Genomic DNA, 72089 nt, shown 5'->3' on the forward strand with positions numbered 1-72089 from the left:
AATAGTCGAGCTAAAAATGAAACAAAATATTTGGATCCATGGTTCCTTCTAAATTAAAAAAAAATAAATTTATTACTCAAACAGTTCTGGACAATCAAAACTAAAAACAGTTTTTTGTAAAACACAAATGCTCCCAATTATGACCTGCCACAGGTAACTGGTGTGTTACTTTCAGTTTCAATCAAACCATACATAATCATGCTACTGTGCCCTATTAAAGATCAGAGAACCACTTTATAGTTGTGAGGTCACTGTGACCTTTTCTCCAGAACCCTAAAATAATAAGGAGTCATCTACTGACCACAGGTAATAATACTATAAAGTATGATGGCTGTAACATTGTATGTCCAAACATTCTCCATCTAGCGGTTATGAACAGCTTTTAGTCTCAAGGTTACTGTTTACCTTGACCTTTCGGCCTATGAACCCCAGTCATCTAATGACCAAAGGCAACCATCAGAAGAAGTTTGACATTTGACCTAAAGTAGTAAAAGGGCTAAATATTAACTTCAGGCAATCATCTTAAGACAGTGTTAGGTCAAAGAATTTTCTAGTTATTGACAGAAACTGCTTTCAGTCTCATGAACACTGTGTTCTTGGCCATTTGCTCTCTAAACAAAAGGGGTCATCTTTAAAATATAATCACAGGCAACAGCATCATATGAAGTTTGATATTTTGATGCCAAAACATTTTAAGGATGCTGACCAGAAACAAAACTGTCTACAAAGAGATGGATGACAAAATGGAGAAAAACAATATTACCCCTATCTTTGAAGGGAGCTAAACACCTAACCATTAAATGACTTATTTTTATCTTAATACTTATGCTAATAAATTTCAAATAAACCTTTCACACAACTTTTAACATTACTGAAAAAAGTTTAGCACACAGAATCATGTATTAATAAATGTAAATATATACAATACTGATATACATGTACTAACAAAAATCTATTATGTAATATAAATTTATATTTGGTCTTTTTTTCGAATTATGCTATTTAAAGAATTTATCTTAAGACAAAAAATAAATAAATAAATGCTTCACAATTCTAAAACGGTAAAATAACTAAAAGAATACTTTTTATTTCATTACATGAAAAACAGTCTTATAAGAATTTAAATCATAAGACATCATGAAATTCCAGTTCAACTGAATAAAAGATAAGAGCAAATACTACTTTTTTAATTAAGACAAGCACACATAATTCCTTTCCTTAATTAAGTAAGTAAGACCACATTTATCACATTCTCCATATATTGTAAGTTAAAGAGCACCAAAAAATCAAGGATTAATATTTACACACACTTTTTTTCCCTTCTTTACTTTGTATTAATTTTCTGTATGCCACTGCATGCTCTTTGCCGCTATGACATAATTCACCATGAATTACAAATTGTGATTTTGTTGTAGGATAGTTTCATCCTTCTTTGTTTAATAGGAAAATACACTGGATCATGTTAGAATTAAATTTAATGTGTACTATAAAAACACATTTGCTTTCTAAAAAATTTCATTTTGAAGTAGAAAAGGGAATTTCATATTGTTATTAGTTTTAAGAGCAAATTTCAAAGTATACAAAATAGTAACATAATTTAATATTTTGAAGAACAATTCATAGTGAGATTTTAAGAATGCCTTTGAAGAAAAGATGCTTCTACGGCAAATTATAAAGCAAAGTAATCTTTCAATATGACAGTATATCGTTTCTTTAAAACTATAAATAGCAAATAAAATGGAAGTGTTTTACATTTGAGCCGTGCCATGGGAAAACCAACATAGTGGGTTTGCGACCAGCATTGATCCAGACCAGCCTGCGCATCCGCGCAGTCTGGTCAGGATCCATGCTGTTCGCTAACAGTTTCTCCAATTTCAATAGGCTTCAAAAGCGAACAGCATGGATCCTGACCAGACTGCGCGGATGCGCAGGCTGGTCTGGATCCATGCTGGTCGCAAACCCACTATGTTGGTTTTCCCATGGCACGGCTCATTTATTACATCATTTAGTAAATATATTATGTATTTATTCTTTTGCATAGATAGTACAATAACTATATACAGGCTGACTACAACAATGACTAAATACAGATTACATATTTTCCTCATCCAAGATATATAAAGTCTAAATTATAGTTCTATATAAAGTTAACACAAAAAGTGTGTAATGTAAAAACAAAAGGGAAACAGTAATATCAGAAAACAAACATTTTTTTTATAAAAAAATAGAATTCTTTTATTAAAAAGGAACAACAACAAGAAAACTTCAGAGATTACTGACTGATCTAAGTAAAATCTTAAACATTAAACATATCTATGTTTATTTTTAAAACATTTTTCAACAAACTGTGTTTGATTTTGTTTCAATGTATTTATGTACGATGTTCTGTGCCTTTGCCCTATTCATCATTAATTGTGATAAATGCTGAATTGCCAAATAAAAAAAATGAAATAAAATAGAATTGGTACAAGTGATACAGTACTCTTTCTCAGTTGATAAATATTCTATTGTATAGCGCTTCTGGTTTCAGCATTGAACAGAGCAGAACTTCATTTTATGAACTCAAATAACAATACAACATATACAGCTTACTGTGAAATATCTGAGATATTTTTGCTAATATTTCCAACCAATGCAATCACAAATTCAAGCTTTAAGCAACATTTGATGACATTTTTCATGTATAGTATATTCTGAGTATATACTTTGACAGACTTATTTAATGAACAAAATACTAATTACATGGAGTAAGATCCCTATAAATATTTATATTCATATATTCAATTAACTTGATTTACTTTTGTAATTATCCCCTTTTGATGTTAAAGTCTTCAAAAAGTGGACTATTTGATTCTAATGTAATTTCTAGTTTTATATTTACATCTGATAGATACTGGAATATTTCAACAATTTATGCCAAAAGACAAGTTTTTAAACAGTGTATAGTATTAAATGACTATCCAGGTTGCGCAAGATAGGTAAAGGGAGGTGACTAAAATTTTGCAAACTCGCCTTTATGATGCATTTCAGGTAAATACGTATTTTTCAATGTAACTCTTTGACAAATACAATTGTTTTTTATTAGGGATGGGAACGAATATTCGGATATTCGAATATTCGAAAATCGGCCGAATATTCGAATATGAAAATCAAATTCGAATATTTGTAAATAAGTGTATATTAAGTGTAGTTTATTTAGGGCAATATAAGCATGCTATTTTTTCAGAATAAAACCGTTTGTTCTGTCAAGTTTGTTTATCAAATTAATAAAGATGTCCAATTAACAAGAAAAATGCAATGCATAACTGGCAGGGGCTACCGTTACGGATTAGCTGTGTTTGCAACAGGTGTAAATGTGATGCATGTCAAAAATTGTCCAATTAACAAGAAAATTGCAATGCATAATTGACAGGGGTCATCGCTACGGATTAACAGTTTGCACCAGGCGTACATGTGATATCTTTTTGTCTTTTGTTCATTTTTATTGGCGCCTGTTATATGTCACAAGATGTGGCCGTAAGAAGGGACGTTTACCACCTCAGCTTTACTATTGTCATTTTCATCGAACGCAGAATTTGGTACTCCACTTTGACTACGACTGTGGCATGACAAGACGCCCGTCTCGGCTCAACAATCAGAGATGAAGGCTCATATGGGTAACCGGCAGCGAGTATGAATAAACTCACATACTTCTACTACGTAACAAGTTTTAGAATATTTTTTTTCGAAATCAATACCAAACTTGTAGATACTGGCGATCTTTTTGCAAAATTTTGTAAGAGATTTCATACCGTCCACAGAATCGGTTTTCATCCACAGCGCACGGGCAATCGGCCGTATTTGAAATAAATTTTGAAGTAGTTTATAATAAAGTCAAGAAATAATATATATGATCATGTTGAAGAAGGCTTAAGTCTGCCTTCGTTTAGTTTGTCGGCTTTTACACGCCGATTGAAAATTTTCAAAATGGCGGCGGTAATACAACACCGCGACACATGCTTAAATTGGACGACCTGCTATTTTTAGATAAAGTTGCGACGGTCTAAATTATATTCGATTTGAATGTTTCTTCTAAAAATCTGAATTAGTTAAATATGTTTATGATTATACTGACAGAATCGTGAAATAAAACGGCGGATCTAACTAGGTAGGGTCAGGTTACCCGAAACATTTTTAGGCCTTATAACGAATATATTCGAATATGGCAAACCGAATATTCGAATATTGATTTCAGTATTCGTTCCCATCCCTATTTTTTATGTATAGTATTCATTAGGCAAATTTTGTTTATCAAATTTATACATATTCTAGAATAATGCTATCTTGGTTTGGCAACCAGGATAGAAAATCAGATTTTAAAAATATCTAAAGTAAAAATCTAACATGCTTTTAGCACTCAGTGAACACAAATAAGGGAAAATGATCATTTGTTAAACTTTAGACCAAATTCGTTACTTAATCTAAATATGATTATTCACCTTTCAGATTAAAATTTTCTATGGATACTAGAGTTCCGCTTAGGCTGAATCAATCAAACTGAGTCTGCTATTACTCTGGCCTGTTATGATAAAAGTGCAGGAGAATAGTTTGAAAGCTTGAATATACCTGTGTAACTGAGTATCAACTATTAACTTCTATGTAAATATATGAAACTGTTTCAGTGTTTTTATCTTTGGATGATATTTTTAAAAAATTTCACAAACCACAATGTGTAGGTTAGTCGCTTTAAGGCACATATCAATTTCATTTTCTAAGTTTAAAAAAATGCAATGACCTACTAGCTATCTATCTCAAAACCCTGTTATAAATCATGGCAACTGACTTAGCTTACGCACATAAAAAACTATAAAAGTATAAAAATATCATGCAAAGAGGAGATTTCATAAATGTAAGTCTATGTATACTGCCTGGCACTTCGATTTAAAGAAAGCTATTTTCATTTGACAAAAGCATTTACACAATGCTTATCTCCCCTTTGCATTTACAGCACACATTTAATGTGAGATTATCATAGTTGGTACAAGGATGAAACCTATCCACAGACACTGACCCTGGTGCAGCCATTATAGATTTGGCAGGAATCATACATCGGAAATCTTCTGGTCGCATCTCTCGTGTCAGCAGCTGAAAAATTAAGCACGAAAATTTTAACATACATATAATAATTCAAACATAATTTGCTATTCATTCTAGGTATACCAATTACCATATACAGACATAAACTTCGTAATGAGCAGTAAATTTTCTTGTACTTATTACATACATGTGGTAAGTTCAGAATCCCAAAACTGGAGGTTTGCCATTTTTCAGCTGGAGTTGGGGTCACAAAACTGGAGGTTTTTTATCGACATAAATTAAGCGCGCGGACACAAAACTTAGAGACAAAGTCCAACATTTTAGGCCACACAATAACGCATAAGTCTACACCAGAAGAAAAATCCTCATAACTCTTGATCTGAATTTTGACAGAGTTATGCCACTTTTTAACTAACATTTTTTGGTTAAAGTTTTATATAATGTCCAGTAGTATCTCTGTTACATTCAAAGCTATTGACTATTATGCCCCTTTCACTGGCAAAGCTTTAATTCAGAGTCAATCACTGAGAAAAGTCGAGCATGCTGTCTTACAGAAGCTTAGTCGAACTAATCCGACGTATACAGTTTGATTTATATTGTGACGGTCAAACTGTAATGCAGAAGTCAGAAATTAAAAAGCAGCCGCTAAGCGACAGTAAGCTTGTCTAACGGAAGCTCACTCTTGTTCTAACTTTAAACTTTCTTAACAGATTAAATTTGTAAAAACAAAGTCTCAATTTAGGTCTGAAATGGTGGTGAACATTCATTAACATTATTCTACTCGAGGACTTTAAATTGGTCTGAACACAACTCATAATTATGTAAATACCTTACCCCACCCACTTTCGTATAAAAATACTGATCACTAATGATTTTGACATGAAAAACAGAAAACAGAAATGCATCAACATGTATTTACCCGTATCAAAATAATGTAGATTGATGTTATCAAATAAATGAGTGTGTGTTTTCATCCAATTTTCAATGAAATAAGTCCGATTTTAGTAGCAAATTAATATGGTAAACACTGGACGAAAATGGTGTAATTGCATAAGGGAAAATAACATTCATGTTCTAAAAATGGTTGGTTTTTCCAACAATTATTTATGTGATTTTATTACCGAACAAAACTTTTCTTTGAATAATCAATAATTCATTTCAGCTGGGAATTATTTCTTATGATTTGGAGTTTTTGCTTCAGATTGGTAAAAAATGGAGCCTAATTGGCATTTAGAATGGGCCGACATTCGGCCCCGTAAGACAGGTGGAAAAGGCCCTGCTTGTCTAATCCCTTATCAAAACAAACAATTAATCATGTTATAAAAATTCACCTGTGAAAAACAACTCTTTCCTCCAGCTACATGGGTGTCAAACATGTATAATACACAACAGTCGGTGACACTTTGATTTACTGTGTAAACATGTTCAAAAAAAAAATTGACACTCCACGGTAATTATCAACCCAGTCATAATACTGATTTTTAATTTTGAAAAGCGGGAGAATTATGGTTTTGGTCGGGAGACGGGAGGCAAGGTGATAAAATCGGGATTTTGACCCTCCCGCGCGGGAGATCACATGTATGCTTATTTTAATTTTGATTATCAGTACCAAAAACAGTTTCCATATAAAGATGAACAAAATATGTAAAAAAACTGCGAGTTAAGGGACAATATCAATAATTTCAGCTGCAGCCTGAAATAGAAGATACACTGACAAAGTGGAAGTGTCCAACTAATATTTCAACTGTTTTATCATTTTATCCCGACAAGAAGTTGTTTTACATTGATGGCATATATATTTTCAGAATACTGACTATAAGCATAGGAAACCTTCTTTCTGCCCTTATAAAACAAGAGGACCATGATGGTCCTGAATCGCTCACCTGTTCCAACATGACCCAGTTTTGAGTATGACATCCTTTTTTCTATTATTTGACATAGTGACCAAGTAGTTTTTCAGCTTATGTGATCCAGTTTTGAACTTGACCTACATATCATCAAGATGAACATTCAGACCAACTTTCATACAGATCTAATGAAAAATATGACCTCTAGAGACGTCACAAGGTTTTTCTATTATTTGACCTACTGACCGAATTTTTGATGGCATGTGACCCAGTTTAGAACTTGATTTAGATATCATCAAGGTCAACATTCTGACCAATTTTCATGAAGATCTTGTGTAAAATATGGCCTTTAGAGAGGTCACAAGGTTTTTCTATTTTTATACCTACTGGCCTAGTTTTTGATCGAACGTGACCCAGTTTGGAACCTGACCTAGATGTCATCAAGGTGAACATTCAGACCAATTTTCATGAAGATCCACTGAAAAATATGGCCTCTAGAGAGGTCAAAAGATTTTTCTAATTTTAGATCTACTGACCTAGTTTTTGACCGCAGTTGACCCAGTTTCAAACTCGACCTAGATATCATCAAGATGAACTTTCAGACCAAGTTTCATACAGATCCAATGAAAAATATGGCCTCTAGAGAGGTCACAAGGTTTTTTTTATTATTTGACCTACTGACCTAGTTTTTGAAGGCACGTGACCCAGTTTCAAACTTGATCTAGATATCATCAAGGTGAACATTCAGAATAATTTTCATGAAGATCCATTCAAAAGTATGACCTCTAGAGAGGTCACCAGGTTTTTCTATTTTTTGATCTACTGACCTAGTTTTTGAACGCACATGACCCAGTTTCAAACTTGACCTATATATCATCAAGACCAACTTTCATACAGATCCCATGAAAAATATGGCCTCTAGAGATGTCACAAAGTTTTTTCATTATTTGTCCTACTGACCTACTTTTTGATGGCAAATAACCCCGTTTCGAACTTGACCTTGATTATAGATATCATCAAGGTGAACATTCTGACCAATTTTCATGAAGATCCATTGAAACATATGGCCTCTAGGGAGGTCACAAGCTTTTCTATTTTTAGACCTACTAACCTAGTTTTGGACCGCATGTGACCCAGTTTCAAACTTGACCTAGATATCATCAAGATAAACATTCTTACGAACTTTCAAAAAGATCCCATGAAAAATGTGACCTCTAGAGTGGTCACAAGCAAAAGTTTACGCATGCACGCACGGACGCTGCACGATCACAAAAGCTCACCTTGTCACTTTGTGACAGGTGAGCTAAAAATAACAGTAGTAAATATACAATTTCTTCTGAAAATCATACAGACATTGTGACAGTGACACATGAATCTACAATTACTACAACACATCAGATCTTATCAACCTAGTAATACTGCCACAGTTCCAGTTCAAACGGCTACATTTATGTTCATAAAGCAATTATGTTCTACACTAGCCTTCACAGAATGATTATTCTTGCATACAAGACTGAGATTTCTGGTGTTGTGCTCTAAATGAAGTAAAATGATCTACATCTTTGCTGCAGATTAGTACCATAATTACAATGATTTTATGTAAAACCGGATAAAAATCAAATACCTTGATAGTTCCTCTTTGTTCCTTACAGTGTATTTTCCAATTTAAAAAACATTATTTTATGGGGAAAAAACATATTTCACTGCAGATGATAAAACAAACATGACATATTACGCTGTGTTTGTCTTTGTAACATCATGACCCACTTCCTGTTTACGGACATAAAGTTCTGTTTTGTTAATATGCTAGTGTAAGAAAAAGTGCTGTAGGAAAGTCATTCGAGTTCATTTAACTATTATTTTATGAATATGGCATGCAAGGAAAAGGTACCAGTAAGCTGAGATAGAAATATCCGGATCTCAGGTAACTATTTATGTGATAACTGCAGAGCTTCGTTACCACCAAAACAGTTAACCTCGAGCTGGATATTTCCCATCTGCAACTACCACCAGTGAAAGAATCTTATATCTTTTACTCACCTCTTGTGCATGCGCTTCGGCCTGGGTCAGATAATCATGCCAGTCTATCTCCAGCTTATTATTCATGGCACTGGTCACATGACTTGGAAGGAGGCGGTATTTAATGGTCTCTACTAGATGCTGATTGGTCCTTACAAGGTCAATTGTATTTTTAGATGTCAGCAGCTTGGAACCTGTTGTCAAGCTACCCAGGGGGTCAAATGCCTCTTGTATCTGTGTAAGGCCCCTTAAAAAGAGGGATGTTACTTATATAGCATAAATTTATTACTCAAGAACTTCATTCAGAATCTTTGATTAAATCAAGATAATTTGTATAAATATTTAAAATACTATGACAAGAGCCAGTTTGGACATGGCAAACCCACCCCCTATCCCAACAAATACAAATATTTCTTGTAATGGTGACCTAGAAGAAACATTTCGAAATAATGATTATATGAATATCATTTAGAGAGGAAACTGTTATCAAGAACTATTGTTTCAAACATGTATGCTTTTGTAATAGTCTGTACATGATGTAATTCATTACGTGCTCTTCACCACACATGATATTTAAATTAGTTCTCAGTAAATTTACAAAATGTTAGTGGTTGAAAAAGTAAACAAGAGCAATGCATTTGGGTGCCATCCTTCGTCTGCAGGTGCTAGACAATTAAATTTTCTAAGTACAAAAAGGGCCAGAATTCTAACAAAATGCAAATCTGAGTTATGGTTATCAATGATGATAAAGTTTGCAAAGTTTCAAAGCTGTAGCTATTATAATTTTTGAGAAAAGGCGGAACTAATAAAGAATTTAACAAACGCCAACACCAACGATCAAGTGACGAAAATACCTTGCAATTTATTTTCAAAAATCAGACAAGCTAAAGAAACAGAGTTATGGTCCATGTGACTGCTCTTCCTTTCAATGGTCACTGCCATTATGTAAAAAAACCCATAAAATCCCTTTGCTTCAAACAAAAGTGTTTACAGGAAATCACAGAAAGATAATTAAGAAAGTTGGTAAAGAAGAGTAACGCTTCTTGTACCCCTCATTAGCCTGCTTCGTTGTGAGAAGTTTAAACAAACTCTTTACAATCATTACAATGGTCTTGGGAGTTACGCTCCAGACAACACTTTTATAAGTAAATTAAAGGGAGATAATTAAAAAAATAAGCAAGATAGAGTTATGTTTCTTGTACACTGCTCTTCCTCTTTATAGACTCTGTGTTTGAGAGAAGTGTTAACAAATTCCCGCAAATGGTTTTAGATTAATGTTCTGGTCAAAGAGTTACTTTTAAATCACTGGAAAGGAGACAATTCAGAGAGCTAGTAAAGCGGAGTTATCATTCTTGTACACTTGTACGAAGTTATGGTCCAGGTGTTACTGGCACATATATAGATAAACTGACAGAAAGTGACCTCTGCCAACTTCTAGTGCTTATTATAGATATATTAATAATATCTGTACATTTGTTTAATACGACTTTAGCACCATCTTTTAACAATATTTGAGTTATGCCACAAAGGTCTTTTAACCTAATAAAAGTTCCTGGTTTGGGTATCAGCTGTAAGTTATTGCAACTATGAAACATTTTGAACACTTAAATCAGAGATGAAATATAAACAACTTCATGCATAGAAATGTCATGTTTTTGTGTGATGGTTCCCAATGTGTAATGATGCATGTAAAACTGGTATAATTTAGTGAAACTGAGGTATAGGTGTGAAATAAAAAAAAAGTTTGTTTTTCTTGTAAGATCAAAATATCTTTCACTCATGAACCATTTTATTTTTGCCATTCATGAAGATATTTTTCATTTGGTGTTCATAGGTGAAAGACAATTAAATCCTTTTACACTGAAACAAACAAATATCCTCTATATCTTACCTGTAGGTATCGTAGAGATTGGCCCGAAGTTGATGTCGCTCATTGAGAAGTTTTTGTATTGCCATCTGACATTCCTGGAACTGCGTTGAGTAAAATGCTTTTGATGAGGCCAGCTCATCTGCCATTACCCTGCAAATAATCGAACTGTCTGATTGTTAAGTATAACCTGTGACTGAGGTTTAACCGTCAGAATCTTCGACAGAAATCATAATAAATTTTGTAACTGTACTGTCTCATTTTAAGTTGAGCAAAGCATTGTTATCTATAAAGTACATTTGTATATGTATCTCAATTATCAGTAAGAAATATACCATAGATTGAATACTGCCAGATAAAAGGTGACAAACATCAGAACTGATGAAAGTTTACCTGCAAGCTAGGTATTTACTTCTCCACATGTCCGCTTGTATGGAGATTTTGTCGAGATGTTCATAGTCATCTGACATCTTCTTAAAGTAATCCCCTATCTCCATTGACAACTGGGCTTTGTCTCTGAAATAGGTACTTTATAACTATTCCTCTACTTTCATTGAAAATCAAATATGTATGATTATTAATGTGTTTTATGTTAATTTTTCTTTCGTTTTTTAGCAGTGGTTTTAAAGTATTGCTACAATCAGCTGCAATGACATATCTTGTATGTGAAAAAAAACAGTAGTCTTTTTTCGTCATCATTCAATATCTGGACGTTAACTGGGGCCAGCATTGGGTTTTAAGATACCTTTAAAACATTCCTGAATACTACACTGGCAAATAATTATAATGCTTTGATAGTAAATAGATACTGAAATGTATGTACTCAACAAAAAAGATTCTCCTAACCTAAATTAATGAAATTTACATATGCAGGATGTTACTCATTTACTGCACGGTTAAACTTGCAGGACCTTAGACATGAAGATTGCTTACCTTGTCAATCTTTCTACTCTGTGCTGAAGATCATCACCTACTGAAGCTACCAGCAACTTCTTCAGCTCTTGATTCACCTGGAAATTATTTGTTTTATGAATAGTAACTTTAACAACTTGGAGAGTACATAACTTATCATTTACAGGGCACTTTTATGCTACTGCTGGTTTGCATATCAAGTTGGTGGTGGTGACGCTGATATCACCAACATCCGTCATTGTGATTATCATTATCATCATCATCACCAGTCTTTACTGAAGATTTTGTGCACTTTATTGTCATTATCATTATCATCATCAACATTATCATCATCATCATCATCATCAACAACAATACCATCATTATCAACATCAACATCATCATCACAATCACCACCACATTACGTACCATATGGTATTCTATACACTTCCAAAAGTTTTTTTCTGATGGCTTCCTCACATGAAAGAACTTATTAAAAACATAAAGTTACGCTTAAACTTCACTATGGTTTGTGCCATGGCAAGTGATATAAAATCAGCAGCAACATTCAACAAGAGGGCCAAAATGGCCCTAGGTCGCTCACCTGAGAAACACACCTTAACATAAAATAACAGTGTAAACATGTTTGACCTAGTGATTTCATGGAAATAAATATTCTGACCAATTATCATTAAAATTGGAGCTAAAATCTTGAGTATAAGTGAGTATTTTCTGTGATTTGTCCTAGTAAACTAGTATTTGACCCCAGATGACCCATATTTGAACCAAACGGACCAAATTTCATGAAGATCAATTGAAAAATACAGCCTCTATCGCATACACCAGTGTACGAAATTCAGATTTGAATCCACTAGGCTACCAGATAGGAAATTTTCCAAGCCTGACACCAATTTCACTAGCCCGAACTTTAACACCTTAAAATACTTAATTTTTGCATCTCATGTTTGAAGATATAAAAAAGACATACAGTACATGTTTTCGAAAAAATTTAACTCTAAATACTCCAGTCCAGATCAGCATTGTCAAGAGTCCGAAAGCATCGGACATGACAGTCCTAGCCAAACGAAATCTAAACTGTAACACCCGATTTTTTAGGATCCACACTCGCCAATTACTGCTACTTGGACTATTGACAATTTGCAAGATGTAATAACAAGTGCTGAATACACATTTACACACACGCTGAAAGCATAAATTAAGCTCCGTGTACTGCAGGTACTTGTGAGATTTTCGCGAGAAGTGTGAAAGCTAATCAAATTATCTGTTACACTAGAGGTGATTGTATTCAGCCAATTAGCACTGTGGTTACGTCTTTGACACTTTGAGTTTGATTGTCAACAAATGAGAGTGCAAAAAAACCAACAATAATTCAATAAGCGTTCCCAAGTCTGGACGATGCGTGATGCCTTCTTAGTGTAGTGTTTATTAATGGAGATCATATGAAATCACGATGCTATACTCGTTTAATTAGCATGATTTTTAAAAAAAAATTGGAAAATTCGGTAGCCTGGTCGGGCTTGTACCTGCGGAAAATCGGTAGCCTGAGCTGAAATTTGGTAGCCACAGGCTGTTGGACTACCGCGAATTTCGAACACTGATACACAAGGTTTTTGTTCGGTTTGACCTTGTGACCTACTTTTTGACCCAAGATGACCCATATTCAAATCTGACTAAGATTTCATCAATGTGATCATTCTGACTTAATTTCAGAAAGATCAATTGAAAAATATAGCCTCTATGGCATACACAAAGTTTTTCTTTGATTTGACCTAGTGACCTAATTTTTGATCCCAGATAACCTATATCTGAACTTGACCTATATCTCATCAATGCAATTATTCTGACCTAATTTCATGAAGATCAAATGAAAAATACAGCCTCTATCGCATGCACAAGGTTTTTCTTTGATTTGACCTAGTGACCAAATTTTTGACCCTAGATGACCCTTTTTCCAATTCGGCCTAGATTTCATCAAGGATATCATTCTGACCAAAATTCATGAAGATTAGATGAAATCACATATACAAGCTTTTTCTATGATCTGACCTAGGACCTACTTTTTGACCCTAAATGACCCATATTCAAACTCGACCTAGATTTCATCAAGGCAATCACTCTGAGTCTGACCAAATTTCATGAAGATTAATTGAAAAATACAGCCTTTATGGCATACACAAGGTTTTCCTTTGATCTGACCTAGTGACCTACTTTTTGATTCCAGATGACCCATATTCGAACTTGACCTAGATTTCATCAAGGCAATCATCCTGACCAAAATTCATGAAGATTAATTGAAAAATACAGCCTCTATCGCATACACAAGGTTTTTCTTTGATTTGACCTAGTGACCTAGTTTTTGACCCCTGATAACCCTTTTTCGAACTCAGCCTAGATTTTATCAAGGTAATCATTCTGACCAAAATTTATGAAGATTAATTGGAAAATACAGCCTCTATCGCATACACAAAGTTTTTCTTTGATTTGACCTAGTGACCTAGTTTTTGACCCCAGATGACCCCTTTTCGAACTCAGTCTAGATTTCATCAAGGTAATTATTCTGACCAAGTTTCATGAAGATCAGTTGAAAAATACAGCCTCTATCGCATACACAAGCTAAATGTTGACAGACAGACGACAGACGCCGGACATCAAGCGATCAGAAAAACTCACCTGAGCATTGCTCAGGTGAGCTAAAAATCTGTAAATAAGGCACTTTACAATTAAGAGATATTTTTCATTTTACATACCTGAAGCTGTACTTCTAACTGATTCTTTAGCAGCTGTTTCTCTTCTTCAAGCTGTTTCACTTTTTCAGAACATGTGCAGCTTTCATGACGCTGGGTATCAGTCGATGTCTGCTGCTTCCCACCTGAGTTACAGTCAATAAAATTTGCCCCCTGAGTTTGGCAACCAGTCTGTGAGGGACCTATAGTCTGTTCCAATATAGTCTGTTGTGGAGATAGAGCACCATTTTCTGAATTGTTCTGAACACTAATAAATGAATCACTGACTGAATGAGTCAATGTTTTTCCAGTAAGTTTATCAATTGGTCCAACTTTATTTACTGGTTTATCTTTCAAACCAGTTTCAGTATTTTCAGGTTTAGATACAGCTGGTGTTTCAGTCCTATCCAAAGATAAAATCTCTGGCCCTGGTAAGTTTTGTGGGAAAGATGCCACAAGTTTGCAGACTGGTTCTGTTAAATTAGTTTGTGAGGCAGAAACATCTGTGATAAGCTGCTTGAGTTTCTCATTATCTTTTTTGTTATCATCTGAAATTTCTGCAATATTTTCAGTGTTTTCTTTACTGTTTTCTGATTGAATAGCTGTTTTCTTTGTTTTTTCCTTATCTGACTTCTGGTTAAAGCTATATTTGGGAAGTGGGTTGCGCAATAGAACAGTTCCTTTGTTTTGATTGGCTGACAGCGCTGTTGGAGGAGGAGACTGGGCCGTCCTACGGCGAGGTTTGACAGTTATTGTACTTGAAGACATTGTTCCTTAAGTTGATGCTGTTCTATGTGTAGAAGTACTGACCTAAAATTGAGAAAAAGAATTCTCATAAGGATATATCTTTCATTACTTACTACCATCATACTGTACATTCAGTACTGTGAAATCGTTTAATATCATTGGCATAAAAAGACTTTGTTGGCATACTATTTAGTTGTTTACGCAAAAATGTTAATTTCATTGGATGCTTAAATTTCTAGATTTAAGAGAAAAAAGCTAATTAGAGATTTCATAGTTTGTAAAACACACCGCTGCAGTGACCGATGATACCGAAAAGCAAACAATAATATTTTAATTTGTGAACAAAAACTTATCCAATTCAAAATTTGCAAAACCTGCAGAATCAAAATGAAAGCAATCTACAATCACTTCTATAAAATTATATCTAAAATGACGTATTTTTATCTTCAATTGGAATCCAACAGTGAAATGCAGGCCCTAGCTGTCTGACTATAGCTTTTGTTATGACAATAATATAATAAAACACTTATTGAACAGCTTGCCAGTCAATAGTTAAAACAATTAACCTTCTGTCCTTTGGACCTCAAGCAAATAGTTTTGACTACATTCTGTAAGTCTAAACTACTTAACTGTCATATAAAAACCAATAGTAAGATAGGGTCTGTATTACTCTGTAATTAATCATACATCACCAAATCAAATATATACTATTTGTAAGTACTCAGTAGTAACAAAATTATACTTTCGTTGACGAAATTCAACATCATAGCAATGCCCTGAGATCAGCTCAATCTAGTACAACCTTTGGGTTGTGGCAGAAGTCCTGTTCATGTAATGTTCACTTTATGTAATAAATGTTCATGTTAAAAACAATCTTCCATTGGATTGTATTTTGCAAATTGACCAGTAACAAGTGTTATTTCAATACAAGTACATGTACTAAAGGAAATCTAATGTCAGTTTCAAATCTGGTCTCCAGTTTCATAAGTATACTGTTAATAAAACATAAGACAATGAATTTTTGAACACACCTTATACACTCCATTCAGCTATTTCCATAATAAATATTCTAACAAATACTCTATAAAAATGTTTTGAAAATAGACTGCACAGTGCTACAATAATATGATTAACTCTCTTGCAACTAAATGTACACAAAAAGTTTTGTAAGACAAGATAAATTATGTAACATCCCTAACTTGTGCATGTTACGATAATATATATGTTCAATATGCCCTGAAGGGATAATAAACTTGCAAAACATATGTATCTCAGTGATAATTAACCGCTGTCAGTATTGCTATTTGCTTTATGAATAAATTCATGTACTCTTAACATGCTTAACCCTACAAAAAACCAAAGTAATCCTACACTTTACTAGTAATATCTAGTAACTTATATTTTGAATTACTAGTTACTGTGAAACAAACCTTTATGTCTGCTAACTGTCTAAAAACACAGACACGTGGGGTTCAGACCTCCACACACCCCATTCTCCTCCGCCCCTGGTTAGGTTTAGCCAATATATTTTAGCATTTTGCCATGTATTGAGCATAGGTAAAACACATTTTGTAACATTTCAGCGGGTTTTTAAAAAATGTATTTTTACCATCAATGCTCTCAATATTACAAGATATGAAACATCGCACGAACAACGGGAACACTTGCTTGCGCTGGACCCTCGCTTTGTGTAGCGCATGTCATAAACCGGGTACCAAAATTGATACCCTTACGGCTATTTTAACCAGATCATCACTTTTTTATGTAAACAAACCTCGTGTAACACGTGCTGAAGCGATAATCCGGTATAATGTAGTCAAAACGGTATCAATTTTGGTACCCGGCAACGATATGCGCAGTTCAAAGCAGGGATCAATTCGCAAGGAAGTGTTCCATAGAATTTAGATTGATTGTTTTATATTATTTATTGATTTCTCGTCGGAATACAAATGACAGCTGTCGGGACCGGTGTCATTTGACAGAATGGTAACAGATCTGACGATTGATAACAGTGAATCATTGGTAGGAGTTCATTTAAAAGTTTAACTGGCTATTGTTTCCCTAGTGTTCCTGTGATGTTTCATATCTTGTAATATTGAGAGCATTGATGGTAAAATACTTTTCTTTAAAAAGCACGCTGAAATGTTACAAGTGCGTCTTATGATCGTCACCTATGCTCAATACATGGTAAAATGCTAAAAAATATTGGTTAAACTTAACCAGGGGCGGAGGAGAATGGTGTGTGTGGGGGTCCGAACCCCAAGTGTCTGTGTCTAAAAATGCTAAAGGTAATTCTTACTCCACCCTAAATATTTTTTGAAAGATGTTTCATACATTTTTCTATATTAATACCAAACACATATGATAAAACTGATGCAATCTATTTGAAAGGATCTTATTTATAACTAGTACATTTATAGCTAGTACTTGTACTTGTAAAATATTTAATTTACTTGTAAACTATCACAAAAGCAAGTACTGGGTGGCAACTGTACAAAACATCAGTGCAACAAAATTCCATGGTTTTCCTTAATCATTTTCTAAGAAACTATGTGATAAAAATGAAACTTCATCTCTTACTGTATGTATCAGAAAATGTAATCACATGGTAACATAAAACATGGGTTCCTATGGGCTCACAATCATGGGGAGTAGTAAACCAGTGGCAGGACAAAAATTTTGACAATTAATTGCTATATAAAATTTGATATCAAATTGGGAAACCAAACTACTTTCATACCTCTTTTTTATTGTTAATCTTTCAAAAAAAGCATATTAACGACAGCCTGTCAAAAGCAGCTAAAAAAGCAACAAAAGCCAACTCACCATAACTTAAATTTCTTCTTACATAAATACATGATAATTCAAATACATATTATAAAATAAACATTAGGGCTGTGTACTCAATGGGAAATATTGATACAATATCATTATATGTATAGTGAAATAGAAAACTAGTTCTAACTCTTAGCCTGCTGGTGACAATTATCCTGCCTTTGCAACAATTCAGTCAGTATCTTTTCAATAAGAACCTCTTTTTAACAGTTAATGGTACTCTCCAAACTGAAAGATGGACAAGTTCATTATAAAAATTTAGCCTAAGGGTTTAACTTAACTAAACACACATTATTGTTTGTGATACAATACAGCAGCTTGCAGGACGCTACACCATAACCGGGCCAAAAAATTGTTATTAATGAATTAATGTGAAAAATATTTACATCCTTGTAAAAGAAAAACAAATGTATCAAACCCTTTAATGAATTATATTTGATGTTCAGCTGAAATAAATAAACCAATTGAAGAAAACAAACTTTACAATATGAAAAGGCACATGCACCCATTTATGTTGTTCTTTTACTGGGACAGAACACTTCTTTTTATAATCAACTTAACCAACATGTCACTCAGTGTAAAGAATTGGTTTGTGAATCTCTTAATGGTCAAGGAACTTGTGTAAAACATAAATATCCTGATATTTCAGTCTAAAAAAGATGTCCTATAATATTATATTCATTTTTTTTTTTTTTGAAAAAAAAAAGGTTTGTCACAACATAAACATTTTGCGCCAGTTGATTCCACATGATGTATTTTGTGTTCCTCGGATATTTATGTTTTGAAAGAAAATGTAAACAATCTTGAAAGTGAATATTGGTACCTTTTAGATTAAAGTTTTCAAGTTTTATTGCTGAAACCTAAATATGTCTCTCAAATGTAGTCAACAAATGGAAGTAGTCAATTTACATCTTGGTTTTTTATCAACAGTTTATTTAATAATAAATTAATCAAAAAAGAAAAATGTAAACAATCTAGTGAACATTGGTATCTATCTAGTGAACATTGGTATCTATATGTTTGAACGATTTAGATCAAAACTATAGGTTTGGGGTTTGGAAATTTTGATATCTAGGGTCATCACGACAATTGGGGGGTCATTTTTTATTTTAGGGGGTTTACTTATAAAGTAAATTTGTTTTTAATTATTATAATCAACTAATTAGAATGGAGGAAAGAAAAATTTAAATGAAAATAAACGGGCCCCGAATGACCGGAGACTTTATATGCTAATGGTTAATGTTTTCAATACAATGTCATCCATATTTGTTCAAGCACAGCTTCAAACATGTTCAACAGTCAGGGATGTTAAGTGTTTCAAGTTATCGCAGTTTATAGCCCATTCGAGTTATTGCTTATACTTTCATAACTTGTTTCAGTTATCATAAAATATTACAAAGCCCTCCTGTGCCAATTCCTCATTTTGAATGAGACTAATGCAATTATTTCCTGAATCCTTGACCTTTTATCTTTCCAGCTATGCAGTAAAAATTTTTATGCAAGGCTGATAAAGTTTTACGCAAGGGTTTTAAAGCTATAAAACTCTTTACATCCCATTATGCTTATCAGGTCATGATCAGGCTAAAAGAGAATTTGATTAACCACAGTTTGCTATTAATTTCACTTTAAAGGTCACTTTGTGAAAACGCCAAAAAGACTTTTTTTTAATAACTTACCTGAGTTAACTATATTTTATAACTAATACAGGTTATAAAATGCTTGAAAAAGTAACTGAAATAGGTTATATAACTTAAAACAGTTACACCCCTGACTGTTCAACCTTGTGGTTACAAAAGACTACACAGTTCTTTCTTTGTGCACACAGCAGAAAACAGTATAACTTAGCCCATTTTGTTGAATGATTTACTTTATCAAGTCATCTTGAGGTGTATCAGATTCATAAAACTTTCCATGCAGTTTAGTAAGTGTATAATCTTAAGTACAGATCAGTTTAAAATGTATACAAACTGTGCAGTGTACCCGACAATTAAACTTTGGTCACAGTCCATGTTACTGATTCCTCTGTATAAACTATAAATTAATGCACAAACAAGTGCTTACCGGTACTTTATAACTAAATTGGGTACGAAAATCTGCATCACTAGAGTTCATTTGTGTCATCAATGACGCATCCAGAATTATTTTGGGCATCACTTGGGAATATGGTGTACTAAAACGCACAAAAATGTGCATCAAGCAACTTGACAGCGAAAGTAGAAAGTGGCTATTCTTAAGGCCCCATAGGAATAGCCTCGCAGGCTATTCTTACGGCTCTCCTGTAAGAATAGTGAAAAGTCCGAAGGTGTCTAGTCCTACAGCTCTCCCGTATGATTACTGAAAAGCCCGCAGGTGGTTATTCCTACGGCAGTTTTGTGTTTTCGTATTAAAATAACTTTTTTAAAATGAATAACCGTTTTAAATGACATATAATTTTAATAGCGGCAAAGTGATGTTCAAATCATTTTAGAAAAACAGTGTAAGTTAAGCCTTCATAATTAATCGGTCTTATTTCGAAATAATAATTAAAAACAATTAATAAATTGCTTGTTTTATAACATTTCCATTGACAGGGCCCTCGTTTGCCGATTTTTGGGGCCGAAATTCGGCCCCATTCCCCCCTCGAAATAGTATGTTTCTTTCCCCCCAAGTATAGAAAAATTCCCCCTCGAAAGAAAAAAAAATCAAGAAAAAAATCGATACCCGATAGTCTTAGGAGCCCGGGTCCGGGACATTTTCAAAAGACGCTCAAAGGACCATGATAATTGCCTGTGCGTCACTCGGGACCCGGAGACATTTTCCTTTGATAATCCTTCCTCTTATCAGTCATTTCCCAAAGTAAAACTATGTCCACGATAAACACGTGTATTCAAAGTAAACACTCGCGGTCATGCCCTCCTTCCTGCCTTTGATCTTCTGCTAAATTCCGCCCTTTATCCTGTGGACATGCCACGCTGATTTTTCTTATCTAGTCAAGTTACGTCACGGCGCATTTCACATTAGGTAATAAATAAATTGGTTTTAATTATTATATCAACTACCATTAGAACGGGATGGAAAAACCAATTTTTAAATAATAATAAGCCCGAGACCAGCTGATACGGCATGTGTAATGTCTGTCAAAATTTCCTATTGTCAGCAACTTAAATTAATCAGGTGTTAATGTTGTACCATTAACCCATCGAGTAAAATTGCTTATACTTTAAATGATTTGAGTTACAAAATATACAAATGCCTCCATTCACGATTCTCATTTGAACTGAGACATATGCAATTTTTCCAATCCTTAACTTGACTTTCAATGCAAAATTTTTATGAAGTAGCATCATATTGAGGAACTATCTTGGTTTACCTAGGACAAGTTAAACTCAAAAACTCATTTCATCACATTCCAGCAGTGTATCCAGTTCCGGATCAGTAAAGAATTTGATTGATACAGTTTTATAAGTTTTTAAGCACTTTTGTGAAAACCAAAAACTTTGATAATAAAACTTACCTGAGTTAACAATATTTTATAAACTATACATTTAAATATTGAGAAATACAAAAACTGAAATAGGTTATTAACTTAAACACATGATTTCACTTGTTGTTACATAAGCTACAGTTCTTTCTTGTACAAGAAAACAGTAGTAATTTGTACGATTTGTTGAGGGATTTACTTTATAATTTTGAGGGTATTCAATTCTAAAACGTTCGCTCTTTGGTTTAGTCAGTGTAAACCCCTTGTTACAGATCAGTTAAATGTATCAAATTGTTCAGTGTCCCGTACTTGTAAGTCCAGTTACTTCCCTTTATAAAAAAATTTGCAAATGTAGCAGTCTTATACTAAAGTAAAAATCGCATCACAGAGTTCATCTGGGTCATCAATGCGCAAAAATGATTTGCTCTTTGAAGATGCATGCTCTCAAAACACAAAAACTGTGTCACACGACACAAGTAAAAGGCTGTTCATAGGCCATGAATGCCATCCAGGCTATCTTACGGGAGCTCTCTCTGGAGCTGCTGAAACAAGGTGTTGAGCTACAGCTATCTCCCGTTAAATGACCCGCAGTGTATACCTCGATTGATGTCACTAATTGTTTAGTAATAAAATAACTTTTTTTCAAATAGATAACGTTTTAAATACTCATATTTAATCAAAGTGAGTTCAAATCTTTAATACTTAAGTTGACCTTAATTAATCGGTTTATGTTCAATAATATTAGAATGAACACCTCCTTGAAAACACAATTCTTGTTATAAAATTAGAAGCCTGATTGATCAAAAAATAATTATATATTGATATAATTTGTTTTTTAAGAAAGTTAAGGACATTAGAAAAACATCACTGTTTACTAAAGACATGTACGTTAAATGGCTTCTGCCCATCCGATCAGTGGACTTTTCACTGTTCTTATGGGAGAGCCATAAGAATAGCCTCCGAGGCTATTCCTACGGGACCGTAAGAATAGCCACTTCCGCGAATTTACCCAACATGTCTTTTGCAGTTACAAGTCAAACAATTCACAAAACTTCTATTTTAGTGTTTCCAGAAAACTTTTAATTACCAAAATCAACCCATCTACACTGATAAAGCGCTACTACAGTGTATAGGTCACAGAAATGTAACCTAGAATAACAAACGTGCGAGGTCTAGCTGTAAATTTGTCCGAACACTAGTCAACTTCTAAACAATTCAATACATGAATTCAGAGTGAAAAGATCAAATTAATCATGAATTAATCAATCTTCAAATAATAATTAACGATATGCTTATGAGAAAACGTAAATATTTTGAGAAATTATCGCCAAAATTACCATTTGATTAGCGAAAGTTTCCGGGGTGATCTCACTACACAAACGCTTGAAAAGGACACATCAAACGTTTGAGATACAAGGGGGGTAACTCCAACAAGTCAGTGGAAAAACTTAAGTTTAATGGTTAAACACGAATACTTTATGCCCCAGTTTAAATATCAAGTGTATTTTATGTAAGTTTGAATTGTTTTTATGCTGTGTCATTATTTATTTGACCAGTATGATCTTTAAATATTCTGATTCAACAGACCTGTGCTAAACAACACAGGCTCAGGAGTCTGAAATAATTTGGATCAATGGGCCAGTTTGTTTCACTTTTGCGGCATACGCTGTTTCGCGGCGTACGCTGTTTCGCCGCATGCAACCGGCTAGGAGTTCGTTTGGCTGCCCGGCACTGCCCGGGTCTATCCGGCGTACGCCGATGTGCGCTGGTCTTGCAAGATAGGCAAAGCGGCAAATCATATATTTTCGCGATATAAAATCGGGTAAACATTTGTAAATTTGAGTTAGTACCAGTAGATGTAGAAACATACTGCAAGAACTATTTGCTAACTTATTTGGAACATGCCACAAGAGAAAATCATAATAAATTTCCAATTTATTTTTTTTGTATTTGCAACTCACGTGGCCGTGGTGTACGCCGAAACGTTCGTTTATCAATAAATCGGCGAGATTTTATTTCTTGCGGCCCACGTGACCGGCGTGCCCCAGGTTGAGTGAAACCAATTGGCCCAATATCACTGCAGAAGTCTTCATTTTTTTAAGAAAATACCCCCTGTAATAAGCTGTATATGAAATAAAAAAAGAAGTATTTTCTTAAGATAGACTTCTGGAGTCTATCATGTCTATAGTCCAAATAATAGGACGTTTTGGGACAGCGTGATAAATTGATAATTAACTTGACTGCCGCTGACAACTATAAAATATCAGATCATAAAATAAGTCATCTCGATAAGCCAAATGAGTAAGGCTATATATATCTGAAGTCTTACTGATAGAATGTCAAGATTCATTTGTAGAGACATAATCTGATGATCATTTTACAATAGCATAAAACTGACCAATGTTCTTGTCACTTTTCGGGGGGTTTTAATACAATAGTAATTAAATATGACTTTGAGTTAAAAGAGAGATTTTCTCGCTCATGAGCTATGTAAACCCCTTTTTATATTTGCATGTTCTGTAGCAAAGCATAATGTAATTACAACACAAAAACTAATTTATTGCAAAGGAAATTAGGTGCATCAGTTTAAGTCACAGGCCCCATGTGGTTCTGGGACTATCTGTGTATGAAAAGAATTGGAACCACTGCCTTACCCTTGCATGAGCATAAGAGGCGACTAATAGCTAGAGTCTTAACTCCTGGTTTTGCTGTAACTCTGTGATTCCAGCAGGTATGCAAATTTTGATTCCATACCTCATGTTTTTATTTCGATGTAAATGAGATATGAAACCAAAATTTGTAGTCCTGCTTGGCGCCATAAAACCTATACTGTGTTGGTGCGCCGTAAAACCCAAATAAATAAATAAATTAATTAAGTCACAGATCATAAACAACACAGACATTCCTGCGCATAATCATGGAAATTGAATGACGTTGAGGGAAAAAAAGTCATTTACTAATTTTTTATAAATAGGTTTTATTCTAGAATAACATTTATAAGTCTGTTTATTTCATGTTATAACATCTGCAGAATCCCTCAGCATATTAGTCCTAAATATAAGACCTGACATAACTCATATCACTTTATAAGTTCATTTATTATAATAAATTGATATTTTACATTTTTTTATTTTCCATGTTATGTCGAAAATGGCTTTGATAGTAAATATGTAAAATATCAGAATATTAAATGTTGAACATGTTGAAAGTAAAATGACAACATTTCCATGTCTAATTATTTGGACTATCAGCATATATGTTCTGTTGGTTGCCCAAGCCAGGATTCTGCAGATGTTGTAACATGAAAAAATGTGTGCTATCCCTAGGCTAAATTTTACTTAGTAAGCATGGTAAGTCTGTAAATTATAAGATATAATAGACATATGGCACTGACTACACAGAATCTTCAAAGCTATGGGGGAGTGCTACTAACTAAAGAAGAGACACGTTTTACTTACAGTGTACTAACTTAACTAAGCCTGTATAAATATAAATAGATTTGTAATAGATAATATAATACTCATTCGATTGACTGGGATCACAGGTATAATATTATGTTGTTTGGTAATTAATGATGCTGTAGGGCATAAACACCTGAAATAGCTGGTCTTCATTATTCTGTATAAAATTGAGAAACTTTCAATGGCTACAGCACACATCAGTACTAGTTTAAATGTCTGTAACTTGGTAACATTTTCTCGAATGAGCCTTCTTATGTTCACCTTGATGTCATAAGTCTGTGAATGGGGAATGGTAACAGATTCCCGGGATAGTTTTTTCTTGTGGAACAGTCTGAAGTTGAGCCGTTAAATGTGGTGGCACATGAAGTGACCACAGCTGAATGTGAGCATTTGGGTGCTAACCACCAACCATGATTAGATAAAAACTGCTGTAGCTTCCATCTCTCAGACTCATATTTCAAACTAGATGAAGAGAATCTTGTCCCAGTTAATCTTGGACTTTAGCTGAGCCGTGCCATGAGAAAACCAACATAGTGGCTTTGGGACCAGCATGGATCCAGACCAGTCTGCGCATCCGCGCAGTCTGGTCAGGATCCATGCTGTTCGCTAACAGTTTCTCTAATTGCTATAGGCTTTGAAAGCGAACAGCATGGATCCTGACCAGACTGCGCGGATGCGCAGGCTGGTCTGGATCCAAGCTGGTCGTAAAGCCACTATGTTGGTTTTCTCATCGCGCGGCTCAGATGTGCTAGTGATGAGAACAATAAGACCTCCTTTTAAGGAGCTGCATGAACTTCCAAAAAACATTCTTTCACAATTTATTGTCGCTCACCTAATTATAAACAGTTAACATGACAAATTCTTAGAAATATATGAAATTCTGTCTGACAAGTAATTGTATATGTTCTTTTTTTCAGAGACTAAAATTGTACAGTTGATTTGTTGCTCCTTGATACAATGGCGTGAGCACAGAGGCAGGAACACTGAGAGAGGAGTTATTGTATGTTTCTTTTAAATAAAAGTTTGCATCTTGTGATATGTAAATAGAATTAAGAATATTTTCAACTAAATGTGGAAAGTGTTAGAAAATAAACAAATTAATGATAAAGGCACATGCAGTGCCATTAAAATTATTTACATATGTATCACTTAATAAATGTGTTAAAGGGAATGGACTCCAGAATTTTGCTAAAACTGATCTTTGTTTAAATTGTAAGTGTGGTCATATTATGAACATTAGAACATGAGTTTCTGTTTCTAAACTTGAAAAAATGCAAAATCAAGAAGAAAAACATGTCCAAGCCAGGAATCGAACCTGGGCTGCCTCAGCAATAAAAACTTCCCTTCATTCTTGACTAATACACCACAGAGGAATTCATACTTATCTCCAGAACCCCATTACAAAAGCTTTACAATTTTGATTGGAAAAATTATGATTACAACTAATTATTATGTGTTTCTATATCAGTAACTAAGCATCAAAGCCCCCTTAAAAATATTCCAGTATAAATGATTTTGTTACTAGTATGTTATACTTTAAATTAAATGTAAAGAGTTGAATAGGCTGAAAATAATTTTAAAAAACTGCAAACTCCATTTCAAAGTTTTAAAGTACCATTTGATCCCCCCAAAAAATCTTTGTAAAATACACACTGGAAACAAAAAGGGAATATTTTAAACCTTGTCAGTGTGAAACATGTTCCTTTACAGAAACACTAGTATCTGCATAAAAAATATGTTCCTAAAAATCACTCTGTTCTTAAAATTTCCATCTGTCGAGATTAACAAAATGTAGCTGGTATTTAATTTTGCCCACATTCTATAAATCAGTTGAATATAGACAGTAGTGTGTTGGTAAATTGGACTTGTTGTGACACATGTTCCCCATCCACTCCTTTAGGCTGCATTAGGACTATTTTTATATCTGATAACCGTTACTGTTTAATTAATCGTTAATACTAACCTTTTAAGTAGTTCATGTGCATGTATCGTATACATTCTGTATTATTTTTGTTTCAGGAAAGAAGAATAAATAAGTGCATTGCCATGCAGAGATATTCAATTCTTGCAAACTGCTGTGTAAGATTTCAGTTCAGAGTTTAGGCTTGCCTCTCCAAGCTATGTAAGTACAAAAATTGAATCAGTGCAAATTATGTATGACACTGTCTTCAAATGTGTGACACTACCTGTGAAGGGTGACTTTGCCTGTTTTTACAGTGGAAAGATACCCCTTTTTCGAAGGTTTAATTATGTAAAAAGTTAAATTTTTTAGCTATTCTAAGCATAGAATATTGTTTGTGAAATATCAAGAAAATTAATTAAGTACTAATTTTTTTCTAATAATGTAGGATAGTCTGGTGAAATTTATGTTAACCTTTACCCTGTTAAATTTCTGAAATGAACTGGTCCGTCATTCAATTTGGGCAGTACCACTTATTATTCAAAGGGGTGTTCACTGAAAATATACAGGCTGAATAGCGAACAGTGCAAACCATGATCAGACTGCACAGATCGCAAAGGCAGAATCATTTGCCGACAGCAGGCTAAAGGTTAATTCTTGATGCCTAAATTCATGCACATGTAGCATTGTATACTATTTAAATTAGACTTCATACAAACTTTTTAGGTTGGTGCTGCAAACTAAACCTTTGATATGGAGACATAACCACATTCCTGATTAAACTAACTCAACATCCCCAGAAAAAAGGTACATTGCAAGTTAGAATGTTTTTCAAATATACACAAAAATGAAGATGTAATTAAAAGATAATGGTGCAAAACTTGCATTTCTTTTTATGCTTTCATTTCAAAAACAGATTTTTCAAAACAATTGCATGAAAACCTTATCTTTAGTGTATAGTCATGGGAGATAGTATATAGTCATGGGAGAAAAAATTTCATGGATTTCATGATTGTGTCAGTAAAATTCCTATTAATTTTACGTTCAAAAGATGAAATCCAAGAACTCAAATCACCATGAACATTTTGACCAAAACGATGAAATATGCTCACAAAGTCAAATGACTTAACAGTACTATTAAATGCCTTACTGACTTTCATTGAGAAGAAACTTCGTTTTTGCTTAAACTACATTGTGAAGAAACATACAGCAAAAATTAGTCACAAACATGACAAAGTGAGGCAAAATTAAGAAATATCTGGTATATTGTTGATACCAGATAACTCCGCTACAGAATACATACCTGATTTTTGGAGTGAATCTTCAAAATTATATGTTTCAAGTTACCGGTATTTGAAAATTACATTTAATAGGCTTTAAGCATATGGAAAATTTAGTAGTGGGTCAAGGCCATTTAATATTGATTGGATGATCTACTGTCATAGCTATGTAATACTGCCAGTGTTTATACAAGTGCACCATAAATGTGAAAGTGCATTTTGCATGAACCTGACTCGTTTGTTGTGATTTTTTGCAGAAGACTACTGTTCTGGTTTCTTCCCGGAGAGAAGCCTACAGCAGCACAGGGAAGCCTACAGTTCCTGTTGCCCCTAGCAGAGAGGATGGCCAGATTGTCATTTTTAACTCCAAGTCTTGTGTTCGCAGCTGTTACCATGGCAATAGATCCTGACATAAAGACAACTGATAACAATGGCGTCTCAGCAGAATCTCCAAAAGATGGAGATTCTATTTGTAATCTTTATACTGTGGAGAAAAAAGTAATTCTTAATTGTTCAGGAGTGACTGTTCAGGAGGAACCACTTGAAAATCTTGACCAGAATGTTAATGTTTTGGATATTAGCTACATAGGATTAACAAGATTATCCGTATTTTCTAAAGAACATAAATTAAAAAATTTGTTGGTTTTGAATGCAAGTCATAACAGTATAAACCATTTTGAAGAAGACTCGTTTAGAATGTTTCCAAATTTAGAGAAATTAGATTTGTCCTTTAACAGTATCGAAAAATTACCAAATGATGTTTTTATGTCAATGTCAGATCTTAGATTTCTTGATCTCTCAAATAACAAGCTTATATCATTGCCAAATAAATTGCCAATGACGGAATGGTTTGATGTTTCAAACAACCGGATTTCAAGCATTCCTGAAACATATTCTTCCGTGTTGTATCCTCAAACTGTATTCTTGTTGGGAAAAAATCCATTCAGATGTACATGTGATCTGTTATGGCTGAAAGATTTACTGAGTACCAGAAAGTACCTGCTTAATTTTGTGATTAATTTAGATCCCAAGAAGTTTATTCCAGTTTGTACTTCACCAGAACATCTTGCTGGTAAGCCATGGGATACGGTGGAAGATTCAGAATTTAAATGCATTGGATTGGATGAGAATTCTTTCGATTCAGCCAATGAAAAAGCATCTAACAAAATACAGGAGGAAGTGAAAGTTACAGTCTCAGAGATTGGTCCAAACTGGGTAATCTTGAAATGGAATGGAAATTCAGATGACATTGGAAAAGTGATAGAAATTAAATACCATAAATTTGGAGAAAACAATGACAAAAAACAAGTGATCTTGCCACTATCAGCATCAGGCTATAGACTTAGGAATTTAGAAGTTGATGCACCATATGTTATATGTTCAACTGTAATGCTTGGAGCAGATTCGTATTCACCTGGATGTGAAGAAATAGTTACTGCCAAGGGTCCAGATAAAAATTTATTTTCTTACATGTATGAATTTGTGATAAGACTGTTTATTGACTATTCAAATCACCTAATTGTTTTATTAATTTTATTTATTACAACACTGTATATTATTCAAAGAAAAGAAGTGAATAAAAAAGATAAAATGTGAGGTACACTTGGTTGAAAATATCATGTATTATTATTAAGGCTTTACTTGCACTAAGGACTCATTGCTGGTGATGTAGATGATTGATATGCAGGTGGCTAATTAACTAAGGATCACTAAGTGATCATGTATTCCATTTTGATTTTGAAGTCTTTGGATAAAGCCTCTCAAGATACTGATCAGAAAAGAGTTTAACCAGGACCTTTAAATGTACAGTCTCCATAATTACAGCTGCTTAAGTTTATGACTGCACGATGCATATAGCTTCTAGATCACAATAATCTTTATGTTCACATACTGTTGGGGGAATATTCGCGATGATTTTGATTTCACAATATTTGTTATTTATTGCAGCCCACACAATCTTCGTTCAACTGATGAAAAATTTAAGCAATTTAGAAATATACTGCGATAAAAAGGAAACTGACATTCAAAAATATCCTGGTACCTATACTGGTTGAGTGGCCAGATTGGTGTTTGAAACTCAATAAAAATACATGCAGGCTAGATCTCTTTCATAGTATATTAATTAAAAGTTAAAATGGCACAACATCAAATGTTGTTGAAATATTATTATAATGAATGATCAACAACTCAGAATGCAAAATCTCATATTTTAATTCATTTGAAATTCTGCTGTTGCCATGGCAACTGATTGATTTTCTTTATGGAAACACGGAAATCTCTTATAACAATTACATCAGAACATATAATAAACATTCACATATGCTAAGATATAACCCTAGGCAACGCCTATAATTTGAGGCAAAAACAAATATGGTTGCCATGGAAACGGAGATAAAAATGAGAATATTTGCTATGTCTGTTTTTTATGGAATAAAACCAAGTTAGGTCTTTTTTTTAGGAAATAACATATGTTATTTGTTTGTGAAGATCATTATTCATAAGTAATACAATATATTTCTGTTGCTATGGTTACAATGGAGTTACAGTTACGCTTCAATGAGACAACAATGACGTTTTTGCTAAGTTATTGTAGAACACTTTCAGCATTTACCATTACATGTAAAAATAAAAAAAAATGCATCACTGAAAAGTGTTCTTCAAACAATGTTTTTTTTTCAAGACATAATATAGAACAACAGAAAAATGTTTTCATGGTTACACAGTTAATTCCGTAAACATAATACTACATAATCTCATTTAACACACAGTAATAGTTCAAGAAAACTGCCTTATTAAATGTCTTGATCATATTAAAAGAGTTAGATGATACTAACGGCAATAATATATATTTAGGCATACAAAAACTAAATTGTTTCCACAATAATTCAATATAATAATGTTTTACAAATTATACATATATTGTGATTTCAGACATGTTAAATTAATTGTTCATGAAAAGGAAAAATGAACATGATACTGCTGACAGAAATGATTACATGCAGTTTGAATACAGCAGAAAATATTCTTAGATCTATATAATCCAACTGTCATAATGAAAAAAATGTACATTACTACCATTATATGTAACAATTATTGTTGAAAAATCTTCCAGTGTTTTAGAGGAATTTCACATTTATACTGTGTTCAGCCTTACATGTATATAGTGTGTCAACATTTAACAAATGCATAGTACTGTTGACACCATAAAGTTGTTAATTCAATGTTTACGTAAACTATATGTAACATTTGTTCTTTTTCAAATATGTGACAGAGCATGAGATTTTGGGTCCAAATGCAAGTTTGGTCAAAAATGGGGTTTTGGGCTTATCTGACAGACTGACCCGTTCTGAGTAAAAATATTCAATTTGACAACAAAAATCAGTTGTTGTCATGGAGATATTACCACTTTTCGGACACCATGTTTTTGTCTAACTGTATCAAAATTGAGGCAGTATATCTTAATAATGACACCATATTTAAATAATATCAAGATAAAATACATGATAAAATAACAAAAGCAACATGCAATTAATGGAATGTGTTTCTTTTTGTCTCTTTCTTTCATGTAGTATAAAAATATTTATGTTCTAAAAATCGTTTCTATAGCAACACTGTTGTTTAACCTCTTTTTTAACAGTCTCTTGATGAATCTAGCAATAAATTACATAGAATGTGAAATAAATACACAATTTACTTTTTCTAGTGTGCTAACAGTTTACAGACAACTGTTTTATGACATTCTTTTGAACAAGATACAGAATTTATTTGATATCAAATTAGACAACATCCCAAAAACTAGGACATTAATCTTATTATTATAGACACCTTATTTATTAAACAGTAAGAAAGAAAATCCGGCAAGAAGATATAATTATTAGATTGTTATTATCATCCGTGAGTTTGCTAAAATTTCAAAAGACTTAGATATACTGATAAGTGAATCATTACCATGGCAACGATGTGGTATTTTCTTACAAAAATACTAACATTACCATGGCAACAATGTGGTATTTTCTTACAAAAATACTAACATTTTTTGCAATTTTTTTGTAATAAATTAAATATTGGAAGTGTTATTCCATATATTTACATCAAAAGCTGTCTGTTTTCTTATTTAAAAGTAAGAGAGTAGACGTCATTCCGTGAAAATTAATGTAATATGGTTTGAGAAATACATAATATTCAGATACACCTCTCTCAGTTACAACGATTGCCATTTTAAGGCAGGCTTGTGTAATAACATAGTGCTTTGTTGGTGCAATTATTACATATGAAGATATATTCACTAACATAATACAGCTTAACATAATAACATATAAACAAGAAAGATGTTGTTTACATATGATGATATCCAAAATAATTTAAAAGTTAAATTAATGTTACCATGGCAACAATGCACTATTTTTCTTAAAATAGTAGTTTTTTGTAAATTTTCCAGAAAGAATCAGAACATTCATTTAGCATCTGTTCAGTACACATTTGTTTTACACCACAAATGCTCAGTTATGATCATTTATAAAAAACAAACATCATTTTATGTAATATAACTTGTCTTTCAGAACTACATATTTTCCTGATATGCCTACCTGCATTACAGCTCTGCCATTGTGTTATGACATGTTTTGTTGATGGTTACACATAAAAGATATTTTCTTGCAGAACATAGTCTGATTAGCAGAATATAAACAAGACACATGCTCTCTACATAATCAAACAAATCTAAATTTAAGTCAAATTTGTGTTACCATGGCAACTCACAATGATTTGCAAAAAAATAGCTATTTCTGCAAAGGTCATGTCATGTAAAAATATCTTTTAACACATAACCATGGATTAACATGATTAATTCTTGAAATAAAATATATTATATTCAGCCACTAACAAATATTTTCTGCTATATTGGTAGTTTTTTGCCATTTCTGGAAAAATCCTTCCTACACTCACACTGGCAAGGCAGTTTTTATTGTAAAAATGTTTCCTCCAAAGGTTGTGCTTTAATGTCACACATGTTGTAGTTTTGAAACAACTAGGATTCATTCAACAGACATGTCTTAGTATTTCATGCATGCAGTTTTGGAAAATTTATAAGTTAAATTCTGTATTGTTAGAACAATTAGGATAGTGCTTCTCAAACAACTTCACAGCTGTCATGACATCAAAACACTACTTTTACCCAATATTTCTCACAGTTGACTAAGTTTTACTTTTTCTTGAAACACATTTGTAATTTGAACTAGAATTTTTAACTTTTCCAGGTCATGAGGGCAGAAAACATGACATTATTTGTGCAGTATGGAGTTATTTGCTCATATCAGTATTTGTGACATGCACTCTATTCCACAGGCATGATTTCAGCTGGGTGATCAGTAGAACATATTAATTCCTTCTGTTTCATTCCCATTTATATATTGATAGTTCTTTCATCACTGCAAAACAAAAATTCATCAACATTAGAACTTCATTTTAATAAGATTAGTATAAGGTTACAGAATATAAGACTGTAAAGCATCTTTTTAAGCTTAAGAGAGTAGTTTTGTTAAAAGCTGACTGAAAGCAGATTTGATAAGTATAAACTCACCCAAGAATCTTACAGTATTCATGCAGAAAAAGTAGCTTTTCAAGAATACATAAACTAGCTAAGATTCCTACAGACTAGACATACAATTCATGCAATCAAACTTAATGTAAACACAAATACTGTGAAAATAATTTTGAAAATATGAAAAAATACATATATGATATATTCAATTATTGTATGTCATTACTTATTCACTTCTTAACATATTACACATATTTGTTGAATGGGTCTATAATCAAAATAATTTCTCTTAAAATGTAATGAATGAAATAGATCATTTATGTTTATGCTACTGTAATGTCTTTATCTTTCTTAGAATAGCAGTATAGTAACTGTAAAAATGTATGAAGAAATTTACAAACCCCCATAAAATCCAGCTTGTTGTGTATAGACTTTCCTGGAAAATCATTTCACTGTTTAAGGTCATTGCATCAAGCCAAACAATCCTCAGTGGTTGATCTGTAAAATGAAATAAAGTACTGAAAAAGGCTGAAATGAGAGATAAAAATGCCCTGGGCAGTTAGCTCAGTACATATTTAACACAAAGACTTCTATAAAAAGAGTAATAGGTTTGAATTCCTGGCAAGGCTTTCAAAACAAAATGTATCTGAAGTTTACTTATTTTACTAAGTGGTTTTTAGTCACTTGCCAAGAACAGTACAAAATGGTGAGGAATCCAGAAATAATGGCCAAGTGAACAGTATGCAAATTTAACATGAAAAGCTTTGGGAAAAGCTGTCTCTTTCCAAGTAAAAACAATATTTATGCCTTGTAGAAGTTTTATGGACTGATTTGACATTACATACATGTAAGAAATTAGTGGTTGAAGCTGACAACAGGTGTGTTTCAACTATTCCTAATCAGTCACTTTCATGGCATGGCTATATTTATAAAATGATCAGGGCTTTAACTTTAATATGTAACTAAACATTATGACTGACTGTTGTAATTTTGTCTGGCACCATGGCACCAGAGTCACAAGGTCTTCATGTAATTGTCTTGCATACTGATTCTACTGAATACTTCTTGTAATTGTCTTGCATACAAATTCTACTGAATAAGAGTCAAAACCGATTTAAAAAAAGTTGAATTCATGGCAGATTTAGTAAATAAAATATAGTCTACAATATATTGACACTTGTAAATAAAATGTGAACTGCGCTAAATCTACCTTGAATCTGTCATTAGTGTCAAATCCGGGCTATTTTTGGAAAAGATATCGGACAAAACTGTCGATATGAACTCAAATAATATTTTTAACACTACATATCGCTTAAATACTTACTTACCTTAAGATTCGCTAACTGTCATTCTTTATACAATCGAAATAAATCATCAAATAATTGTTTTTGGTAGTTTCATTTTCTCCGCGACCTTCGATGTTTACATTATTATGGCGTGTCGATTCAAAGGGCGATAAATTATCAATCATTTAAATTTTTTAAAGAAACGGAATTGCAAAACACGGAAATGTTTATAAATGTCACTTCATTTTTTTCTTGTGGCAAGGTAGAGTATTATTGAAAACAAGAAATGCATTAATTGCTGCGAACACGTGGTAACGTCCACCATTTTTTTGTGACGTACTTTAATCGATGTTTTCTCAAATGACGTAACGCCTCACATATATGGAATTTGGGTCTAGTACATCTTCAAAAAATCAAAAACACTTTCAAATTAATCAAAATTTCAGAGCTCTTTCTCTGTATTTAATACTTTAAATGTTAAACACTTTTTTTCCATTCATTCTTCGTTTTAAATGACTCGAGTTCTCAATTTTAATGGCTTTGGCACTGCTGGTTATGAGCATACATTGCTGTTGCTGCAAAGGGGCACTATTTCATTATACAGGTACCACTGTCGACTGGCATCCAACTCAGGAATGGTAATACGGTTGGTGAATTTGCCTGTCATGCCAAACCCCTGCCTAAAAATATTAATTTCCGTCTCTGTGTTGAAGTTATAATCCTTCAAGAATACTATACCAGGTCATGCAGAGGACATTCTGTAATGATAAATGTATCAAATATTTAAGACAAAGAACACATAACCTTTTCATCAATCCTGAACAACAGCTGTCCAAAAGACAGCCCACACGTAATTACATTAAATAACATTTTAGAATTTATTACAGTAATGACAACTTCTTTTCATGAAAAAATTCAACCATTGCACATATTCTACATGAAGTAAGGGCCATGATTTTGATCTCATTTTAACAAATAGTTCTTTAACCTGGTTAAGAAAAAACAGTTACTTTATTAGAATTATGTTATTAATCCCCCGCCGTGGCGGAGGGATTATAGGAATGGTCTGCGTCCTTCCGTCCGTAACAAAATCGTGTCCGGTCCATATCTCCTAAACTCCTTGAAGGATTTTCGTGAAACTTGGGTCAAATGATCACCTCATCAAGACGATGTGCAGAACCCATGAGTCAGCCTTGTCGGTTCAAGGTCAAGGTCACAACTCAAGGTCAAAGGTTTGAGCCTGCCATTTTGTGTCCGCTCTATATCTCCTAAACCCCTGGAAGGAATTTTATAAAACGTGGGTCAAATGATCACCATATCAAGACGATGTGCAGAACCCATGAGTCAGCCTTGTCGTCACAACTCAAGGTCAAAGGTTTGAGCCTGCCATTTTGTGTCTGCTCTATATCTCCTAAACCCCTTGAAGGAATTTTATAAAACTTGGGTCAAATGATCACCTCATCAAGATGATGTGCAGAACCCATGAGTCAGTCATGCTGGCTCAAGGTCAAGGTCACAACTTAGGGTCATTTTGTGTCCGCTCTATATCTCCTAAACCCCTTGAAGGATTTTCATCAAACTTTGGTCAAACGATCACCTCATCAAGGCGATGTGCAGAACTTATGAGTCAGCCATGTCGGCTCAAGGTCAAGGTCACAACTGAAGGTCAAAGGTTTGAGCCTTCCATTTCGTGTCCGCTCTATATCTCCTAAACCCCTTGAAGGAATTTTATAAAACTCGGGTCAAATGATTACCTCATCAGAACGATGTGCAGAAATTATGAGTCAACCATGCCAGCTCAAGGTCAAGGTCACAACTAAGGGTCGAAGGTTTGAGCCTTCCATTTGGTGTCCACTCTGTATCTCCTTAACCCCTTGAAGGATTTTCATCAAACTTGGGTCAAATGATCACCTCATCAAGAACTCATGAGTCAGCCATGTCAACTCAAGGTCAAGGTCACAACTGAAGGTCAAAGGTTTCAGCTCTGTATCTCCTAAACCCCTTGAAGGATTTTCATGAAACTTTGGTCAAATGATCACCTCATCAAGATGTTGTGCAGAATTCATGAGTCCACCATGTCAGTTCAAGGTCAAGGTCACAGCTAAAATCAAAGGTTTACCCTTTCACTATCCATAGCAGTGGCGGGGGATTTAGCTGTCTTTCAGACTGCCTTGTTTCTGTTTAACTTGCTTGCAGTGAGCTAGACACTCTTTAACAACACAAAAATAAACAGAAAATGTGGTATTTTAATGTAAATGGCCTCTTTACAGACATGATCTCTGCAGCAAGTTTTATCAATACTTGATTATTAATAAAAAACATAATTGATTAAAGAGGCTCAATTTAAGCCAAATATACCTAAACATGTTCAGGACTGAATTCTGTATGCCGGGCCTCAATCAGGTTGTACTCCAAGTCATCATGTAGACCCATCATAACAAGCCATATTCCAGCTAAAATGAGGGGTATATTTAAACAATGAATTCTTAAACAAAATCTTCTAAGTAGCAATAGTGAGTCCTTAGAATATAACATAGCATCACTTTATTAAAACAAATAAATGCCAGCTAACAGTTAAATTTCTTACATACACACCTAAGTCTTAATACAGAATGTTGTGTAAGTATGCAATATTCAAATTGTAATTCAATGTTTATCAGTGGAGATATTATTTTTCATTTACATAAAATTATGCACATTATATATATAAACTGGAAACTAGTGACTTTCCAAACTGAAGTGTATGAACACACTGTAAAATTAAATATTTCAACATCAAATTCTATGTGCTTAATAAATATTTCTTTATTTATTGGGAATTCTTACCTTATTACAACACTTTTCTTATTTTGTCCACTATAGTTGTCCATATGTAATGAAACATTCTTTTCTCCATAGCCATGATGCTTAAAGTGATGGTGGACCATAGATACCACACTGTTTGCTCCTCTTCCAACAGCAGTAATGTACTTTTCATACAAAAACAAGAACAGTTTATAAGAAATGTATTAAATTCTCATCAAAAATGGAGTGAATCAACACTGACCAAACAGTTCATCCTTTCTTATAGATAATGCTTCACATCAACTTGTATTTATCAAAATTTAATTGAATTCCGATTCACAGTGCTTATGATATAGCATCTTTATTATTATAAAGCAATGCAGTATTTGCAACGCAATTTCAGGGATTTACATAAAGTTCAGTTGAAAAAAACCATAGAAATTAGTAAAATCAAGTCTTAACAAAACACAACTTCCTTTAGATAATTTCACTTGACAAACTTTCTTCAAAGGTGTCACTATAATTCCAATGTAAAATGTGCACTGCAGGCCTGTAGCTTTTATTCATAGTCATGATTTGTTTGAAGACTATGGAATTTAATTTATTGATATATGAAATTTCATAGTTAAAATTGATATTGAAAAAGTGCATTTGAGGATACTGACACTGATATGAATGTAAACACTAACTTCAAAATCTTATACCTGCATGAGGATTCACAGAAATACAAGGGCCCTACTTGCTGAGCATAGTATGGGGTCAGTACTTGTTGAGCATAGTCAAAACTGCAGTGAGCCTTTATATTTCTTACTGCTGGAGGTTATCCTGAAAAATATAAAAAAAGAATTTCTCATTTATTTAGTAGCCAACCAGCATGCTGTCTACCAGTAATGGCAGTAGTAAGAATGAAAAAAGTAGTTTTTATTTTAATTTGCAAGTAGAATTTTTAAGAAATTTTCAGGAGGTCTATTTTAGTTGCTATTACAACAAAAAGTGACAATTCAAAACACCACTTTTCCTGTGTTATTGTACTATAATTTTCAATTGTCATAGATTCTACTGTGCATAATGACCATGTAATTATTAAATTGTTCACATCTGTGACAGTTTAAACCTATCTTGTAATATTCCTGTTCATTTACCTCTTTACAATTTCTAGATAGAAAGTTTCAAGCATGCAACTTGTATCACCATAAGATCTTGGTTCCTTTCTGGAACTGGCCAGATTCCATTATGGGTTCCAGAGTTATGGCCACTGAAAGGCCCAAAATTAGCTATTTTGACCTTGTCTGCACAGTAGCAGCTTTATTTATGATTTGATTTTAACCAAACTTGCACAAAACTTGTGTCACCATAAGATCTTGATTCCTGTCTTGAACCGGCCAGATCCCATAATGGGTTCCAGAAATATGGCCCCTAATAGGGCCTGAATTAGCTATTTTGACCTTGTCTGCACAATAGCAGCTTCATTTATGATTTGAATTAAATCAAACTTAAACAAAACTTGTGTCACCATAAGATCTTGGTTCCTTTCTTGAACTGGCCAGATGCCATAATGGGTTCCAGAGTTATGGTCCCTGAAAGGGCTAAAATTGGCTATTTTGACCTTGGCTGCACAATAGCAGCTTCATTTATGATTTGATTTTAACCAAACTTGCACATAACTTGTATCACCATAAGATCTCGATTCCTTTTTATACGCCCGAAGGGACATATTATGTTTTCGCCTCGGTGTCTGTCTGTGTGTTGGTTAGCAATTTCCCTTCTGCTCTTTTATGAACCCTTTTATGCATTTCAGAGAAACCTGACACAATTGTTTACCTCGTTTAAATGACGTGCAGAGTGCATGTTTCGGACGGCTCACTTCAATGTCAAGGTCACACTTAAGGGTCAAAGGTCATATGACTTTGTTTTGTGTGAATATTGCGTTGCATTGCAGTGCTCTTGTTTTTATTTGGCAGATCCTTCTTTTATTCGCTTACAATAATTTTTTTTTTATTACTTTCCTTTTATGTTACTATAAATAGCTTATTTAGTAACTTTTTTATAATTGGCCGTAGGGAAAAACCGAGACCACTTTTCTGTGGTACAACATGGATGGTACCTCCAATTTTTAGGTGTATTTTGACATATCTGTACCTTGTACGATTTTTTCTTTTTGTTTTTGGTTAAAGTAATGGTACTCAGGTGAACTATATAGGGCCATCATGGCCCTCTTGTTTTATAATCGATTGATATTGCATGGTATTTGATTATGAATGTAGCTCCTTCAGTATAAACAAATATTTTACAAACCTAGAAAAATTTAACACGTTGGATAGGGATTTTCAACGTCTCGTTATCTGAAGTAAATGTTAAAAGATGAAATATTTCAGTGATAGTTGGGCATTGGATATCTTTAATCAAAGACTCCGGGGGAAGTATTAGTGTGGAAGTTTGTCAAATAATCAGAGTAACTGTCAACTTGTAGTACATTTTCTTATCTCGGTTTAGCCAAAGCTAGAATTCTACTAAAGTCTACAATGGGAATTAATTTCTTAAAATCGTATTTGGTGTGTGGGTCACACAGTCTTTGGAGTTTTTACCAGTACCAGCAACTTTGCCATCATTTGTAATTTTTGGTCGTTAAAGTAACTCTGACAAGCGAGACAGGATATTCTGAAATAAGATACTGAAAATAATCAAATGGAAAGTTTGATTGAAAAGTATAAAAAAAAAAATTATGCAAATTTTGATCGTGCACAACTTTTCAAACAGAACTTTAATTTTGAGATGTCCTTCGTGTAAGTTTTTTTCTTTTTTAGAAGCGTTGAATGCAACCAAGCAAAATATGAACAAAGTCAGTTTGGCTTCAAGTCTGTTCATGAAAGATATTGAAATGTGCACAACGCCTCCACTCAGTCCGTTTCATTTTTAAATAGTTGAATCACATTTTACCGCTTCAGAAATAAGACAATTCAGTACTGTACAGTATCTGCAAATAAATAATCCGACAGACAATAGAAGAATGAATGCGTGTACATTGTATTAATAAAGTAACTATCAAAATCAAAAGCAAAATGGTCAACTAAGTACATGTATTTTTCGTCTTGGCAACAAGGTTTGCATAAAGGTACGAAATTACTAGATCCTTCACATTTTTTAGCTCACCTGAGCACAAAGTGCTAAAGGTGAGCTTTTGTGATTGCCCTGTGTCCGTCATCAACAATTTGACTATTAATACTCTAGAGGTCACAATTTTGGCCTAATCTTAATGAAACTTGGTCAGAATGTTACCCTCATAAAAATCTTGGAAGAGTTTGATATTGGGTCATCTGGGGTCAAAAACTAGGTCACCAGGTCAAAGCAAAGGAAAAGCTTGTTAACATTCTAGAGGTCACAATTTTGACCCAGTCTTAATGAAACTTGGTCAGAATGTTACCCTCAATAAAATCTTGGAAGAGTTCGATATTAGATCATCTGGGGTCAAAAACTAGGTCACCGGGTCAAATCAAAGGAAAAGCTTGTTAACACTTTAGACGTCACAATTTTGGCCCAATCTTAATGAAACTTGGTCAGAATGTTACCCTCAATAAAATTTGAATAAGTTCGATATTGGGTCATTTTGGGTCAAAAACTAGGTCATCGGGTCAAATCAAAGGAAAAGCTTGTTAACACTCTAGAGGTCACAATTTTGGCCCAATCTTAATGACACTTAGTCAGAATGTTACCCTCAATTAAAAAGCTTGGACAAGTTTGATATTGGGTCATCTGGGGTTAAAAACTAGGCCACCAGGTCAAATCAAAGGAAAAGCTTGTTAACACTGTAGAGGCCACATTTATGACTGTATCTTCATGAAACTTGGTCAGAATGTTACTCATGATGATCTTTAGGTCAAGTCCGGTTTGAATCTGGTTCATGTAGGGTCAGAAATTAGGTCACCAGGTCAAATCAAAGGAAAAGCAAGTTAACACTCTAGAGGCCACATTTATGACCATATCTTAATGAAACTTGGTCAGAATGTTAATCTTGATTATCTATAGGTCATGTTCAAATCTGGGTCAGGTGGGATTAAAAACTAGGTCACCGGGTCAAATCAAAGGAAAAGCTTGTTAACACTGTAGAGGCCATATTTATGACTGTATCTTTATGAAACTTAGTCAGAATGTTAATCTTGGTGATCTTTAGGTCAAGTTCGAATCTGGGTCATGTGGGGTCAAAAACTAGTTCACCGGGTCAAATCAAAGGAAAAGCTTGCTAACACTGTAGAGGCCACATTTATGACTGTATCTTCATGAAACTTAGTCAGAATGTTAATCTTGATGATCTTTAGGTCAAGTTCGAATCTTGGTCATATGGGTCAAAAACTAGGTCACCAGGTCAAATCAAAGGAAAAGTTAGTTAACACTTTAGAGGCCACATTTATGACCATATCTTAATGAAACTATCTTGATGATCTTTAGGTCAATAGGTCAGGTGAGCGATACAGGGCCTTCATGACCCTCTTGTTTGTGTGTTTTATGCCTTTTTATAGAGATAACCCCGAGTCTGGTACTGGTAGGTTTTCATTTGTGAACTTTGCACTCCATCTAAAATTTATCGTTTGCATGCTGTGATATTTTCCGGAGCTTCGACGTCTCCGGTACACCATCCAGGCTTGAACGCTTAAGCTTGCAAGCTGTTCCAGACAGTTTTACCACTCCTGTGAAAAGCTAAATCAATAGCAAGGCCTTTGGAAGTGCCTTATATACAATCTATATAATGCCAATGATAATTTAAAGTGTTATTTTGTTCCAGGCCGAACCCCCATTCAGTTATTGTCTCCGCCAAAGGCAAAGACGGGGTCAGAGAATATCCCCTGCTTACCTTACAAAACCACATGCATGCATAATCGCATGTATGTATGTATGTATGTATGTATGTATATACATGAACCATAGTGTACACCGTTTCAGTGGAATTAGTTTGATTCTTAATAACAAATTGTTTATGACCCAATAACCCGCTCTATGATCTTTTACTTGTTTATTACGAATATTTCAAAGTACATAGGCGAAGTTCATAATCATATTAAACTTCATCGCTAACAAATATTAAGCTTAGTCGAGAAAAAAACTAAACGGGCAACAAAATTTCTCAGCTACGCTGTATAAGTGGGGTAATTCTATGTGATTCCATGTATTTGAATTGTACGTGTTGCTTCCCCTTATTTAGTTCTTTAATTTCATACCTCTTGTATCTTTTTAAAAAGTGTCCTTAATTCAATTTAAGCACAAATCTATCTCATTCTTTTTGAAAATATTCTAAGAATGTAACAATGTTCATGAAACACCTTATTCATAAGTTAAAACTTTGTCCTAAGTAGGACACGTCCCTGAACAGATGACAAATTTTCACACAATATTGTCTAAAAACAGTTGTGTTGAAATATTCATGTATACAATGAGGAGTGTTTTGTATAAATTGGTTCAATCTTACATGTACGTACCTCGTATCATATCAATTATAATGAAGCTTCTCCAGTCCAGAACCAATACTATGGTGGTTGACTTGAAACATTTCGTTTTGGTGTTTTGGTTTGTTACCCATTTTTTTTTCGTATCGGCGTGCTTATTCGTCGTTCTGGCATGCTGGTGCCCCCCCCCCCCACCCCCCAGGCACAAAGCGTCAACAAAACGATTGATTGATTGATTTAGCCAAGGAAGTATAAAATATATTTTATAGCTCTTTGATTTAGTATGCGGGTGCCAGAATGAAATCTGTGAATTTGGCGTTGGCACGTTACACACCATTAAGACAAATAAGCTCATCGATACGACAAGTTTAGTTTCACAAAGGTTGTCCTGGCGTTAAAACGCGCCAACACACTAGAACGAAATGGCAAAAGTCAGCCACCATAGTACGTATTTTGTGCACTGAAAGATCCCGCTTATATAACTGATTGCCTCCAGACTTTGCAGCCTCCGCCAGGTACCCGTGACGTAGATGTTCGCCCTTTTGTCATTTCTTTACCCATGGCATATCAAGTTGGTGTCTATAAATGCTCTGCAGATTCCCAGCATTGAATTGATTCCAGAGAGGCTAAAGTCCACTACTTTTAAAGCGAAAGAATTAATAAATGCTCTCTGGGGCTCTTTGTTTTATGAATATGCACATCACATTTACTTGAAGAGATACAAGTTAGAATTATTCCATCCGCGCATTAATTCAATGTTGCATGTAGAAGCACAAATTGCTTGAAATTCCAGAAAAATTGTCCCAATATGTACAGCTAGAATTTATGCAACAAACCCGAGACTTTAAAACATATGTAGCAATGCTTCGGCAGACGTACGACCTTTGCCCATCGAAAGGTATTTTCTTTCCAATGCCAACATCGACAGTTAAACAATTACGTTAGAGATTTCATAAACACTGATGATCTCTGTATTCTTTCATAACACTAAAAAAAAGGAACTGAAAAAAGTGGTCTCTTAATGCAAGTGGTTTGTTCGTATACGTGGTGTCTCCGACAAGCTTGACTGTACGTTGTATGGCTAAAACTGAGACACCACCCGAATGGTATCGAAGTCAAGTTTCGAACTTTGGAGCCATCATCGGACCAGACGCAAATTTGCCCAAGATATATCTATTGAAAAAACAACAACAATAAACAAACAGAAAAAGGAAAGAAAAACAATACACCAACATTCGTTCTGCAATAATAATGATTTTGAGACCATATCATGGTAGTTTTGGCAATTATTTCGCAATCACTTTTCAGTAACTGCATCTAGGTGTAGAAAGCGCCAGCAACAATTGATAGATCTACATGAAGCTGGGTCTTCTTTTGAAATGCAGCTGAACTATTTTTTTTAAATGATTTTGAACCCGGTTTCTGTTTCGTCGGGAAACTGTAGAGAAGATATTATGAAATATTTCCGAATAGTAAGGAAAGCACTTGGTATCTATAGAGCTAGACTAAGTTGGTCCGGCATGTCTGTATCTAAAAGATTTCTCTCTGTGTGTTCCGCGGGCTTTCTCTCATTCTGTCCCTCTGGTCAGATCGCTCTTTTTCTGTGCCTGGTAGAGGGCGAATTTTGCGTCCTGAATGTCTATCTTGTGTGTAAAGCGTCTTTGGACCTGTTTGTTTTGAAAAGCAAGCTATATAAGTCAGGTTTAATTTATAAAAAACAATATCATCAGCAACAACAGATCGTTCAATGGCATACTTTCAGAGAGACTGAATTTAGATCTATTTGAAGTTTGAATATTGCGCTTTGTCAATTGAAAGTTGGATAATATTCGGAGCAAATATTATTTTAAAGATTGATGTTATTACTATAGCCCTAAGTTGAAAAATGAATTAAAAATAACGCGATGAACTTTTGTTTTCGCATTTATTCAACAAAATGACACTTATAACTCACCATAACTTACTGAATATATATTACTTTTAAACGGGAAACGCAGACATGTTCTTTATTCATGCTTCTTTTTATAGAAACCGATTCTTGGATTGAAATACTTACAAGGGTGGTAAACGCGCAATCCAATTCCCACTGGGAATACGCTTAAAATGGGTTGCGCGACTTCCGGTGCTGGTGTTGCGCATCAATATATACAAAATCGAGGTAGATGAGTTTTTGTTTTTGTAAATATGACACATAAATTTACGAGCGTTTTCGCGCAACCCATTTTAAGCGTATTCCCAGCGGGAATTGGATTGCGCGTTTACCACCCGTGACTTCCAGTACCTCAACATAGCTGCCAGCAAAAATATCGGAGAACTGTTTTTGCCCGCCACGAACCACTGGCACCAGATCAGAAAGAAAATGCCTCCGTACGTGTTATACCCTACCCCTAGGTATTCTATAAGAACCATGGTCATGAACGGGAAAGTGCACTAATCCGTTTCAATCGTACATTTCTCAACTTAAACGCGCAGTTCGGTGAATGGGTACCTAGTATATTGAACAAGCGATAATTTATCTTCCATCGTGCACCAGTCACATTGTCTCAATATTCCATATTGCTGAGATTATAAACATATTTTATGCTTTTGTCAACGTTACAGAAAAAACTTGCTTGAACTTCCCTAATGAACATCCGGTCTAGAGGTCACGGCAGTGCGCACATGTTTGGCGAAACGTAAACAAACACAAACAGATTTTTCAAAAATCACAATTTTACACTAAAACTCGAAATGATGAATGAAATTCATCTTGTATATGATCTTTAATTTGAAATCGTACATTGGTCTGCATCTGTTCAGTATATTTTATTCATTTTGCACATTTTGCTGCATTTTCACATTTTAGCGAACACGTGTAGTAAAATGACGATTGACATACATTTTTACAACAGCCAATCAGAATCGTTTTATAATCTAGAACGGAACTTCACCAGGGAAGTTCAAGCAGGTTTTTTGTGTAATGTTGAAATTACTATAAACTACGCGTTGTTTTTCTAAGATAAAATGTATTGAAAAAATGTGACCGGTACACAATGGAAGATAAATTACCACTTGTTTGATATCCATAGTACATATTTACCCCACTGCGTGTTTAAGGTATGAAATGCGCGATTGAAACGGGTTAGTATATTTTTCCGTTCACGACCATGGTTCTTATAGAATACCTAGGGGTAGGGTATAACACGTACGGAGGCATTTTCTTTCTGATCTGGTGCCAGTGCCACGAACTGTTTAGTTCGCAACCGGTTAACGGGTGTGATTATGGCGCACAGGACTTCCATATTTAGACATATACATGATCACGTGACATTGCGAGATGTGTTCACCTGTTGCCGCCATAACGAGTTTGTTGTTGTTGAAAAAAAAAAAGAGAAAATAAAATGTACAAAGGTTTAGCTGGAGATGATTCGAAAACGCCAGGTTAGTAAATATGTATATACCATTTAGACAGCTTAGCACGTGCTAGGTGGAGATTTTTTCACTCACTGACTCGCTGATATTCAACTGTTCAAATTTCGATTTGAACTCTGTCATCACAGACGCTTGGTTAGAGGTTACTTAAACCTCTGAATGGTCAAAATCATGATGAAATATTCGACTAAGCATGCATATAGACCGAAAATGCACAGAAAGTAACAAAATAATGGGTTTTACCGACAGTCCCCAAATCAGACTAGCTTAAACTAGTCTGATTTGGGGACTGTCGGTAAAACCCATTATTTTGTTATCCTCGGAGGTCCTCATTCCGTGATAGTCCTAATTCCGGTGATATTTATTTACCTCCTTTATCGCGAGAGTTCGTATGACGTCACACACGTGCACGGATGTAAATATTTACAAGTACCGAACGCAACTGTCAACCGACAAAACTTGTATAAAATGCGTCCAAAACAGGTAAGATTTATAAAAATATTACATATATGTCCAATATTACCTTTTCTACTAATCCCTTAAACATGCTTTGTAAAATCCCTATTTCTGAACCCAAAACTGCCTTCAGAAGTTTCATGTTTGTGCGCCCTAGAAAATATTCGTCTGTTTGACAGATCTAAACCGGAAGTCAGTTTTTACTGTTAGGCCAAACATATTTTAATTGTTGGGTTATCATCACAACTGCTTATATGTTTTTTTATGTTTATTTTAGGCTAAGCCCAAGCACATCAGAGAAAAAACAAGTTATATTCACCCAGTGCCCTAACGTCTGCATATAAACTGGTAAAGGAAGATGGTGTTTCAGTCAGGAAGGCGGCAGCCCTCACCAGAGTGCCTGAATCTACTCTTAGAGATAGAACTTTAGGGAATGTGCATCCAGATACCACTTCTGCTGGAACTGCACCTCTATTTGATCAATTTCAAGAAGTTAAACTTGTAAATCACTTTAAAAAGATGGCTGCATTTGGATATGGGTACACCAGACAAGAATGTGTGGACATAGCAAGTGATTTTGCTGTACAGTTGGGTAAACGGCGAAAAGATAAACCATTGACAATGAAATGGATGCGTGGTTTTTTAAAGCGTTGGCCCGAACTGAAAGTACTTAAGCCAAAGGGTCTTGAATTTTCTAGGGCCAAAATGGCCTCAAAAGAAGTAGTTTTCAACTATTTTTCTAACCTGAAATCTACCTTGGAAAAACACAATTTGGCTAACAAACCCCACCTGATTTTCAATGTCGACGAAAAGGTCATTTCTGTGGAGCATAAACCACCTTACATTGTTGCTGGCTCTTCTTATACTCCATCAGCTGTCACTTCTGGTAAAGGAAAGACTGTCACCATTTTGGGTTGTGGGAGTGCTGCAGGACAAGCTATCCCTCCTTACTTGGTCTTCCCCGGACAGCGCATGAGAGAAGAACTGTTACACGGAGCTTCTCCTGGAGCTGATGGCACCATCAGTGAATCTGGGTGGTCAAACTCATCCATTTTCAGACACTACATTGAAAATCATTTCTTGAAATTTGCTCCTGGTCATAATGGACAGAAGATTCTTCTTATACTTGATGGCCACAAGTCTCATGTCAGCGTTGGTTTGTCTGAATGGGCTCTTCAGTATGGAATCATCATCTTCATTCTTCCTCCCCACTGCAGCCACATTTTACAACCAATGGATGTTGGATGTTTTGGACCCTTTCAAAGAATTTATGATGCACAATGCCACAAACTAATCAGACAGTCATCAACAATCATTACTCGATACAATATCTGTGAAGTTGCTTGTCAGGTGTACACTAAAGCCCTCTCATCTGAAAACATTCAGTCATCTTTTCGCCGCTCTGGTATCTACCCTTTCAGTGTTGATGCAGTTCCAAAGGAGAAGCTATTGCCAGCTGAAGTTTTTCAGAGTGAGAGTACTGACGCAATAAATGATGCTGACAGCCAAGAAACAGTGGAAGGTGGAATTATGGTTGATCAGTTGAGAACTGAAGAGGACACTATTACAGACCTATTTGAAAAGAAAGAAAATGATCTGAAGAAGGTCAAAAGTGAACATAAAAGCAAACAAAGGAAAACAATGAGTAAAATAGTGGCTGGAAAAGAAATTACTGAGGAAATAGTTGCCAAGATGACTGAACACGAGAAGAACCAACAGAAACCTAGCCAAAATAAGCATGATAAACTGAAAAGTATGAAAAAAGATAAAGTAAATGTAATAGTTTCAGAACCATTGTCCCCAAAACCTGGTCCTTCACATATCAACTTGATTCCTGATACTGATACAGATGACTCAATGATTGATGAAGATGAGTTATGCTGCCAATGTAAGAGATACACTCCAGAGGAAGTTTCCAGGAGCATCTCTATCATTTTTGTCAAGTGGGGACGTTGTGATAATGTTATCAGGGGCAAAACATGCAACCACTGGGTGCATTTGTCATACTGCACACCAGTTCGCGTTCTGAGAAGAAGTGATTCTTTCCTTTGTCCATGTTGTGACAAGGAAGAATAAAAAGACACCCACAATAAACTTGTTTAAAAACTATGTACATAGATAAAACTGTTAAAGTTTACATATTTAGTGTTTAAAAGTTTATTTCATGTTCTTGAAAGATTAAAAACTATTTTGACAATGGACCATAAAAACACATAATTAATTTTGAGTGCCTAATACTAAAACTCATCATGATTTACTTCCCCTGTGTGACGTCACCGGAATTAGGATCATAACAAAATGGCGGAAGTTTTTGACAGTTCAATTTGTTATTAACTTGTAACATTCATGCTACAATCGCAAATTTGAGGAAAATTGATGCAAAATATTGGAAAAAGATTTATTTATTCAGGTAGGTGAGCATTATTTGTTTACTGTATATATTTTCTGCATTTCTTTACCATTATTTCTTATCCCCACGGAATTAGGACCCTCGAGGATACTTTCTGTGCATTTTCGGTCTATATGCATGCTTAGTCGAATATTTCATCATGATTTTGACCATTCAGAGGTTTAAGTAACCTCTAACCAAGCGTCTGTGTCTGTCATTGGTTATTTTGTTCCGGCTAGTGGCAAGAAAAAGAGAAAAACGCCTGCAAAGTGTAATCAGTGTTGATTTTATGGCAGTATAAAGTTGAAGTTGCATGAACGTCCATTCTACAGAAAAACTGCGGTCAAAAACTAGGCCAGTAGGTATAAAAATAGAAAAACCTTGTGACCTCTCTAGAGGCCATATTTTTCATGAGATCTTCATGAAAATTAGTGAGAATGTTCACCTTGATGATATCTTGGTAAAGTTCAAAAAGAGGGTCACTTACCTTCGAAAATTAGGTCAATAGGTCAAATAATAGAAAAACCTTGTGACCTCTCTAGAGACCATAGTTTTGAATGGATCTTCATGAAAATTGGTCAGAATTTTTATCTTGATAATATCTAGGTCAAGTTCAAAACTTGGTCACATTAGCTCAAAAACTAGGTCACTATCATACATGTGATAAGTTCAGAATCCCAAAACTGGAGGTTTGCCATTTTTCAGCTGGAGTTGGGGTCTCAAAACTGGAGGTTTTTTATCGACATAAATTAAGCGCGCGGACACATAACCTAGAGACAAAATCCAACATTTTTGGCCACAAAATAATGTATATAAGTCTACACCAGAAGAAACAATCCTCATAACTCTTGATTTGAATTTTGACAGAGTTATGCCACTTTTTAACTTCATTTTTTGTTTGTTAAAGTTTTATATAATGTCTAATATCTCTGTTACATTCAAAGCTATTTACTATTATGCCCCTTTTACTGGCAAAGCTTTAATTGCCCCTTTTACTGGCAAAGCTTTAATTCAGAGTCAATCACTGAGAAAAGTCGAGCATGCTATCTAAGTATCTTACAGAAGCTCCCTCTTGTTCTAACTTTAAACTTTCTTAACAGATTATTTGTAGAAACAAAGTCTCAATTTAGGTCTGAAATGAAGGTGAACATGTATTCTACTCGAGGACTTAAAAAAAACGAAGCTCTAAATTGGTCTGAACATAACTCATAAATTATGTAAATTCCTTACCCCACCCACTTTCGTATAAAAATACTGATGATTTTGACATGAAAAATAGAAGACAGAAATGCATAAACATGTATTTACCCTTAATACCAAAATAATGTAGATTGATGTTATCAAATAAATGAGTGTGTGTTTTCATCCAATTTTCAATAAAATATGTCCGATTAAGTAGCAAATTAATTTGGTAAACATTGGAAGAAAATGGCGTAACTCCATAAGGGGAAATAACACTCCTGTTCTAAAAATAGTAATGGGTTGGTTTTTCCAACAATTACTTATGTGATTTTATTAGATCTACCGAGCAAAATTTTTCTTTGAATAATCAAAATTCATTTCAGTTGGGAATTAATTCTTATGACTGGGAGTTTTTTGCTTCAAATTGGTAAAAGATGGAGCTTAATTGGCAATGAGAATGGGCAGATATTCGGCCCCGTGAGACAGGTGGAAAATGCCCTGCTTGTCTAATCCCTTACAAAACAAACAATTAATAATTCACCTGTGAAAAACAACGCTTTCCTCCAGCTACATGTGTGTCAAACATGTATAATACACAACAGTCGGTGACACTTTGATTTACTGTGCAAACATGTTTGGCACTCCTCGGTAATTATCAACCCAGTCATAATACTGATTTTTTTTTTTTTTTTTTTTTTTTGAAAAGCGGGAGAAACATGGTTTTTGTCGGGAGACGGGAGGCAAGGTGAAAAAATCGGGATTTTGACCCTCCCGCGCGGGAGATCACATGTATGGTCACTATGTCAAATAATAGAAAAAACGACATCATACTCAAAACTGGGTCATGTGGGAAGAGGTGAGCGATTCAGGACCATCATGGTCCTCTTGTTTATCATTTCTTACAAGATTTTCTAGTACACTGTAAATAAATAGTCTGCATTTAAGAAAAATATGATAACTGTTGCAAAAGCAGCTCTTATTTTGAAGCATTTTCGAAAATAAAAACATGCAAATGCACCAAACCCCACCCACCTTTAGACAATGTGCAAACTAAGACAACTAAAATATGAATTGTTTAAAAAAATATGTAATGTTTAATGTACTTGTTTTACCTGTGGAAGTTGCATTTATAACAGTATAGCTTGACCCCTGAAAAGCTGATCTTGACTCTTGAAAATCTGATTTTAATTTAGGCTGAATGACTCCCGAATTTCAGAACATACCGAAAGCTCAGAGTTATGTCCCCCTTTTAGCTCAACTTTTCGAAGAAAAAGTAGAGCTATTGCACTCACCCCGGCGTCAGCGTCGCAGTTGGTTACAGTTTTTGATGAAGTCAAATATATCTGTTACTATCAAAGCTATTTACTTAAAACTTAAAATAGTTATTTACTACCAAAGTCTACACCAGGAGAAACAATCCCCATAACTCTGATATGAATTTTGATGCAGTTATGCCCCTTTTTGACTTAAATTTTTGGTTAAAGTTTCTGATAAAGCCAAATATCTCTGTTACTATCAAGGCTATTGACTTGAAACTTTAAACGGTTATTTACTATCAAAGTCTACACCAGGAGAAACAAACCCCACAACTCTGATAAGAATTTTGATGGAGTTATGTCCCTTTTTAACCTAGATTTTTTTTGGTTGAAGTTAATAAAATTTTTACTGGCAAAGCTGTAATTCAGAGTCAAGCACTGAGAAAAGTCGAGCGCGCTGTCTTACGGACAACTCTTGTTACTAATAAAATTCCAGGTTCAAGTTTTGATGCACTTTTGCTCTATCTCAGTTATTTCTGAATAGATTTGATCCAAAGTTAAAATAGTTGATCCGTATCATTAGTCACATGATATGACACATAATGTGCATTACTTCTGCAAAAGTTTTCCATGAATTATGTACATTTTATACTTACTTAATGTTCTGATACACCATACTAAATCCATCTGACAAAGACTTAAGCTATTGTCCAATATCTTCATCCACATTTTGAGTCATTAAACACTCCATTGGCAGCTCCAGCTTCCTTAGATCTGCCCAGTCTCACTATCAAGCACTGAAATAGTCGAGCATGCTGTCTCCTGTTGTTAATAGTAGTTGCTTGGGACTCTGTGGATGGACTGTCAGGGGAGATAACTAGAATCATGGATTATGACCAAAATATACCATGAATTATGTCCCTTTTATATTTAGTGTTTTGAAACACTATAATACTAAATATATTTATATCTCCCACCACACAGTGGTATGGGAGACATATTGATTTACTCCAGTCTGTGTGTCTGTCTGTCACAAAGCTTGTCCGCAATCTTAAGTAGAGCATTTCTCATTCGATTTTCACCAAAAACTGTATTGGAGTTATGACCCTTGAATTACCAAAAAGAGGTCTTTTTACTCTTGTCCGCACTCTAAGTCGAACATTTCTCCTCTGATCTTCACCAAACTTGAACAAAATATGTTTGACCATGAGACCTCGGCCAGATTTGATAACTAGCCAAATCGGTCTAGGCATTTTGGAGTTACGGCCCTTGAATTACCGAAAATTTGACCTTTTTACTCTTGTCCGCACTATTAGTCAAACATTTCTCATCTGATCTTCACCAAACTTGAACAAAATGTGTTTGACCATGAGACCTCGGCCAAGTTCGATAACTAGCCAAATCGATCCAGGCATTTTGGAGTTACGGCCCTTGAATTACCGAAAAATCCGCCTTTTTACTCTAGTCCACTCTAAGTCAACATTCTCACCCAATCTCACAACTTGAACAAAGGTTTTGGCCATAAGACCTAGCCATTTTCGATAACTACCAAACCCCCAGGAACTTTGATTATGCCCTTGATTATGTTGGCCCACACATCCAGACCATCTATTGGACCACTCGTCTTAACCATTTGGGAAAATAGACAGTTTAGCTCGACTTTCGAAAATTTTAGAGCATTGCACTCGCCCCGCTTTGGCGTCGGCGTCGTGTTGGTTAAAGTTTTTGATAAAGTCAATATTCTGTTACATCAAGCTTTTGACTTAACCTAAAAAGATATTTACCAACTATCAAATCTACACCGGGAAAACAATCCCTAACCAATTAAATTTGACAGAATTATCCCTTTTTAGCTTAGAATTTTGGTTAAAGTTTTTGAAAAGTCAGATACTTTTTACTGTCAAAGCTATTGACTTGAAACTTAAAATACTTATTACCTCCAAATCACACCAGAAGAAAAAATCCCAACTCTGATTGAATTTTGACAGAATTATCCCCTTTGAACTTGAATTTTTTGTTAAATTTTTGAAAGTCAGATATCTCTGTTACTATCAAAGTTTTTGCCCTTGAAACCAAAATAGTTTTTTCTTTCAAAATAAATACACCAGGAACACAATTCCCAAAAACCTGATTTGAATTTTGACAGAATTATCCCCCTTTTAGCTTAGAATTTTTGGTTAAAGTTTTTGATAAAGTCAAAATATCTCTGTTACTGTCAAAGCTATTGACTTGAAACTTAAAATACTTATTTACCATCAAAATCTACACCAGAAGAAACAATCCCCATAACTCTGATTGAATTTTGACAGAATTATGCCCCTTTGTAACTTAGAATTTTTTGTTTAAATTTTTGATAAAGTCAGATATCTCTGTTACTACCAAAGCTTTTGACTTGAAACTCAAAATAGTTTTTTTCTTTCAAAATATACACCAGGAGACACAATTCCCATAACTCTGATTTGAATTTTGGCAGAATTATGTCCCTTTTTAACTTGGAATTTTTTGTACTGGAAAAGCTCTAATTCAGAGTCAAGCACTGAGAAAAGTCAAGTGCGCTGTCTTACGGACAGCTCTTGGGAGACATGTGCTTTTCTCAAAAGCATCTCTAGTTTACTCAGACTTAATCTATTGCCCAATATTGTCTTCCACATTGGAATCATTAAGTACTCCAGTGATAGCTCCAGCTCCCTATTTTACTATTAGAGCTCTTGTTTATTATTGGGTACTAGTCCTATTTTAAAACAACTAATTCAAAGTAAGATATAATATGATTTTATTGTAATTTTACGTTTTGTTATAATCATATAAAAATTTATTTCCAGATAAAAACAAAGATGTGTGTGCCAGTTGATGATAATACAGCTGAGTCTGTGTACAGGCAAATTGCATTTAGAAAACCTCACCTGCTGGAAGCAGATATAATGTGTGACAAATACTACATTTTATGGAGGTATAATTGTGAAGCAGGGACGAAATGTCCTTTACAGACAAAAATGACAACAGGGAGGCAAATTTAGAAAATCTGAAAATGGTATAGAGCTGAGACAGACAAGAGTTTCATCAAAGAACTGAGACATACAGAGTTTCAGCAAAGAGCTGAAGCAGATGGAGTATCAGCAAAGAACTGAGACAGACAGGGTTTAAGCTAAGAGCTGAGGCACACAGAGCTGAGGCAAAGAGCTGAGGCACACAAGTGTTGGCAAAGAGGCATACAGGCAAGGAACTGTGTTTCAGCAAAGACCAAAGAAAAAGAGCTGCTGAGGCATGCAACGTCATTCACTTAAAGGTTAGTCAGGTCTTCTTAAATAATACATCATAAGATTTAGATGTGACATAAAAAGTAATAAATTAAAAATAGAATTATTTGTAAGTTTTATAAGTACAGCAGTTGTTGAAAAGTCAGGTTTTCACAATCATAAATGTTAATTTTACAGTTAAGGTAGTTCTGCACTTTTGGATCGAAATTTTTTCTGCAATGTAGAATTTGATTAAACTCTGATTTTTCAAAACTTCGGAATATATTAAGAAAATTCAGCAAATAAAAAAGATAGGGTCATGTGCTTGATTTTTGCTAGACTGGTATGAAAAATTTAGATCTTACGCAATTTTTCATAATGGGAGTCTATGGGAAAATCGCAACTTTCATAACATTTTCATGAATAGAAATTTTTCTAAAATGTAGATTTTAATGAAACTTCTCGCAAACGTAAATAAACATATGGTCTATAATTTGTAAAAATAAAATGTATAGGTCCATGTGCTTACTTTTGAGATATTGGTCATGATTAAAGTGAACTGCCCATTTCATGCTATATTTAAGACATTATTTTTGAATCATTTAACGTGTCACATGTTTTCATATAAATGTTTTACTTTAGAAAATACTAGCAGTACCATTTTAATAAATAAATTTACAGGTTGCCTTTAAATTCATAAACTGATTTCATTTCCGTACGCCGAATCGGGCTTTATTCTACTTTTCCGGAAAACAGACGTGGCGCCATCATTTTCCCGGTTTTTTCAAACGTGCAGAACTACCTTAATAACAAAATAACAGTACCTGTTAATTGTTATATTCTTTTAAATTTTAAAAATGGAAAAAGAAATAAATACTGGTATGTATGTTTAAACTTTTAGAAATGATTTTTTTTTACTACAGAACAAATGCAAGTAATTTGAAATAAATCCAACAAATCAAGTAGTTTTCTCTTATAGTTTACTTTCATGGCAATTTGATTTTTGGTTTAGGTTTTAATTATTTGTTCTCTCTGTTAACAAAATCCCTATGCTGTATAATTGAATGGGTATTGTGACTTTAAAAACTTATTAAAATCGCAGTTAGTATATTTTCTCTAAGTGCTAAAAATAATTTTAAAAATAGTTTTAATATCTGTCTTGATACATTCACATTTCTTACCGGGTTCAAATTTTAGTAATTACACAAATTATATGGCATCTATATTGATGTCAATTGGATTTGGGACTTCAGAGTTACTGCTCCTTGGATTGGTCAAAATTTCAATGACTGCTCAATAACTAGTTTAATTTTTTCTTAGAATTTATTCAAACTAATACTATGTACTTCCATATTCAAAGATGGACATATTCTATTGTTTTGGGAGTTAACGCCCCTTTGAATTAGTTGAAAGTGAGATACTGACGCTAGTTTGCACAGTAAGTAGGAATATTTTAAAAATCGGAATTATTACTGTGACAGTAATTGATTCAAAGAGGTCAAACTTTGTCAGTATGACTTAAGAGTTGAAAAATTTTGATTTCATTTTTATTGTTCAGTCTGTTGCTTTTTTATATGGCTGAATATTCAGATACTTTGGCCTAAATGTGTATGGCAATGGCAAGAGACATGTCCATTACTCATAGCTAAAAGGTCAAGGTCACTATTTACCGGTTTGCTTATGTCTGTATATGTGTTTATTATTATTATTATACCTAACTTATATAGCACTCTTTTCATACAAAATATGTACGTTCAAAAGTGATTTATAAAAACATCAAGAACATACACATACATGATTGTGTTTATAAGTAGACAGTTAAGTTCCTGATCAGTAACTTACACTTCACTGATCAAAAGTACAAAGGGTAGTTGTATGTGGTCAGTTGATGCCCCCTCTTGTTTTGAGAGAAGGTCAAACAGAGTAATGTTGAGACTACACAATTTAAATTTGTATCAATAACCGGTGAATGGCTAGGCCTACAGAGATCAAACTTGGTAAGATGATTGAATGTGGTTACCATAGGACCCTTTAAGTCAGTAGGTAAAAGGTCAGTGTCACAGTGAACCACAAAACTGAAAGGATTTTTTTTAACCAGAGAATGCTTTTGCTTACATCTATGAGATTTTTTAGAGTGATTACCTGATGTCAGTAGATGACCCCTGTTGATCTCGGTGATCTGGAGGTGATGGTTAAAGTCAGTGACCTTCGGACTGAAAATGGTTTACTGTCAAAAACTGGAGAAAGCTTTAGCTTAGCATTAATAATCTTCAAATGGATATTGCTAATGGTAAGTAGATAACCTTTCTGTTTTGAGGGTCAGTAGGGCAAGGGTAAAGGTCACAATGACATTGGGACTATCCATGGTTTCTTATCAACAGCTGGAGAATGGTTCAACCATTGATTGTCTATGGTCAGAACATAACCTGTATTGTTTTGGTGTTGGGAGGCCAAAGTGTCAAGGTTACAATGACCTCGAGATGAAAAATGATTCAGGATGTATAGCTGGGGAACACAATGGCATATGGTCAACAAATGTCTATGGTAAGTAGATGACCCATTACTGTTTTTGTGTCATTCAGTCAAAGGTGAAGGTCACAATATGCTTGAGGATGGGAATTGCAAATACATTTCCCTCCAACAGGCCATCATGGAGAGTATATCACAGAGAGGGAATATTTTGTACTGCAGAGACATTCTTAGAATGGTCTGTTGTATTGCAGCTTCGAGTTCTTTTGCTCCCACACATTTATTTTGGGAGCATTTAGCATTGCTGCTGTCTGTTCGTCCGCCCGTATGTCCAAAATCTTGTGTATCCAACTCCTCACACACTATTAGCCTGATTTGCTTGAAACTTCCAAAGATGAACAAGCTTTATGTTTAAATGACCATACAGGAAGGAATTTTTTTCTGTGACTTTTTTGTTTCCTCAGTTAGGTCTTAAAGTTTTTGCTTTATAGAATATAGAGAAAATCTTGTGTGTCTAACTCCCTTCACATTATTAGCTGAATTCTTCAAACTTTTACAGATGAACAACTTGATGTGGGGTATGACCATAAAGGAAGGAATTTTTCTGGAATATTTTTATCAGATTGCCCTTTGTAGCTTTCGCTTATAGATGATGGCACAATTGTGGGGCATCTGTAAACCTTAGACTCATTTCTTGTTTTTTTAGAAATATCACTGAGAACGGCACATTGAATTCCATACATCTAAGATAATACATAAAAGTAATAAAAACTATGAAGTAATGAAAAGGAAATTTTAGTTATTATCTTATAAATTGCAAACTGAAGATTTCAAACGTGGTTTTTAAAATGGATTCTTAAATAAAAAAAAAAGACTAGTAATTTTGCTTTTTTGTTATTTCATTCCAAATGAATGGTGTGTTAGTGGATTCTAAAGCTATTTGGGGTCATGACAGGGCACCATCCCCATTTCTCTCATGAATCATTAGTGGTTCTCTTAGAAGCAGACTAGGCATTATTTAAATAAGCTTTGAGCTGTGGCAAAGCAAAAAATCCAATACTTAAATTGCAATGCCTCAAGTACCCAGTACATTACATTCAAATGAAGTCAGGTACCAAATACATTAAGTTCAAATGCAGTCAGGTACCAAATACATTATATTCAAATGTAGTCAGGTACCAAATACATTAGATTCAAATGTAGACAGGTACCAAACACATTAGATTCAAATACAGTCAGGTACCAAATACATTAGATTCAAATGTAGTCAAGTATTAATTGCAAATACAGTCAAGTATATATGTAGCCAGTACTTAGAATTTCAGCGTGGTCAAGTTTGTGTCACTAATACTTAAGCTTCATTACAGTCAGGTACATTAGATTCATATGTCGAGAAAAGGTATCATGCAGTGCTAAAGATTACAATGCATTCAAGTATATTTATCTGATATTTCAATTCCAGTGCAGTCAAGAACATTAATCCAATGCATACCATAAGATTCCTGTACATTTAAATGTATGTGTCCAATACATTCGATTCAAATGCTGTCAAGTATTAAGATTCCCGTGCAGGCAGTGAAGTATACATGTATGCAAAACAGTTGGTTACAATGCAGTCAAGTTCATGTATCTAATACTTAAGTTTCCATCATAAAAGTGGTCAATTTTAGGGATTGTCATTGTATGTACATGCACAAGTGTTCATGTAATTTAAGCAATCAAATAAATAAAAAAGAATTAACAGTACAAACAGGTTTATCTTGTATGTATATTGTATAAAAATAAAACAAAATTGTTGCATTTTATAGACTTCATGGTACAACAGTAGTGTCACATCCCAAAATGTAAAAATTTGTATTGATGAACTGTTTATATCTCAACACAGTGTCATTCAAAGTTTTCAACACAGTTTCAGTCTACCAAAAGAAATTATGATTTTGTCTGTTTTACACCATCGAAGCCTAAAACCAGTGAATGCCTTCATAGTTCATTCACAGTTCTTAACATTTCTTTCTGTCCCTTTTCAGTAGCAAATTCTTATAACCTGGCAATACAGTCAATAGCCTCAATGAGGGTAATAGGGCCACAGATCGTTCCTGAACCTCTTCACTGTCACTGACATCCTCAGTGTCATCCTCAAGAATTTCTTGTGCAGTTTTGACCCATTTGCTCATGTCCGTATCACATATTGCGAAATCACTGTCGATTTTGAGTAAATCCATGAAATCGCAGTCAAAGTGTTGCCGTGTCTTTATGTGCACAGATATGCTGATCTCAGGCTCACTTGCCTCAGCATTGACACTATCATCACTTTCATCATTGTTATCACTTAACACATTAAATCCAGAGTTTAAAAAGCACTTCTGAATGGTTTCCTCCTTGGTGTACTTCCAAGCCTTACTAATCCAGTAGGTGGCTTGTAGGGCTGTGATGCCCTTCAGTAACTGGGTTCCAGTCTTTGTTAGACGATTCTCTGTCTCAGCAACCAATTGTCTGAGAGTTGGCTGTACCTATATTTCAGTTTCATAATCTGAATAATGCCCTGGTCCATAGGTTGGATGACTGATGTCTTGTTTGGTGGTAACAATGTATATTGCACAGATCTTTTCAGTGCAAAAGAAGTCCATCTGCAGATGAACCTATTTTGCACTGAACTTTTTCAACTTGATGCAGATAGACTTATCTTATACAGAATACAGACTTGAAATACAACATACTTAGGAGTAAACCTAGATTTAAATTCTTTAGAAACTAATTTGAAAAATCTTTAGAAAGTAATTTGAAAAATCAAATAAATACCCCTCTGTGAAAAATATTATAAAGACTAGTCTTGAGTTCACAGTTTAAATCATACATTTCTTCCAATAAATAAGAACAGTAGTGGCAATAGTGGTTGTCTGTGTTTATGCTGAAATGTCTGATTTTAGCATCTCATTCAATTTTTAGCTCAAGGTGAGTTTTTGTGATCGCCCTGTGTCCGTCATCAGTCCGTCGTCAACAATTTGACTGTTAGCACTCTAGAGGTCACAGTTTTGGCCCAATCTTAATGAAACTTGGTCAGAATGTTACCCTCAATAAAATCTTGGACGAGTTTGATATTGGGTCATCTGGGATCAAAAACTAGGTCACCAGGTCAAATCAAAGGAAAAGCTTGTTAACACTCTAGAGGTCACAATTTTGGTCCAATCTTAATGAAACTTGGTCAGAATGTTACTTTCAATAAAATCTTGGACAATTTAGATATTGGTCATCTGGGGTCAAAAACTAGGTCACTGGTAAAATCAAAGGGAAAAACTTGTTAAAACTGTAGAAATCTTGATGTCTTAGGTCAGGTGAGCGATACAGGGCCTTCAAAGGCCCCCTTGTTTTGTTGGGTTTCACCTCATACTGACACAATTATAAGATATATGGCAACTTGTTGGAGGAAGTGAGCACCTCAGGTAGAACCACCAAACCTTCCATAAGCCATCTGTTTGGTTTCCTCAGTGCTCTGAGTGAGGCTTGAACCCATATCAGTGAGGGGCAAGTGATTTGAAGTTGGCGGCCATATTTTAATTATTATACAGTTATACCATATATCCAGTGAGCGGCACACTGCAAATGTAAACATTTCTGCATGAAGTTGAGCTAAGCTGTCTGTTTATATAGGGCCTTTTTATTCAAGGACATACCCAGGATTTAAAGGGTATAACATATGTTGCAGGGGTGAAGGGCAGTGTGGGAGATGCTCTTCTAGGGGATGAAGGTATGTGAGGGCCTTTCCCCTCCATCGCCTTCCCCCCCCTCCCCCCCCCCCCAAAAAAAAAATGGAAAAGAAAAGAAAAACACTTTTAAATATTGATTTCAAATAGTGCACTATGGTCAGGAGTTTGGAAGTCAGTAGACCAACATATTAAAGGTGATCTGTCATATTTGAACAACAGTTCATGACATTTTTCAGTTCTCATTATACATGTATTCTGTCAGAGATTTATTTAGCAAGTATATCTTACTACTTTTTATGAAATTTTGTATTTGCCTTCCTTTAATATAAAAGTATTTAAAAAAAGGACTATTTGTTTTGATTTCAATATAATTTCTAATTTTACATTTGCATTTGATGAATATTGGGATATTTCAAATACTTGAAACAAAAGATAAGTTTTAAAACGGAACTTTGCTTCAGCATTCATCTATTTTCAGTCTTATCTTGGTTGCACAACCAAGATAGACAAAGGGAAGTAATAATAATTTTGTAAACTTGCATTATAATTAATTTTTGGGAAAAAATGTACTTGTCAGTGCAATTTTTGACTACTTTAATGCAATAATTCTTACATTTGTATTATTCCATAGGCAGACTTTATTTATTGAATTTATACTTATGCTAAAATAAAGCTATCTTGGTAAAACCCGGAAAGGAGATTCAAATTCTAAAATCATTTCCAGTGAAAATCTGACATGTATGAAGAACTCAGTGAAAAATAAATAGGATAAATGATCAGTTGGTTAAGTTTTAAAAAAATCCATTAGTTGACCTAGGTCAGATTAACGACCTTTAAAAACAGCAAACCACTCGATGGATCTTCGAAGAACTTGGTCTGTAGTGTTCTTGTATAGACCTCTTTCAAAATTGTTTTTAAATGGTTACAGTGACCACTGAGCTAAAAATAAAAAACTTCTTTGCTTGCCCTACCCGATGGATATTAACCAAACTTTGTCTGTAGCACTCCTTGTGTGGATCTTTTTCAAATTTGTTCCGATTGTAAGTTTGACCCCTTTCAGGGGTCACTGGAGCCAAAAAAACAAATAAAGCTTTAAACTGCAGTTTATTTTCTGTGCTCGACCAGCACAATCAAAATTATTCCAAGTCAAAAGCCAGGGAGCCAAAGGTGTGAAAAGTGCCTAGAAACTGGATTTACCTGTGTTTGGTTTGAACAGAAAGAAGAAAAAGCATTTAAGGAAAAGTTACCTTGCCATAAAAGAATTTCGAGTTACAGAAAATAAAAACATAAAGATGGCCAGTATGCATGTATTTTTGGATTTAATTTCAAGAAAAAAGGATGATACAGGGATTAAAGATCAGCCGTTGAATATTTTTGATATAATCGAAAATATGAATTTGAGATTTGGGCCTAGTTTTATTCTGAGATAAATTTTAACTGATTTTTTATGCCCCCGAAGGGAGGCATATAGTTTTTGAACCGTCTGTCTGTCGGTCTGTCAGTCTGTCCACAATTTTCGTGTCCGTCCATATCTTTGTCATCGATGGGTGGATTTTCAAATAACTTGTTAATTGTACCACAGTAAGACGACATGTCGCGCGCAAGACCCAGGTCCGTAGCTCAAAGGTCAAGGTCACACTTAGACGTTAAAGGTCATTTTTCATGATAGTTGGGCGTGTCCGGTCCATATCTTTGTCATCGATGGATGGATTTTCAAATAACTTGGCATGAATGTGTACCACAGTAAGACGACGTGTTGCGCGCAAGACCCAGGTCCGTAGCTCAAAGGTCAAGGTCACTCTTAGACGTTAAAGGTCATTTTTCATGATAGTTGGGCATGTCCGGTCCATATCTTTGTCATCCATGGATGGATTTTCAAATAACTTGGCATGAATGTGTACCACAGTAAGACGACGTGTCGCTCGCAAGACCCATGTCCGTAGCTTAAAGGTCAAGGTCACACTTAGACGTTAAAGGTCATTTTTCATGATAGTTGGGCGTGTCCGGTCCATATCTTTGTCATCCATGGATGGATTTTCAAGTAACTATGCATGAATGTGTGGCACAGTAAGACGACGTGTCGCGTGCAAGACCCAGGTCTGTAGCTCAAAGGTCAAGGTCACACTTAGACGTTAAAGGTCATATTTCATGATAGTGCATTTATGGGCATGTCCGGTCCTTATCTTTGTCATTCATGCATGGATTTTAAAATAACTACACATGAATGTGTGGCACAGTAAGACGACATGTCGCGTGCAAGACCCAGGTCCGTAGGTCAAAGGTCCTAAACTCTAACATCGGCCATAACTATTCATTCAAAGTGCCATCGGGGGCATGTGTCATCCTATGGAGACAGCTCTTGTTCTCTTTATAAATGAAAAGATTTCACTAGATTGATTAAATTATCTTGTATAACCCAGAGGTATTCAATGAAGTCTATGTAAAACACAATGAATGATTGTATTAAAATGAATTATTCTGTAAAACACAGTGAATGAATGAAAATAAAATTTTAAAAAATATCTTAATGAATTTTTTTAATGCAATGGATGATGGACAATTAAGTCAATTATATTGTAAAACTGATTGACAGGGTTAATTGTTTAGTTATTAAATGGGTTTCTAACACACAGTGGCAAGGTTTTTAAGTGGACTTGGTGGCATGGATTTAATATCTTACACACTGGCAGGGTTTTTAAGTGGATATAATTTAATGTCTGTATAGATTTATGTTTGCACTGAAAATGCTTTAAAAAGAAAAGTTAATGTTTTTAGATTATGTGTTAAAATCATGTTTTCCAAATTCAAATAATTTACAATGCTACTTTCCCAATGCTATTTGTTTTGGTGACTGTATGATTCCCAAAATGATGAAAAAGACCCTGATGCTGCATTTCCTTGGAGGATCCTCTGCTGAGAATGTTTGAACTGATTGCACGTGTAACTGTTCATTTAATAAACTTGGGCATGAAAAAACATGAACTTAAAAATCATCTTGCTCTAATATTTACACAGATTTTTCATGGTTTCTGAAGCCATGTTTATTGGTCAAAAATTGAGGTTGATAGAGGGTAGGGTAAGATTTCATAAAAGATATATATGTACTATTACATAGAGTTTCAAGGTTTCATATCTGTGAAAAAGTTACTGTTATTCAGCACATAGTTATCCATGGTGACAATGACAGACCCACCAGTACTTGACTTTTCAGAAGAATCAAAGTTTTTGTTTCTTGATATTATTTTTTCTGAAGCATTCAATATTTAATGATAAATTCAGGCTTTTTTTCCAAAAAAAGTGATTTCCAAATATTATTCTTCACTAATTCCTGCTTATAAAGGTGCAGATAACTAAAATTGCCAAAAACCTTGGTTATGTTTTTGATGCTAACTGCTCCATGTTCATATTGATACTTAAGCATTTTTTGGATATTTATTATACAGTTTATAATCCACAGGAGATGTGTTCCATTATAATTTTTAAAGCAAAGTTACCATTTTGTAGCTCACATAAGAGTTGGAAGGCATAAACATGCCCAATAGAAAGCAGTGAAAGTGGTGAGATGATTTTCATTCTGGTCACTGTCATGACTCAGTGTTGTAGAGCCTGTCTTGCTGAAGGGTTTGACTGCTTCCAATGTTGAGTTGTTCAAAAGTCTGTCTTGCTGAAGAGTTTGACTGTGCTTTTGATGTCAAGTTGCTCATAGATGACCATAATTGACACTTACCTTGCAAACACAGATGCATTGGTTGAGAGAGTAGGTCGCTTTCATTTGGAGCGTAGGCTCTAGGTGTGATTCCTTGCTACTCCCATTGCAGTGTAACTTTAGGCAAGGTACTTTATCATGATTGCAGTCCACTTAGCTGTAGATAGGTACCAGCAACTTGCTGGGAATAAATTAAAAAATTACCTTTATCATAATGAATGGTGATGCTACAGAAGCTATTTTGCTTTTTAAATCAATAATGTACACATTCTACTGTAGGAACAAAATTCTAACTTGTCAGATAAATCACTTTCAATATTATCAAAGAGTAGTTAGCATCAAAATATAAGACAGACTTAACAAGCTTACAGACAATAGTTATGACAGTGTTTCTAAAGTTGACATCTTGGAAAACTTTCTCCACACATTGAAGATATTGCACTTATGATGCAAGTCATATAAGTTTGTAACCAGACAGACGGACAGATGGATGGACAGACAGTCAGGCAGAGTAATTGCTATAATGACCAAATAACTTGGCTTCTTAGAAACATGAACATCAGTTGGAGGGTAGGGAATAACCTTCCAGTGGGGGCAATATTTGCCTAGAGCTTAGGATGAGACTTGGAGGGGCAAAGGGTTTGAGCCTTTCATTTTGTGTCTGCTCTGTTTCTCCTAAACCCCTTGAAGGATTTTCATGAAACTCGGGTCAATGATTACCTCATCAAGACAATGTGTAGAGCTTGTGAGTCAGCAATGTTGTGTCAAGGTCATAACTCAGGTTCAAAGGTTTGAGCCTTCCATTTTGTGTCTGCTCTGTATCTCCTAAACCCCTTGAAGGATTTTCATGAAACATGCACTCAAATGTTATGAGAAAGATAAGGTAACCTTCTTGCATGCCTAATCCTAACAGGATTTTTCCATTGTTTTTTCTGTTAGTATTAAAACTCTTCTTACACCCAAAGATTTAAGTTGTCTCGCATGCTGTAATTTACTACTTTAGTAAGATATTGCATCTAAAAGAAAAACATTAATTTATTTGTTCTATTAATTGAAGAATATGGCATGCAAGAAAAAGAATCTATTACTAGTTGAAGGCAGGGATAGAAATATTGTGGTTCTCAAGTAAGTGTTTCATAGAAACTCGGCTCTTTTCGTGGTAACTCGACAGAGCCTTGTTACTGACTAAACAGTTACCCTCAAGCCAGGTATTTCCATCAGCACCTTCAGCCAGTAAAAGATTCTTATATGTTGTTACAGTGTAATCATTGACTGGAATTCCATGCAGGAGGTCATAAATAAAATTTGAAAAGATCAGTCATCTTAAAAAGTCTGCTAAGGCCCTTTTTTGTACAGAGCAAGGAATACTTCAGACCAGTATCTGTAGAAACTTTTGAATACATATCAAAATTGACATAAAAACTAGAGTTTTTTTTGCCCCCACTGTGAGTGGTGGGGGCATATAGATTTGATATTGTTATTGTTATTCTGGTAATGGTATAATGGGAAAAATGACTTGTAAATCATTGATTTTGGAAAAGATATCAAATATTAAAAGGTACCCTTCAGAAAGGGATTTCTATTTTTGAGCATAAATACATCTAAGCAACTTGTGTAGGGTTAGTTTTTGAGATGACATTCAAATTTTGATCACTTGATCAATTTAGTTTTATTGCCTCAAAGCAATTTTTAGTACTCATTGCATTTCTGCCATTTGTGTGATCTATTCATTTTATTCACAAAGACATTATAGCAAAACAGTGCTTTACATATAAAGAGAATGAAACCATATCAATACATTCACTTTTTAAAACCTTGCCAGTGATGAACTAATCTCATTAACCTTTCGTGCTTTTCCATAAAGACAGAAGTGACCAAAATAATGATAATAATGACAGTTTTATAGGCTGATTTTGGTGACAAGGCTTTGTTTCTGATCAAACATTAAAATCTTGCTGCCAATTTGGAAAAGTCCAGTATATTATTATAATACTTATAGTCACTAGATGACCAAAACAGCGGCAAAGGTCAAAGTCACAATGAAAACAATTTCTGATCAGTAAGTGGAGAATGCTTTTGCAGATGACTGTCAAACTTTGTTTCGCAGAACAAGATATTGAGAAAGTGCATTATCTGCCTAATAAGTACAGGAGGGTTATTTAAATGAGCTCTTCATGAATGTTGGGTCAGTAGGGTCATGATTTCTTTTTATTGGGTGACATGGAGCCATAAAAAGGCCACCAATACAATAAAAACTTTGTGCTAATTGACACTTAATGGAACATACTTCATGCAGGGCACTAGTTTCGCCATTTTTTGGGCCGAATGTGGGCCCCATCTTCTTCATAAAATAATGTTTTTTCCCCCTTTCTCAGAAGAAATTTCCCCTGATAATAGATTGTTTGACACAACTAGATTATGAACTCTCTTTCAAGTTATATTATAGTGCCTCCAAGGAAGGTTACTGCTGCAATATAGTTAATTTGTTAAAACTGAAATGAAAACAGTATAAGTGTGAAAAGTAGTAACATATCATTTATATGGCTAAAAACTTCCCTTTTTGTCTTAAAATGACGAAAAATTCCCCTTCCTGAGGGTATGGCTACCTGTCCCCAAAAGTTGTCTAGAGCCATGCTGTGTGATTCTAGCCCATTTATAAAATTTAATGAATCTCATACAGTTTAAAGGTAGTTAATCAAACTTTGTTTAACTTATGGATTTGCTTTAAACTTAAATAATTAATCATTTACACTTAACTTGTGTTCACTGTATTCGCAATAGGTATTAAATTTTCACTGGAGGTATTTTTATGCCCTCCTTTGAAGAAGGAGAAGTATATTGTTTTGCAGATGTCGGTCGGTCTGTATGTAGACCAATCCGTTTCTGGATAATAACTCAAGAACACTTGTGCCTAGGATCATGAAAGTTAATATGGAGGTTGGTCATGACTACCAGATGACCCTTATTGATTTTAAGGTCAGTAGGTCAAAGGTCAAGGTCACACTGACCTGGAACTGTTAAACGGTTTCCAGACAATTACTTGAGAATGCTTGGGCCTAGGATCATGAAAGTTGATAGGGAGTTTGGTCATGACCAGCAGATGACCGCTATTGATTAAGAGGTCAGTAGGTCAAAGATCAAGGTCACAATTACCCAGAACAGTAGAACTTGTGTACAGTGACCAAATAGTTTCTGTTCCGTGTACAATTACTGAATGTATAAAACGGGGGCATGTCGTGTTCTACGAGCTCTTGTTAGCTTATTTGATTTTTTGAAAAAAAAATGAGTTACTGTCATCACTTGATCGGTGTCGGCGTCAGCGTTGCCTGGTTACATTTTATGTTTAGGTCAGCTTTTCTCCTAAACTATCAAAGGTATTGTTTTTAAATTTGGAACACTTGTTCACCATCAATAGCTGACCCTGTACAGCAAGATACATAACTCCATCCTGCATTTTGCAAGAATTATGGCCCCTTTTGGACTTAGAAAATATCAGATTTCTTTTACTAAGTTTTATGTTTTGGTCAACTTTTCTCCTAAACTATCAAAGGTATTGCTTTGAAACTTGCAACTCTTGTTCACCGTCATAAGCTGACCCTGTACAGTAAGACACATAACTCCATACATAAGCTGATCAAGAATTGAAACTCCATCCTGCTTTTTTCAAGAATTGTTGCCCCTTTTGGACTTAGAAAATCAGATTTCTTGGTTAAGTTTTATGTTTAGGTCAGCTTTTCTCCTAAACTATCAAAGCTATTGCTTTAAAACTTGCAACACTTGTTCACCATCATAAGCTGACCCTGTACATCAAGAAACATAACTCCATCCTGCTTTTTGCAAGATTTATGGCCCCTTTCATACTTAGAAACTACCAGATTTCTTGGTTAAGTTTTATGTTTAGGTCAACTTTTTCTTTTAAACTATCAAAGCTATTGCTTTGAAACTTGCGACACTTGTTCATCATCATAAGCTGACCCTGTACAGTAAGACACATAACTCCATCCCGCTTTTTGTAATAATTATTGCCCCTTTTGGACTTAGAAAATCAGTTTTCTTGGTTGAGTATTATGTTCAAGTTGGCTTTTCTCATAAACTACCAAAGCTATTGCTTTAAAACTTGCAACTGTTTTTCACCATCATAAGCTGACGCTGTACTTCAAGAAACATAACTCTATCCTGCTTTTTGCAAGAATGATGGCCCTTTTTAGACTTAGAAAATCATGGGTATGACAATATTTCTATTATACAAAAAATCAGATGAGCGTCAGCACCCGCAAGACGGTGCTCTTGTTAAAATTTGATTTTCCTATCAAGTGGTTGCCCAACCAAGATAGCATTATTTTAGCATAAGTATAAATTTAATAAATATATTTTGCCTTAAGGAATGATATAAGCACAAATGTATTAAATTTGTCAAAGAGTTGAATCAAAAAGAATCTTGTTTGCTAAAATTCATTAGAATTGCAAGTTTATATGATTATTTTTGCCTTCCTTTGCCTATATTAGTTGCACAACCAAGATAAGATTGAAAATAGCTGAATCCCGAAGCTACATGCTATGGAAGGGAACCTCCGCCAGGACACGCATGCTGCTAAATGACATTGCTATGTTATTTACTTACATATGCGTTCTGCAACATTGCAACTGCATTTTAGTTTCTTACATTTGCCTTACAAGAAATTCATCTTTAATGCTTCTTAATGCTAAGAAAATAGTCCTTTCATGAATATCGGTTATTCTTGCATGTAATTGACAAGTGCGTTCAACCTTTTTGTTTGCTTACTGCAATATTGAAATATATACTCCTGCTATTACTAACTGTATTCTATGTTTTCTTACGCGTATTTGACGTTGTTGCTACTGAATGTAACGAGCTATTAACAACGTTGTGACTTGTGAATATTCCGAAATTTTCATAACTTGATTGTTACTGCTTTTTGGATTTAACATTAGTGATGCTTGCAACCACTTGGTTCTTGTTTATATTACAGTTTTCCGGCAAAAATAATAAACTAAAACACATGGCTTTAATAAATATTTAAACTTGCAGTATAACAAAAATTTAAGCACGGTAGTGCATTACAACATTACAGGGAACCAACAAAAAGTAAAAATTTTAGCGCGAATTAGTATACACGGGAGACCACTCTCGACAGCAAATTCACGTGTCCGATAGTTTCCGTGGGTTAAACGGTGAGAGAGTCTAAACTTACCCGTGTATACTTGTGTTGTTTTCGCTGGAAATTATGAATACTTTTTTACTAAAACACCGTTCATGGTTCACTGATTTTACGGAAACTACCGGAAATTCTGGTTCCCAGCTTTCTACGAATTTCATATTACAAATGTTAAAGTCGCATTTGATTAACTTCGTGCTGCTTAGTGCTTACTTAGCACTGTTTTCGCCTTGCATAAATTTCAATCATTGCAATACTAAGAATCCATGAATTTAAAGTAGGGACCTACATAGAAAAGGTCTACAACAGGGACCTATATATCAAAAACAAAAAACAACGGGCAACAACTAAATGTTAACATGTATGTGTTAGTTTTATATAATGGAGGAACGATTTAATCAATTTCAGAAAGTAAAACGTACAAAACACTTAGAACTTGTTCACATAAACATTTTAATATGCCACACAATGGATGCATTTGCCATTTACACGCAAGAATATGCGTTTTACATACATGTAGTGACGAAAGATGCAAGGTATGTGCCGCTAACGGATGGAAGGTAACACAAAGACACATGGATGTTGCATTTAGTTTAAAACGAATAACACAAGGCAACATGCATTTGTCACGTAGCAGCATGCATGTCCTGGCGGAAATTCCCTAAAATGCAGTTGCAATGTTGCAGAACGCATATGTAAGTAAATAACATAGCAATGTCATTTAGCAGCATGCATGTCCTGGCGGAGATTCCCTTCCATAACATGCAGCTTCAATTCTTGCCATTTGTTTTAGGTAGTTGAAAACTATTCCTGTATTTATCAAATACAAATGTATAACTAGAAATTGTATTGAAATCTAAGGAAATAGACCACTTCTTAAATACATTTATATTAAACGGTGAAGAAATTACAAACTTTTATGAAATATACATTTTGAGTACGGATCTAACTCTTATGTATTGCATGGGTCGTTTTGTTCCTTGAATAAATCTACAACAGAATATGTGATAACTGAAAAATGTCATAAAATATTGTTCAGATGTGATCTTCCACATTTAAAGGATAATCTTCCAGAAAAAATAACAGTAAGAAATTGTACAGGTATCCCTGAAGGTGAATATAATGTCTGGTTACAAGATGCTATAATTATATAAGCATTAATTTCTCTCTACTGTTTTTGACTGACAAGCTTTCTGTCATAGTGTCAGGGACGTTTGTAGATCTTGATGGGGTATATGCACTGACAAAGAGTATGAAAATGGATCCTACCCCTCTTTCATGTGTTTAGGGGGCATCCACCGAGAAAAGTTCATGCATATTTTTATGCCCCCGAAGGGAGGCATATAGTTTTTGAACCGTCTGTCGGTCTGTCAGTCTGTCGGTCTGTCAGTCTGTCCGCAAGTTTCGTGTCCGGTCCATATCTTTGTCATCGATGGATGGATTTTCAAATAACTTGGCACGAATGTGTACCACAGTAAGACGACGTGTCGCGCGCAAGACCCAGGTCCGTAGCTCAAAGGTCAAGGTCACACTTAGACATTATAGGATAGCGCATTGATGGGCGTGTCCGGTCCATATCTTTGTCATCAATGGATGGATTTTCAAATAACTTGGCATGAATGTGTACCACAGTAAGACGACTTGTCGCGCGCAAGACCCAGGTCCGTAGCTCAAAGGTCAAGGTCACACTTAGACATTAAAGGATAGTGCATTGATGGGCGTGTCCGGTCCATATCTTTGTCAACCATGGATGGATTTTCAAATAACTTGGCATGAATGTGTACCACAGTAAGACGACGTGTCGCGCGCAAGACCCAGGTCCGTAGCTCAAAGGTCAAGGTCACACTTAGACGTTAAAGGTCATTTTTCATGATAGTGCATTGATGGGCGTGTCCGGTCCATATCTTTGTCATTCATGCATGGATTTTAAAA

The 72089-nt window shown here is 34.6% G+C and overlaps 3 protein-coding genes and 2 long non-coding RNA genes across 6 annotated transcripts; 3 read left to right on the top strand and 2 right to left on the bottom strand.

Moving 5' to 3' along the window:
• Nucleotides 1–4293: 4293 nt before the first annotated feature.
• Nucleotides 4294–22892, bottom strand: LOC128558548 (golgin-45-like). Its single transcript, XM_053548186.1, has 7 exons — nt 22824–22892; nt 14469–15254; nt 11743–11819; nt 11203–11325; nt 10834–10962; nt 8964–9189; nt 4294–5124 (listed from the first exon to the last, which is right to left on the bottom strand). The coding sequence occupies exons 2-7, from the start codon at nt 15210–15212 to the stop codon at nt 4954–4956; spliced, it is 1470 nt and encodes a 489-aa protein (XP_053404161.1). The 5' UTR covers nt 15213–15254; nt 22824–22892; the 3' UTR covers nt 4294–4953.
• Nucleotides 22870–25942, top strand: LOC128558549 (uncharacterized). The gene is made up of 2 exons (XR_008371714.1): nt 22870–22996; nt 25865–25942. It is a non-coding gene; the product is annotated as an uncharacterized LOC128558549 (long non-coding RNA).
• A 1003-nt stretch (nt 25943–26945) lies between these two features.
• LOC128558550 (leucine-rich repeat, immunoglobulin-like domain and transmembrane domain-containing protein 1) lies at nt 26946–32968 on the top strand. Of its 2 annotated transcripts, XM_053548187.1 has the most exons (3): nt 26946–27069; nt 27574–27654; nt 28385–32968. In XM_053548187.1, exon 3 carries the CDS (start codon nt 28470–28472, stop codon nt 29721–29723), a length of 1254 nt encoding a protein of 417 aa, XP_053404162.1. In that variant the 5' UTR covers nt 26946–27069; nt 27574–27654; nt 28385–28469; the 3' UTR covers nt 29724–32968. The 2 variants fall into 2 exon arrangements, with proteins under 2 accessions (XP_053404162.1, XP_053404163.1); XM_053548188.1 differs by lacking the exon at nt 27574–27654 and having other exon boundaries at nt 26956–27069.
• Nucleotides 32969–33414: 446 nt separating this feature from the next.
• Nucleotides 33415–43340, bottom strand: LOC128558551 (uncharacterized). Its single transcript, XR_008371715.1, has 7 exons — nt 43205–43340; nt 38441–38561; nt 37779–37921; nt 37311–37405; nt 34995–35710; nt 34068–34164; nt 33415–33553 (listed from the first exon to the last, which is right to left on the bottom strand). It is a non-coding gene; the product is annotated as an uncharacterized LOC128558551 (long non-coding RNA).
• Nucleotides 43341–46551: 3211 nt separating this feature from the next.
• On the top strand, nt 46552–49531 carry LOC128558243 (uncharacterized). The gene is made up of 2 exons (XM_053547129.1): nt 46552–46591; nt 47322–49531. Exons 1-2 carry the CDS (start codon nt 46552–46554, stop codon nt 49112–49114), a joined length of 1833 nt encoding a protein of 610 aa, XP_053403104.1. The 3' UTR covers nt 49115–49531.
• The last annotated feature ends 22558 nt before the right edge of the window (nt 49532–72089 follow it).

The sequence above is a fragment of the Mercenaria mercenaria genome, chromosome 7, assembly GCF_021730395.1.
Source record: "Mercenaria mercenaria strain notata chromosome 7, MADL_Memer_1, whole genome shotgun sequence".
Taxonomy (NCBI): Eukaryota; Metazoa; Mollusca; class Bivalvia; order Venerida; family Veneridae; genus Mercenaria; species Mercenaria mercenaria.

What these genes read in the sequence shown, in the direction of transcription:
- LOC128558548 (XM_053548186.1), bottom strand. Translation starts at nt 15,212, where the DNA reads ATGTCTTCAAGTACAATAACTGTCAAACCTCGCCGTAGGACGGCCCAG. An exon ending in AATCTCTACGATACCTACAG is followed by an intron (nt 9,190 to 10,833) that starts GTAAGATATAGA and finishes CCTCTTTTTAAG; the next exon opens with GGGCCTTACACAGATACAAG. An exon ending in CCGAAGCGCATGCACAAGAG is followed by an intron (nt 5,125 to 8,963) that starts GTGAGTAAAAGA and finishes TTAATTTTTCAG; the next exon opens with CTGCTGACACGAGAGATGCG.
- LOC128558550 (XM_053548187.1), top strand. Translation starts at nt 28,470, where the DNA reads ATGGCCAGATTGTCATTTTTAACTCCAAGTCTTGTGTTCGCAGCTGTT.
- LOC128558243 (XM_053547129.1), top strand. Translation starts at nt 46,552, where the DNA reads ATGTACAAAGGTTTAGCTGGAGATGATTCGAAAACGCCAG. An exon ending in AGATGATTCGAAAACGCCAG is followed by an intron (nt 46,592 to 47,321) that starts GTTAGTAAATAT and finishes TTTTAGGCTAAG; the next exon opens with CCCAAGCACATCAGAGAAAA.